We start from the raw sequence: 60,512 nt of genomic DNA on the forward strand, positions 1-60,512 counted from the left end.
AAAATGAGCCCAGCCCGGTTACTAATAGGTCATGTGGCCCGATGGGTCGGTCCTTTATTTCTATATTATAGATTTAAATAATATTTAAAATATTCATCAAATCAATATATATATATATATATATATATATATATATATATATATATATATATATATATATATATATATATATATATATATATATATATCCCACAAATATATCTATATAAAAGGCGAGAGAAACTGAATATTATCTTCAATACTTATCAAACTTTTTTTATCTTATAACTATTTCTTTTATTATATCATCTTGAAACATATCTTCATCCACTTTAACTTTTCTTTTTTACTTGAAATATACTTATGCAATTATATCTTAGCTCAATACTTTTTCTCTAAAATCAACTAAAATTATTTTAAAATTTTATTTTTAAAGGGCCAACCCGAAGCATGATTGGCCGGCTTGGCCCGGCCCATAAAAAATATAGGCCCAATGGACTGGGCCAAAAAGATAGGGTTGTGCTTTTTAAAATTTTTTGCGGTCCAACCCACGATAAAATATAGGAGTTGTGGGCCGAGCCCATTTCGACAACTCTACTTATCTCTAATATTCATATTCCATTTGTATTTTGACCTTTAACTTGAGCAACAAATTATGGATTTATTTGTTCACCATATATCAATACTTCCTTGGATCTTCAACATTATTCCTTATAGGCTTCATGAAGAAGTTCTAGTAAGCATAATGGAAACGAACACCGGTTTGAAATCCCTTGTTATTATCATCAAAATAAAAAGTCCTTTGTAACATTTGCGTTGATCCTCAAGACTAATAAAATTTAATACAATAATTACAATCAAATGCTTTGGAGACTCAACTTTCGCAGAAAATCAAACAAACTACTATACAGATAAACTAAAGAAGCAAAAACATTCACCCCTCTTATTAAATCAGTGTCCAAGAGATACAATAATACACAACTCATTTTCATTTCCTAATAATTTCCATAAAAAAATATGCAAGAGATATTCAACCACCAAATGCAACCTGCTAAAGTAACACTAGAGTGAGAAAATAAATAAGAAATTAACTAAATAATATCATCATGAACTAGTTAAAAAGACTTACCTACCTCATTAGCAGTTCAAAATCACCTCTTAGTTTCACTCATGTTTTTTCCTTCAAAAAACTCGCCTAACATTCGATCTAGATCTTCTGCAGTGTATTTTATGTACTTCTGAGGTGTCTTTCCACTCTCGACTAGAGGCCTGTAATTAATTACACATCATTGTAAAATAATATATCTTATACAGTATTTATATATGGAAATGTCATAGTAACATTTGAAGTGAATTTGATCGAGAACGCACCCAAAACGTTTCACGAATGATCGATACGCAGGTAACAAGACTTCCGCAACTGCAAGCCTGAGAGACTCTCGCAGCTCGCTGTCTGGAACTGTCCATTGTGATTGTTTCTGATGAAGTTCCTCAAACATAATATTGAATGTCTTAAACCTGACAACAGTAACACAATGCATAATAGCGTGTCAAAAGGATGAGTATTTTTCTTAAACCGAAAAGTTCATATGGAAGCAACGGAAAAGGTACCTGTCTTTAACAAGTGCTCTTGAAGCACCGCTACTACCTCCAGTTCCACCATCACCGCCTGCAGTATTACTACCACCACCTGATGAGGCAAGTCCCTGGATAGACATGCATTGGAGAATCTGCCAAACAAAAGAATCAAAATTCAGCAATGGTACGAATACGATCCTCCTATGGCGAATTACAACGGTTATTCTTGTAAAGTCGTTAGAAAAGACCTTTGCCCAAGCATTTCTTTTGTATTGATTTGCATGTTGCTGCACAATCCTCCTATGTCTTTGTACCCAATCATCTCCAAGCAAATCCTTGGCTTCCGACCTGGAAAAGATTTGGAGAGTAATAACTTTGAGCCATACGTGTGTAGAATAAAAAACTATGATTCTAAGAAATCAATAAGCAGTATATGGTGAAGACATACCTTCTAACTGATCTGACAATATAATGAATATTGTTCATGAGAAAAAGATGTGTCAATGCCGGGTCTTTATACTGCTTTGATTTACCATCTAGATTGATTTGCAAAGCTTGCATTATTCGCATTGTTACAGTTGCTAGCTGGGAAGAATCATTTCCACCTTCAAACTCTTGGAAAAGTTGCTTCAACGTGGATCGGTAGCTGCAAAGATTTGAAGAATTCTTATCAGCTCAAATATGTGAAGAACTATAATGAAGATCCCAAAAAAAACTATATAGTAAGTAATGACAAATAGCTTCGTAATAAGTGCACATAGAAAGGAATGCTAGAATTAATTTGATGATATGGCTAAAAACATTGTATTAGATAACAACCACAGAAAAACTTACTCAAACAAAAACTTCACATAGTTAATAACGTAGCTAGTCAAAGGATGAACAGTTCCGTCTGTTACTGCAGTCTTTGTAGCATCTTTTTCAACCGCTTCTTCAAAGTCTCCAAAGGTCTCCTGCGCTGTTTGTGCAAGCCGTTTTGTCAAAGCCGTTGCAGCGTCTCTAATTTCGGAGCAAGCTTTGCCTTTAAATAGAGTATCAATCTGCAAATTGTCACGTAAAAAGGTTGAAAGATAACACCGTTGCAATAAACTCACACGTTATGGATTTTGTGAGACCGGTGAACAAGAGATATTGTAGTAAGATTTATGATTTTAAAACTCAAAAGCCATACCTCTGAATGCAGCTCTTGCATTATTTCATACATGTCCAAAAGTACAAATAATTTTTCTGGGGATCTCTTGCTTTTGGCTATTGCGTCTCCAAAGCTAAGTAGCATAGAGACGCTGTTTGTAGTCACCTCGGCAAAACATTGTTCGGCGAGTGAATCAAAGCCTTCAAATATCTGATCACAAACTTTCCTCTCCCCAGCAAACAACAGTTTCACCTGTTCATATATATTTGCAGATTTTAACATCATTGAAAAAAATTATGATGAAAAAACAAAGTACCAATTTCACAATCTTCTTACAGCTATTCGCATGAAATGAATCCAGTTTCCGATTTTAGCTTCTAAAATCTCCCACTGTAGCTTTTGAACATCATCTTTGTTGAGTTTCTCAACTCCAAGTTTTTGGAGGCTTTCTTCCAATACATTAGAACGGGCTTCCCTACACGATAATAATACTAATTAAATTTATACGGAAGTAAAATTTCTCGTTGTCGAAATGTAACAGTCAACTAAACAAAGAGCATTACCTGTATATTTTGAGTAACTGTGATCGGTGACCGGCTTCAATCATTTGCTGAGCTAAATCATGTAGTAGTGGCAAAATTCTTGGTGGTATAAGGACGGGAGGTGTGTATACAACAGCATCAGCATTATTGTTGTGAGAATCAGCATGGTGATTGGACTTGCCATTATGTTCACCCTCATGACCAGGCGATCCTGACGAAGGTCGCATTGAGTTTGGAAGACAATCAAAGAGGCGCTCGGGTTCCACAGGTTTGCTATCACACAGGACAAGAAAAATTGAGGGTCCGTTTAACTATTGATGCTATACAAGTAAATTAACTTTCATCAAACATACCAAAAGATGAACACCAAAATGCACAACAAACAAACCTGTAAGATGATAATAGCTGATTAAACTCGTCCTGTAGCTTAGAAATAGCTTTTGTTAGCAAACTACTGGCATGGCTGACAACACCATCACTATTCCTAAAACTGTTTTTAGTGCCAAAAAACTGAATGTTGCTTCTCAACTTGGCAATTGCTTCAAGATAGTTTTCTAGGTCTTCGTGTGGCCCTTTGAGTATTTTGTTCTCTGCCTGTTAATAGATCAATGAAAACATCAACAATGACATTGTGTATGTACCGTGGTGCAACGGTGGGGGCATTAAGAGAGAAATAAAAAAGATAACATTTATAGGTATATAAAATCCTACAAAAATAAGACATGTCCTGAAACTGCATCATATGGAACTAAAGTATTTAAGTATGATGTGAATAGAGTCATTTGAAGCGCTTCACAGTTACAAGGTAGGAAAAGAAAACCCACGGTATGTGAAGAAAAAAGGAAGACACAAAAACTAATGTAACTAAAATGAAGGTAATTCTTAGAATTTGGGCGTTAGGCCAAACTCAACCCAAAAACTAGCTCAAGAGGTAAACAATGTCTGAGCCTAATAAGGACTAAATTGGCTATATAACCTGTCGATGTGGGATCTCAACAAACCCCTTTACGCTCCAGACTAGATATCTGAAGCATAAACAAATGCAGGTGGTCCAATAACAGAGATCTTAAAACACCGCCTGCGACCCAAATAACAAAACTATGGTGACTTAGAATTTGGACTTAGGCCTAACTTCTCGATGGATAGAAATGTATCTTGAAATTTATCGAATTAAACTAATACTTTTCTCACTGTTTAACTTTGTATGAGAAGTCTAGTAGTAAACTCCATCCGTCCCAAAATATAAGCAAAAAAACACATTTTTCTTGTCCTAAAATATAAGAAAAAAATCGACTTATATCTTTTTCAAGTCAAAATTAATTTCAAACTGTATTAAATTTACTCTCTCTCTTTTTCTACATTACCAATAACCAATCAAAATTGTTTTTGCATCTTCCTATGAAACTTTTTTCATGAAAAACAAAAAGTCTTGATTCAAATGATTATGTTTTCAATTTCTTAGTAAGTGTGGTTTTTATTTTTTTTCTCTTATATTTTTCAAATAATCATCTAGCCTCTATCAATTAAGTTTGGTCAAGTTTAACCTCGACCAAACCAGTCTCGATCGATCCTATGACCACTTATGATTTTACTTTTGGCAATTAAGCAACTTAAACTTTAAGAAGTGGCAAATAACTCCTGGCAGTTTCAGTTTTGACAACCAACCATATTTGTTACTTATTTGAAACCAGATGGATTAATTACCAATTATTAAAGTCGGAATTTTTAAGTGGTTTAATACTCAATTCATGAGGAATACTAAGAACGTACGGAAAATTTGAGTGGGCTAGTTGTCAAAACCGGAACCACTTGTGTGAGTCAAAGTTAAAAGGGGTATTTGCATTTCTATCATTAAATAATTACAATGGTTGTGATCACCGTCTTAATGACGAAAAATGAAAGCTTGGAGCAGAGAATTACAGAAGGGCATAGGTTAGAATTTAAAGAATTCATTCCCAAATAACATAATCTATAAAGATGACAACTGGTGAATGTTCATTACAAAATATTGACAAATAAAATTTCTGAAGTAGAAATCCAAATCGTGAATGAGATCAAGAAAAGAGATTTAGTTTTCTTCCAGGCAAAACTAAATTACATTTTAATGAAAAAACCAGTCATGTTGTTAAGAGTCCCACATCGGACAGTCTAGTCCTGGGCGTGAGGGGGTGTGTTAAGAGTCCCACATCGGACAATATATGGCCTGAACATGTCCTTATAAGTGGGGGCAATCCTCACCCTACAAGCCGGTTTTGTAGGGTTGAGTTAGGCCCAACCACATTTCTTAACATGGTATCAGAGCCTGGTTTAAGATCCGGTGGGTCACCTTCTATGGTTTCCTCTATCGGGCCACCCACCATTTATTTCCACGCTCCAGTCCTGGGCGTGAGGGGGTGTGTTAAGAGTCCCACATCGGACAATATATGACCTGAACATGTCCTTATAAGTGGGGGCAATCCTCACCCTACAATCCTCACCCTATAAGTGGGGACTCTTAACACATGTTGATCAAACGATGCTAGAGTCAGGCCTTCACATTTGCAAATTCCAATTGGTCAAAAAATACAACAGACAAGCATGATTTTGGTAAAATATAATCTTGGAAAGAAAGCTTAAATGATAGTAAGCAGACTTGCGGGAACAAGAAAATTGCGTCATGCATTAAAAATAGTTATAAATGCTTTTTTCTTCTCCATTTTAAAAATAAACCGCTGTAACTAGAGTATTTGATCTTAGGCTTGAGACCTAATAGTGTGCTCCTCTCAAGGTATCAAGTTCGAATCCATCTGGTTCTAACAATTCTTGTGTTTGGCTAGTCCATACAGAGTTAGCCTATGGCTTTGATTGGGTCCCCGCTATTGAACAGTGGGATCGGTCCTCTGAATTAGTTAGTCCTAGGACCAGATACGGAGTTTCAAAAAAAAATTAGCCATTGACCCCTACTAGGCCCATCAAGGTATCCACAAAGTTAAGGCTGTTTGGGCCTGCTGAAGGACTAATGCCCAGGTTGGCATCGAGAAATCTAGTTTATTCATACAAGATTGAGATGTCTCCCAACTAGATGAGATCATTCAGCAATAGAACTTAGATTTTTTTCCTGAGAAAGAGTCATATTACAAACTCTCTAATACCAAGTTAATAAAAGATAATTGTTTTAACCTGACCTAACATTATTTTTTATAACAGAACCTAAACTAACATTAACAATACCCTTTATCCTTTTGAGATTGACACTGAACAGAGAATTTGACTTTTGTACTTTGAATTTATCAACAACAATTATTAACTTAATGGAAATAAACAAAAAAGCTATTTTGTGAGTAACAGATCAAGGGGGTTTGAACCATGTAGCACATAATCAGCATAGAAAGCAGTAAAACAATGATTACAACAGAACTAACCTGACGATACTGATCAAAGTGGGACAATATAATCTCAGCAGCCTTCAAAGTCTTGTCAATATTCTCATGAGCTTGCCTAATAGAATGTGTCCTAATCTGAACACCCAAATGAAGAAAAAAAAAATATATCAAATTTTATAAACTACATCCATAAATTCACAAAACTCCCTTCAGATCCCTAATTACAAAACCCAAAATTCCATTGCTACTTGACCAAGTCAAAGACAGGTCAATTCAATTCAACAAAAACCCAAATCTCAAAATCCAAACTTGAAACAAACAAAAAAAGGTGAAATCAAAAAGATGGAATTTGTTATTGAGTTGACCTGAGTTGGACGCATGGCAGCTTCAAGGGTGGATAAACGGTGGTCAAAGGAACCGAGAATGGTGACAACGTTGTCTGTAATGGTCTGGCTCTTTTGAAGAGACTCTCTCATGATGGCTGCTTTTTCACTCAGCAAATCAGTTCCAACCATTGCTATTCCCATCTTCTTGTTTGTCTTGTTCGTGTTGTGATTTGTTTCAGACAGAGGAAAATAAGGAAAATGAAGGAAACTACAAGACAAGTTATGTTACTGTTGGTAGAGTTTTCGATTTGGTCGTAGCTGTGTCTGTAATGTTGTGATGTTAGAATGTTGGAAAGTGGGTCCCACACTCGTTTTGGGATTTGGTAGACTCAAACTACCTCCTCTTTCCTTCCTTTGACAGAGTGTCTCTTTTTCTTTTTAATAAAAATTCTTCTTTTCTCTTTGGATAATTAATTACTACTAATCATTTGTAATAGACAAATGGTGAAATGGGTGTATTTTTTTAATTAAATAAAAATATATAATTTTTTGTTTGATGAGTGAAATTATTGTTGAATTACTTCAGTGGCATATTAATATATATGAGAGTATAAATAGAGAATTCACAAACTTTCTAAATAAATAAAAAGATATTGATATTTTTCTTAAATAGTTTAATTGTGGGGATTTTTCTCTTTAATAAAAATTCTTCTTTTCTCTTTGGATAATTAATTACTACTAATCATTTGTAATAGACAAATGGTGAAATGGGTGTATTTTTTTAATTAAATAAAAATATATAATTTTTTGTTTGATGAGTGAAATTATTGTTGAATTACTTCAGTGGCATATTAATATATATGAGAGTATAAATAGAGAATTCACAAACTTTCTAAATAAATAAAAAGATATTGATATTTTTCTTAAATAGTTTAATTGTGGGGATTTTTCTCTTTAATAAAAATTCTTCTTTTCTCTTTGGATAATTAATTACTACTAATCATTTGTAATAGACAAATGGTGAAATGGGTGTATTTTTTTAATTAAATAAAAATATATAATTTTTTGTTTGATGAGTGAAATTATTGTTGAATAACTTCAGTGGCATATTAATATATATGAGAGTATAAATAGAGAATTCACAAACTTTCTAAATAAATAAAAAGATATTGATATTTTTCTTAAATAGTTTAATTGTGGGGATTTTTTAAATAAAAATATGGCTTAATTAGATAATATGTTCCTATGAGTTTATAAGTTTTTTTTTAGTTTCTGTATTTTTTTTGTAAAAAAAATCTTAAATATTAAAATTCATTTGATTTTTGTTTTTGGCGTTAATTTTCCGTTAAAAAAAATGCAATGTGATAAATGTTTCTGATGTGACACTGGTATTTTGGCATGGATGACAAAATTCAAAAAATTAATTTATAAATTTATCTTCTTCTTTTTCATTCCACCTCCAACCTCTATTTTTTTTCTCATCTTCAAACTCCAACCTCCATTTTTCATTCGAACCTCTATTTTTTCCTCATCTTCAATCTTCATTTTTCCTCATCTCCAACCTTCAACCTCCATTTTATTCTCATTTCCAACCTTTATTTATAACCTCTAACCTTTATCTTCAATCTTCATCTTCAACCTCTAACCTTTACCTCCAACCTATATTCCAATCTTCATCTTCAACCTCCAACCTCTATCTCCAAACTACATGTTCAATCTCCAACCTCTGTCTTTAATCTCTATTTGATGATGAATTATTATACTTTTGCTACAAATTTTAACTTTATGATCATGAAAAGAACTAATATATTTGCAATGAACATTACTTTCGTACTTGACATGGTACTTTCATGGAGTACTTTAGCAACAATTGATTAGTTTTCTTTCCAATTTGAATATTATAAGTATTTGGTTTGTGTTAGATATAATTATGCAACTTTGCTATGATGTGCAATATTAAAGACAAAGCACTTCCAATGGAGGTTCGAGATGGATGATGGTGATAAGAAAAAATGAAGGTTGGAGATGAGAATAAAATGGAGGTTGGAGATGAGGAAAAATGAAGGTTGAAGAAGGTGGTTGGAAATGAAAAAAATTGAGGTTGGAGGCTGGAGATGAAGAAAAAATGGAAGTTGGGAGTTGGAGAAGAAGAAAAAATGAAGGTTGAAAATGAAAAATTGGAGGTTGGAGAAGAAAAAAAATGAAGGTTGGAAGTCAAAAAATGGAGGTTGGAGATGAGAAAAAAATAGAGGTTAGAGGTTGAAGATGAGAAAAATATGGAGGTTGGAGATGAGAAAAAATGGAGATTAGATGTTGGAAATAGATTGATGAAAAAGAAGATGAATTTGTAAAATTAATTTTTTGGATTTCGCCATCCCAAGACACATCATTGGACCTAGGGGTGGACAACGGGCGGGTTCGGGCTCAAAATGTCTATCCGATTCAACCCGCGATTTGATTATACTGGCCCATTTCCGCCTGTTTTTCATTTCGGTTTGTACGGGTTATATGATTTTCGGGTTGCGGGTTTTCGGATGGGTATTTGCAGGTTAAATCTGAAGCAAACAACCAAAATTTTGAACGAAATACATAATAAAAAAATTTAGTTTTAGAATATAGAAAATGAAAGACTAGGATAATCAATTTTAGATATGCATGAACAGCTAAAAAATTACTACTGAAAATAATAATATAAAAGATTTAAAATAGAGATCTGGAAAAAAAACGAAGAGGCGAAAAGAGGATGTGGGAAGAAGTCAAGAAATATAGTTATATTCTTGTTAGTGTAATTTTATTTGGTGACGTCTCTAGTATAAGCTTCAACTTCTGTGAAGTATAAAGAAAGAAATCAAAGGGAGTTCATAGAGCATGTTGGCACTGTTGAAAGAGAAAGAGAGAACAAAAGAAATTTGATAAAGAATGAGAAATTGATGTTCATCTGATAGGATTTTAAAATAGAATAGCATTATGAAAAGAATAAAATAATAATAATAAGGTAAAAGTAATGATGGTGGAAGCTATATGATGATATGCATCAATATAATCTAATATAATATTCCATAAATACACTCATTATATGCTAAAAATAGGGCTAGGTGCGCAGTAATATATTGTATAATATTTTTCTGTGCATTAATATAATATACCATAACCATGTAATCATGTGAATCCGAATTTCAAATCCAGTCACCCGTTTAACAAAACCGACCCGCCCATCTAATCAATAATAGCTTCGGTTTGTGCGGATTGAAACGGATAGCGGGTTTCTGTCCACCCCTAATTGGTGCCCCATCACAAATATTTGCCACGTTGCCTTTTTTTAACAGAAAGTTGACGTTCCGGACGAAAACCAAATTGATTTTAATATTTAAGGACTTTTTCACAAACATAAAAGATATATAGACGAAAAACAAAAACTCTCCAACTTACAGTGACAAGTTAACTATTTAAGTCTAAAAATATTGACATTTAATATAGGGTAAATAGTTTTTTCACCCCAGCCATATAGGCAATATTTGAAAAATCCCTCTGTAAAAAAAAATTGCATGGGTTACCCTAACATTTGAAGATTCTCTCATTTTTTTACCTTCATTACATCCGGTCGGTAAAAAAACTGACGTGGCATATTTTTTTTATTTTTTTCTAATGATGTGGATGGTCCATGTGGCTTATTATATTATTTATTTGGTAATTTTAATGTCATGTAGGCATAGCATTTTATATTATATTTTTGATTGATATGTGAAAACATGTTAAATTCTAAAAACATTGTGGAAGGTAGGAGTTAAACCCACTCCCATGTAATAGCACTCATCCACTAGGCTAATAGGATAATTATGTTTCTTTAACAAATTTAAGGATTCTTATTGTATAAATTACTGTAATTTAAATTTATTAAACTTGAATATTTAATAAACTTAATATTTAATTACTGTAATTTAATTTGATTAAACTTTATAATTTAATAAATTTAATATTTAATTACTGTAATTTTATTTTATTATTTAATAAATTTTATTACTGTAGCTTAATATTTATTAAACTAAATATTTAATAAACTTAATATTTAATTACTGTAATTTAATTTAACTAAACTTTATTATTTAATAAACTTTATGACTGTAACTTAATATTTATTAAACAAAATATTTAATAAATTTAATATTTAATTACTGTAATTTAATTTCATTAAAATTAATAAACTTAAAAATTAAAATCAGTGTGAGGGCCTAAAATCCTAAACCCTAATCCATAAACCTTATACCAAGTAAAATCAATCTTTTTCTTTAAAAAATTTTTGAAAAATTATCACAATTCACGACATCTTGTGTTTGAAGTCAGTTGGATAATCAAGAAAAGTTACGACATACCAATAAGCCTAACAACTTTAGGTGGTCTCCTTATCCTATTTACCTTTCCAAATTGAATTTTAACTTTATTTGAAGCATCATTCACCACTGTGTGCGCTCCCTATAAGGTTAGTTGTGGGAAAAGTAATAGGATGAGTATTGCGAAGTTTAAAAGGTATTTATTGTATAAGAATTGATTTGATTTGGGAAGACCTTGTAATTTTATTGATCAGCTAGCTTTTAGTATGTATATATGTTTGATTTGGGTTCTTTTAAACTCCTTTCATGGAACATGTCACAAAATGTTCCCTCTTAATTAGTTTGTTTGTATTTAAGTATATGACTTGTTGGACCTCATTATAAAATATAGGTTTTAAAATGTCAACAAGTTCTTGAGAGATATGATACATGGTCTAATAGTTTAGTAATTAATGATGTATTTATGACCATTATTTCCTTAAGTGGATCAATTAGCACAACTCCAACAGTAAAGGGGAAGACGCGATTTTATGTATTCCACAAACATTTATTTGTAGTATTCCTATTATTTATAGAGGTTTGTCTAATCTTGTTGGCCTAAACTCCTCGTAGATGATGGTGATGGTTGATCCATGTTGTTAAGGAATTTTACATACCACATGGACATAAATCAAGCGCAGTCTTGAGTAATTATTAGAATTTCCAATGGTATTGGTCACATTGTCTCACTATGAATGCCAAATTTGATTTTAAAATGTAAAATTTAGTCTAGGATCCACTAATAGCTTTAAAAAGTGATTTATTGTCTTCAGGTAATTACACTAAGGAAAAAAATGCATTCCTCAACTGTGGGTTTCTTACCTATTAAAAAGTACTAATTATGGTGTATGGGGGCTTTGAGATATTATCCTAAGAAATACATTAAAAATAATGTGAAGAAGATAAAGTGTGAAAAGTAGCTTGATTTATTGATTGAATGTGTCACATAACTTACAAGTTATGGTATTATAGAGGAATATGTCTTAGTGTCCATGTAATTAAGGCCTACATAAATGGTGTCCCATTCAACTATTTATGTGGGAATTGTGTGGTGTTCCCTCTACTTTGAGATATATGGCGCCCCATATTTAACTTTTTTTGTCTTATATTTATCAGCATGTTATGTCGACTATATACCTTGTGCACGACTTTTCTAGGTCATAGTTTCACAATCTTTGTCCCTTTCAGTTAGTGTCACTATTAACATAAAACATGGTTATCAAGCTCAATTTCTTAGCCTACTATGTTTTGAACGAGTATAGAGTTGTGGAGACCACAATAGACCTCAATATACTTGAGCAAAGATTCAGTTGACTTATGTTTAGTTGTGTTTATATTCTTTGACGTATTATTGGCTGAAGAACATTCGTCTAACCCTAACATTATATGTCAGTCGATTTTGGATGTCACCTTAATTATTTTTAGGTGTAAATTTTATTTTCAAGATGAATAAATCCCCATATATTTACAAAACTATAAAGTTTAGTATTTCATCTTATAGAAAATATAGACATTACATATCTAAAAAAACAGTGACACTTTTGAATGCTACAAAATTGTGTACATAATTTTAGTTATAATTGTTGAGTCAACATGTATTTTGAAATGATTGTTTTAAGTATATTCAACACATTTTCAAAATCCCTTTGTAAAAAATAAATTTAAAATTTAATTTCAAAGTCCATATTTTCATTTAATCTTAAACTCTTAGTAAAGTCACATTTTCACATTTCAAATACATTATGATTCTCAACAAAATTTAATCTATAAATAAATATTTTCATTACTTGCGTATCTATTTTCAGTTTCAAAAATTAGAGTTTGAGCTCTAACACATTTAAGGAAGCATTGAGACTTCAAAAACACGTGTTTATGAATAATTTAAGACTCAAGGTCGAGAAGTATATTGAGGTTGAACAAGTTATAGAGTCAAAGGCAAATGAAGACTTTCGGTACACTCGATATAAGGAAGAATGAAATACATGACATACTTGTTAGACTTGTAAAAGGGAGAAGGAAATGTTACAATCTTCTAAACTATGAAGGTACAAGGAGAGGGGTCAGTCAAATTATCAACTGAACCCCAATCTTCTTTGATCTAAAGAGTCGCGATATGACAATCTTTTGTCCTTAGTCGAGGTTGGGTTAATATCCTGACCATTGACGCCATAATTAGCTTCTCGTATCATGATACATTAGTGAATATGTGAAGAGGTTTTAACTAGAACATAAATGAAAATTAATGAAGATTAAATTAATCAACAACTTCTGAGAGTATGTTGCAAGTTGCTTTAGAGAATTCAAATAAGATTGATTCTAGCCTTTGTTTCTAAAAATACTTATTGGATACGACCAATAAAGAAAAAAAATAGAAGTATAGTTGACTCAATTTGATTAGACTATTTTATAACTTCAACATATTTTTTAGGAGGAACAATCTTAAGTTCAAAATGTAAGGAAACCCTATTTTCTTCCAATATATAAATTTGGTATTAAATTTAAGAAGTTAAAAATATGAAAGTGGCAGCCTCTGTTCGTAAAATTTGTGGTAAATGTCGATTGATCTGTAGACGAGATCGACTTATAGTAATTTGTTCCAATCCAAAACATAAACAAAGATAAGGATAATATTAAAAGAAAAAAAGGGCTTTCTATTAATAAGATTTTTTGTTTGAATTTTAATAGAATTCAAATAAAAAAATCTTATTAATATTCCATTTTGTTAAGTACTAAATCATAAAAATCTAAAAATTTAGATTCTATATTCCAATCTAGTCTTTAGTTCTAAGTATTCTAATAACTAGAATTGCTTGATATTTAAAAAATGAATGGTATTCTATATTAATGGAATTATAAAACACAAGAGAATAACTAGTTAGAAAATAATAAAGAATCCTTTTTTTTACATGAAATAGATATATCCATATATTCCGGACTTATATTTTATTTAAATAAATTTAAAAATGGCAAAATCTATATTAAAATTTGGTTCCCGTAAAACTGCACGTATTAGTTTGCGTAATTATCCTCGTAAAATATCAAAGGGGATAATCAATTCTTATTTTTGTTTTCATCTTTTTATTTATTCCCACAAAAACCTTTTTAGGTGAATTAAAAGTTTAAAATGAATCAAAGCAAATTGATCGAACAAATTTAAAAAAATTTATTCTATTTATTTTTTATGGACATGTTAACAAAAAAACAAAAATAAAAGGCTAAAAAATGAATAAAAAAACCAAGCGTGAAAATGCTCGGAAAAATAAAATGAACATACTAAAATAATCAGCGCGAAATATACTTTCGGAAAACACACAGGTTTTGATCAAATTTTGCAGTAAAAATACCCACTTAAAAAGACCTTAACATGTAAAAATGTGACTGCAAAAAGAGTCGAAAAAATAAAACGAGCACGCCAGGTTCACCAACAGATAAACCAATGGAATTTGAAAAAGAAAAATGGTGTGAGTTCCATCGAACGACTCACCATAACACTAAGGAATGTAGTATCCTACAATATTTGATCAATTAACTTATTCAATCAAGTGAGTTGGGGAAGTACATCAAAAAAAAATTGGAGCGAGCACGACAACTACAACATGTCCAAAATTTTACATACCCCACCCTCACGCATGCATATTAGCCTTTTAAAAGGAGAATGGAAAGGCATAATGCAGTATACGAAAAGAGCACAATAGGAATGATAAATTGCATTACTAGTGGTTTTATATGGAGAAGAACTACTAAATTGTCACGAAACAGATACTTGATATTTATCCTAACACGCACGTTCGCCAAAACATAAAACTTTGAAAGAATATCTTCCTGTTATGTTTCCTATTAAGGACTTGGAAGGAGTACAACCGCACAAGGAAAGCCAATGGAATCCACAACCATTTTTTTAAACCTTATTGGTCTACCTGTTGGTGGCCTATTAAGAAGTTGGATATGGTGTAATTTTTCAAGGATATTCTCTGACCATGAGGAAGACCATCTTCCTTCTTAAATCAAATAAGTATCGGTAAATCACGATAACTTGACCAATGTTTTTCCGTTTAAAAAATTCAAGAAGATGAAATTGTCTAACCAAATCACCTGATCATATTAAGGATTCTAATTAGGATCTTCGGGAATGCAAGTTCAAGTTAGAGGGTCTACATAACTCCGTACAACATTATGGGAACAAGATAACATAAAAAGATATACGTAAAATACATGATTATTAACCCTAAAACTGTTTAGGGCCGCACATAATGCACAAAAAAAGGCACAGAGACCCCATACAAGATAAATGTGAAACAACAAGGAAAGAGATAGGTGAACATTGCTTCCTAGACAATTCAAATGAACAAAGTTGTGAAGCCTATTCTTAACATCTGTTTCCATCTAACGGTCGGTCGCATTTCACGCTCACACGTGGATTCAATTGCTAACTATCTCTTCTATTTAAAGAGATGATCACACCATTTCTCAAGTATTAAATCTTTTCCCTATTCAAACTACACTCTTACTCCTTTATTTACATCAGCGTTGAAGTGCTAACTCTGCAAATTTGCACCTCTCTCCACCGGATCGGAGCTTTGAACCACCGCATTGACAAACTAGTTTAACCTCCCTAACCACCATTTAATTCTGAAGAATAACATAAACCTTCCCCTCCCAAGTTAAAATCTACCACCTCCTCTCTTAATCACTATTTCAATATAGCTTTTTTTTCCACTTAAACCAAATCTTCAATTAAAAAATACATACATAGAGGGACATATTACAATTTTTGCAGGGGTAAAAAGCAAAACTCAAAAGTAGATTTTGAAAGACCATATAAGCTTAAGCCCAAACCAAAAAGCTTTGTTTTTCACGTTTGGCCGGACAGTGTCTTCCTTGCTTTACTGTAATAATGGCTTTATGCCGATTCGCTTATTCTCCTGTCAACCATATTCATTTCCCGAAATACCCTCCCAAACACATCAAATTCCCCTCCCTGCCACTTTCTGCACTCTCCTTTTCTGTGACATCAACAATGGAAGCTCCTCCTGAAGGCTACCGCAGAAACGTTGGAATCTGTCTCTTCAATAACAACAAAAAGGTTCAATCTTTCTCTCTCTCTCGCTCTCTAGAAAGCTTAACATGAATAATTTTAACGGTTTCTGCTATGTAGGTTTTCGCGGCTTCAAGGCTGGATATTCCCAATTCATGGCAAATGCCCCAGGTAGAAATAAATGGATAAAGTTAGGATTTTTCTTATTGCAATGTGTTAATTTGGTGAAATGAATGATGAATATAATAAACCTTGTAGGGTGGTATTGATGAAGGTGAGGATCCGAGAAATGCTGCTATTAGGGAATTAAGAGAAGAAACTGGAGTTAGTTCAGCAGAAGTAATTGCAGAGGTACAAATTTTTTATTTTAATTCACTGATACAACATCGACACTTGTGATTACGTGTCGTGTCATGTTTCTGGTGTCATAGGTGGAAAATCCAAATAAGGATTTTTATCTTTGGTGGCTTTTGTTGTAGGCACCTTTTTGGTTTACTTATGACTTCCCACCAAAAGTGAGGGAGAGATTAAATATTCAGTGGGGAACTGATTGGAAGGGGCAGGCACAAAAATGGTAATAATTTGAATATGTTCAACTAAATTATATAATGTGAAAGGGTATTATTGTTATTGGAAAGGCATGAAATAATGGATACCTTACAATATGATATATGCAGGTTTCTTTTTAAGTTCACTGGGCAAGATCAAGAAATCAATCTCTTGGGTGATGGTACTGAGAAACCTGAGTTTGGGGAATGGTCTTGGATATCAGCAGAACAAGTAATTGATCTTGTGAGTATATGTGATAATGGTTCTCATCATGACAGCATTTTTAATACCCGCATGAAACCAATTAAGATTTGGTGTTGCACAGAATGTAAAACACATGACTTGGCTTATCTTCTCTGTGCAGGCAGTGGATTTCAAGAAGCCTGTCTACAGGGAAGTGCTTGCTGCATTTGCTCCACATCTCCAGTAATCTCGTATCTGTTGAAAATGTTATGGCTAAAAAGTGAGAGTTGTCGTGTATAATTATGCGGGTTGCTTTAAAATAATGTACCGCATTCGCAGATAACTACTGATACAAATATTCTCCTTTTCTCCTCTTGGCAACATAGATGAGGGATATTTACTGTATTTATATGGATCTGTCAATTTTTGTTTTAATATGATACATGGTTATTACATATCAGAAAGTGTATGAGAACGATTTTGTCATGACTTAACCTACAGATCCTAAGTCCCCTTGGGGACTCAATATTTTGATCATTTTTACACAGGAGACTTTTTTTGTATACAAATGTCTTCGGAGAAGTTAATTTACGTGGCACTGAAAACTTTGATGTGTTTTCAATTGAAGGAAACAAGATTTCTTGATTGATTTGGTCTGAGTTTTTACCGTTGTTCCATGTACAGTTTATGTTTGTTCAGTCTCTATTTGAAATTTTCCACTATTAAACTAAAGTACTTTTTTCTTTATTGACACTCTTTTCTAGCTAGTTATGTCTTTCTTAAACTCCAAGGTTCCCAAGCAAACGCTTTCTTCAAAACCAGTCTTTGTAAATTCGAACAATACCCGCATTAGGGGTTTATTAAAAAAAATAGTGTAGTCATAAAATAAGAGTATTGGTCAATGCTTCACTATCTTTCCTTTATTTATCAATTGATAATAAACGACAGCTAAACAGAAATTAAATTCTAACACTCTGCACGTGTAAGACATCTGCTAGTAAAGATATAGACAGTTGCCCCAAATCTACATTTCAAGATCCAAGTTGGGACCAAACTTTGTTATTCAATATGCACAACAGTTCTCTCCAGAGTGATGGAAAGACAGCATCTACGACCAGAGTGATGACAGTTTAAATAACAAGATTTAAATACGGATATAACTCACATTGGAGCCAATCCGGATAAAAAGAGCGATTTTAGAAAAGATGTGTTATCAAAGTTCAACCATTCAAATCCTTTTTTTTGTGTGCTGATTTTTAGATGATTTTTAAATGTCACATCAACTTGATACCTTTCATGTGCATAGCATTCATGTATTATCATTCATCAATAAGCGCCTGTGAAGTTTCTTTGCACATACCAAGTATTTTTTTATCAATCTTGAAGGACAATATGCTTGCTATAGAAACAAAATATCAGACAGAACCCTCAAACTAACCCTTAAAGTAACATCCTCTTTAGTTTCTAACATTCGAGACCTGAAAACTTGATTGTAGTTAGTAGGAAACGGATTGCATGCGGTCAAAATTTCATGCAACTGTAGTCTTGACTGGTTGAAGATCAAATGGTCATGATTTTAAGTCACTGTAAATCAGATGTTTGCAGTGACTAGAACATTGTATGGCTACAGTCAAACCGGATCCCTACTTTGTATGAGCATGCATGAATCGGCAAACCAGTCCAATGCTTGCTAACTATGAAATCATACTTCGATGATCTATATATGAATATTACATTTATAAGCTATTAACAATGGCTCCACCACAATCTTGGAAGCTCAAACAAGCACAAGAACCTCAGGGCTGCAATCTTTTACTGAGTAATGGATCAGAAAACATGATTAAAAAACACATCTTAATGTCCTCTATCAGAACATTACCATATTCAACTATGGAAGGATCAAAGAATTATGCTTTTATTTCAAGTTGATCAAAGTAGTAAACAAAAATGATGTCATTCATCTGATAAAGATCCTTTTAAATAGCCACATACTGTTCCAAAATGACTGATACATTCCATGAGAAACAATTTTATGTTTATCCAAGATCGCATGTGCCTTTTCAATAAAAATTCACATAAATACAAAGAATTAATTATTGAATAAAACACTTTCCAGTGATAAAATTGTTGTAGCTCAATGAATTCGTGAGAAGTCTACGGTATCGGTAAGTTCCACTTACAAGCTCAATCTTCTTATGAGTGAATCATTAAACAGGTCTGGAATTGGAGCAAAATAGCAGTGAACAAAACGGAACCAGAAGCTCATTAGCTCTTACCTCCCTAATATGTTTTGTAAGTGGTCTGCAACAATTTCTGCCACAATCTCAGGCGAGAACTGTCTTATCATGTCCTCCCTTGCCTTTCTACCTATGGCTTTAGCCTCATCCGGGTTATCCACCACCTGCCTCATAAGAAACCGGAGTTTATGTTCAGAAGGTTCAGCCCAAAGATGTCCCTTGAATGGACCTTCCATTACTTCACTCATTCTATCTACTGGCAGTGGATAGCTATTATCCTCTGTCAAAAATTCAGTCGGTCCCGACCAATTCGTAGCAATCACCGGCAACGACATTGACATGGCTTCCACCAGAGGTCTTCCCCATCCTTCCCCTCTTGAAGGAAGCACGAAAGCATCCGCTGCCTTGTAAACCCTTGGCAAGTCACTTTGTGCAATGTGTGTATCAATAACATAGACCGAAGCCCAACCACTATCTGGTTCTTCAAAATCAGAACTTTCAACAAAATCCAATATTTTGTTCCCAAAATCACTGTCGGTATGATAAGGATTCGTTAACAAGTATAAAGCAACGCTATCATCTCCCGAAAACTCCTGCAAATATGAATTCAACAACACATCCCACCCTTTCCTATACTCCCACTTAAAGATACTCAGAAACACAAAACCCTCACTCCCTCCAGAACCTAAAACCCGTTCCACCGTAGAACCAAGATCCAACGGCTCGTACTTAACCGGATCAAAGAACTTCACATCAATAGGTTGAACAATCTTCACCACCTTGGAAGGAACAACCCCACTTTCAACAAATGTAGACTTATGAAACTCTGTAGGAACCCAAACATAATCCATTTTATTAATACGCTCGACATGTTCATCATTCACTCTATCAGTCTCAAACATAGTCCTCCCAATCACAGACTTAAAATCACGGTAAACCGACGGCGGACACGGCAATGTTTGAAACAAAGGTGGATACCAAGCACCAGGCTCACTATGACAAATCACAATAGTCTCATTCATATTACACTTTGTTTGGTACAACTCAATAGCCAAACTCTTCATATCCTGTGGCAAACCCTCCCAAAATTCCATAGATTCAAGATCACCATGGTGCTGAATTGCTAACCTAAAAGAACGCATTTTTATGTGAGTATGAAGAGATAAAATGTAAGACCAACTTTCTGAGCTATACCCACCAGGTGAAAGAAAAGGGGCCATCCATAGGACACAATGGGAGGGTGTAGAAAGTGGTTTTGGGGGTGAAAATAGGGTTTGTGATTTGAGGGAGTATTTGAAGTAATGAAGTTTAAAGTAATTTGATTTTGTGAAAGCTAATGCGATTGCTGTGAGTAGAATCAATAAGGGGAGGGTTTGGAATGTGAATTTTTTGAATTTTGATAGTAAGGGTTGGGGGGTTGGATTGGGGGGAACATGGTGGTGGTTTGATTCGGCGGGATTCATGATATGAGTGTAGGGATCAAACTATAGGCAGAAAATTGGAGAAATGGAATGATACCATGTTTAGAGAGAGAAGAGTGAGAAACCTGGTGGAATGGAAGAAAGTGTTGCACTTTTCGACTCTCTCTGTTGCTGTTGTTGTGATTCATAGGATCGATCTACACTGAATTTGTTTGGTTCATTTTTCTAACATATCTAGAGAAATTTGAAAAGGGGGGATTTAGGGGAATCGTTTAGCAATTTAGGTTTCAATTTTAATTAGGGCGTGTTTGGATTGAGAGTGAACAGAATTGATTTTAACATAATTAAATTTGGTAGAATTGATTTTAACAGAATTGAGTTTAGTAAAATTCATTTATGTTTGGATATATTCATGTAAAAGTGAGTTGAACAATAAATTCGAGTGTAAAAATCACCCAGAATCAATTCTCTGATTCTGGAGGTAAAAACTACAAATTCTAGCTTCCGGTAGAATCAATTCTAGAGACAGAATTAATTCTACAATTGATAAAATAAACACCTCAAAATCACCCAGAATCAATTCTACACCTCTAGAATTAATTCTGGGTCTTCCAAAAGTCAATCCAAACGTGCTATTAATTAAAGAGTCTTGCTAACCTGTCAGGGCAGTGGTTAAACATTCTAAAAAAGAAAATATTTTATAGAAAATTTAATATTTCAATTTTCGAGACATTAAATACGCAGATTATTGAGATAAATTTACTATTTTGGAATGCTTAACATTGCTCTGAGGGCACTAGTTAGCATTTCTCTTAATTAAATTACCAAATTGAGTTAGACTTACATTTATCTTGATTTGTTTGAGGAAAATTTTACCCTATGTTGCTATATTTATCCTTTTACTCCCAACAAATTCTGCGTTTAGACGAAAAATGTTCCTATATAAATATTTACACCTTAAAAAATTATCATTTTTCCTTGTTTCGTTTAAAAGATCAAGAGAGCAAAAACCCGAGAGCACAACATAAACTTTTCTTAAACACCACTCAGTACAAAAACTCGAGAACTTGAGTAGAAGATATTTGGTTCAGCTTGTGACACGGCGAATAACTTACGAGTGTTCTGGTTTTCACGAGAAAAATGTACCACACCAGATAACTTAGGTAAGAGTTCTCTAATTCCCTTAAATGCTAACCGGATAACTTTGGGCCACGTTCTCCAGTTCTTGATTTGTTCATTCGGATAACTTGTGAAGAAGTTATCAAATTCTTGTATTTTTAAACGTTTTTATTTATTTTTAGTGGTTCGCAGAAGATAAGGCCTGAACGACGACAGTATGCGACGAAGAGGTGAAGGATGACAACATCGACAGGCGGCAGATGATGGAGAGGGACATCAGAGGGTTGCACCTGAGGCTGGTCTGTAGTCCACTTCTGAGGGCGATGAAATGGGGTTATAGGCAAGGAGTAAAAATGTTGATGGAATTAGGCATGTGTTAGATGCATTGACACATGTTGATGTCATTTGACAGTCTTTTAAGGATCATATACATCACTATTCATTTGATGATATATGTTTGTACAAGGGTGGTTTGAAATGGTACGAGACAATTGTGCTATATTTACCTGATAGATGTGTGCGTTAATTTGGATATAGATAGTACATACCTCATCCACCTCCTGATGCTGACACACTTGATGTGGATGTTTAGTGGATTGGATATCATGCGAGTGTGATGGATGTGGTTCGTTCGAGAGTTTTTGCTACCACCCCATATGATGTGGACGATGGTTACTTGGATTGGTACTGTAGGGTATCACATCCTCGTTTGGTAGCACCACCTCGGGATCAGGTGAGATAAGTCTCGATCCCTATCTATGAAGAAGGACCTTCATATCAAAGGTTATCATTTATTTCACATGAGCTTCATTGTTATTTACAGCGTCACAAGGCAAATGAGAAGGACGATAAGTCTGCTGAGATATTTCGGTCATTACGTGTAGCTCAGAGTGGACCTGTACCTAGGGGCAGACCAGTAACTTATGATGAGCGTGACACGTGACCTTCTTTACTTATTTATTATTTTGAGACTTGTGTATTATTTTGAGACTTATGTATTTTAAGAGTTATGCAATAGAATCCAAAATATGACATGAAGTCAAATGGCAATATAATCCAAAATTGTAATACCCTACCAATATGTGTCTAGAATCATATTAGCAGAATACTAATTGTAGCAACCTGCCCTAAAAATTAAGATTTAGAGTCGCCACCTATTCTGAAGGGCGAATAGGAAACCCTACGTAGATACGAGATTCGGGGTAAGTTATTATAATCAGGTTGAGGGAAGGTGTTAGGCACCCTCAACCCTTTCCTATTGGCTTTGAATCTAAAGTAAAGGTTTATGGCTAAAATATTTAGGTTTTATAGCTAAGGAAGTGAATAGGGGGAAAATTGAGATTTTAAGGATGGGGACTCGCCTTGTTGCCAAGTGCCTACGTATCTCCTTATGGAGAATCAGAGTCAACGTAGTTCGGGCACAGGGTTGTACGCCGTAGAATTTGAATTGATATGGTTTGGAGGCTTTTTGAATGGCCTATCGTAGTTTTAGAAGTTGTGATTTGAAAATCGCAATTGGAGGATGAAAATCCGTAGTATTGTGGTTTAGTGTTTTTTTAGAGGTTTTGGGCGTACAACCCTGATTTGATATGGCACTGTTAGATGCGGTGATCAATAGATTTGATCAGTATAGCTAACAGATTAATGGGCATTGCTGGTTACTCAGATCGATAGGTTGATCGTCGCGGGCAGCAAATTAAGTGTGTTTTAAGTTTACGTATTTTTTTATCCCTCGTCTAATGCGACTAATAGATTTAGTCGGGTCGAGGAGAGAATTAATTGATGGTTGATGTTTTGCCAAATGGCAATGGGATTGGATAAACCCTAAGGCATGTAACCTTTCTAGGGTTTTTCTAAGATTTTTTAATAATTAAAAAAAATTAAATCGATATAATCGAAATAATCGGGAAAATATTCTAAGCCTAATCCTGATTTTATTCTAATCCTAATTAAATAAACTATTTCTAAATAAATTAAATAATAGTAATTAATATCTTAATCTAAACAATTGTAGAATAAAGTAAAAAAATAAAAAGAAAAAACCTGGTTTTTATTGTGTGTGGGCGAGCTTTGAATACCCATGGTGTACCTTCCTCTTCACAAGCATTGGATCGGATTGCTTGCAAGATCCTGTGGCTGCTAGTTGAGGGCGTACGGCAAATTTGAGTGAGCTGCGCGCACTGGATCTGAGAAGTTGCTAGTGTTAAAAATTAAATGTCTTTCCTGGGGATTGAACCCAGGTTTCGTCCTTCGTACCATAAGACGCTTGCCAACCCAGCCAGTTTCGATTGCTGATATTATTTCGGCGCAAATCCTATATCACTAATCGAACAACGTAATAATAAAAAAATAAAAAAAAGGATAGCGCCCTTTGTCCTTCTTCTTCGTGGATTCATTTTTCAGAATTACAGAACCTTATAGCCACGCTTTTCAACCGTTGCCGGAGCCTCTATTTTTCGGATCCTGTGAATTAACAACAATAAATACAAAACAAAAGCACAAATCACATAATCATCATCTCCTAAGCATGATAGTGCCTCTAATTTGTGTTGATTTCGCCTCAAACCGAAACCCCTAAATTAGAGTTCAAGAACCCTAACAATGGCACTGATCCAACCCTGCACTTATTGTACAATTAAATTGCTCAGAAATTATCACCACATCATTGTAAACATGAATATACAATTAAAATCAATTTATAATGCATGAAAGGATGTAATCAAAACTGAAAAATAAACAAGAAAACTGTAGCCTCTTGGACGAGATTCTGGGCGTTGTTGGAGACTGGTGACGGTTCAGAAAGACTCAGAGGAGGTCGAAGAACTCGTCTATATCCTTGGGATCACTCGAATTTGCCCGAAACTTTCTCTGCTCTGCCTCTCTTATTCACGATTTTTTTCTCAGCGACATTGTGAAGCTTTGGCCGAATTCTTCTGGCTGCCAACCCCCTTGCCTCTGAATCAATTTCGATACTTATAGATATTGCATTAGGTTAACAAATTTGAATAAAAATCTTGCTTTGAATGCCAAATATTTTGATTGGAAATCATCATCCAAAACTTCCTTTTTTTTCTTCAATCTCATCTTGGTCGGTTCATGTATTTCCAAAGTTGGCTTTTTTCCTTGTTCTTCTAGAGTAAAGATACTGATATGTTTTTTTTTATTTGTTTTTACTTCTAAATAAAAATTAAAAACTAAGACCCTAAAACTAGATATAATTACTAAACACTTTTTTTTTTATAATAATAATAGAATAATATAATAACAATAAGGTAAATCTATTCTAAGTAAAAGTAGAAATAATAACTATAAAAATAAGAAATAAAAAAATTATCAAACTAATAATTACTAAATTTTAAAAAAATTTAAAACAAACAGTTATATAAATGAATTTGGATTAGTAAAGATAAACTTATTTTAAACTAAACAAATATTTTAAACGAGCTATTTTAAAAGGCTAATGTTAATAAAAAGTTAAATGTTAGGATGGGCAAATTTTGGGGTATGACAGCTGCCCCTGTTCAATCTTCTTAAACCTGAAGAGTCAGATAGGCACGTCTGCCTATCGTGATCTAAAGGTAGAAGATGATTGAACACTGAAATGCCTGAAATTTGCCTTCGTTGGGGAGAAATTCCATGGGAGATGGGCTTACAGATGCCACCCGAGGTAAATACCCCTCTCTTTCGAATGCAAAGCAGATGCTTTCGAAAGGATTCACTGAATTTTGATTGTAGCACGGCCTAAAAAGGCAACCTGAATTTTATGTAATGGTATGATGCATGCAATGCATGATGCAGTGAGCTTCTCAAAATAAATGAGAGCCATGTATGTATATGCACTTTGTATGAATGAGGTATGTTAGTTGAATGATGCATGATTGTTAGAAGTATGTTAGTAATTCTGAAAAGAAAGATAAAACCTTTGCGTGTTATTGATGATGTTTTGGAAGATATCACTGCCGAGGGACTAACGCGATAAATCCAGGTGAGGAATCGTTTGAAAAATCTTGTATGCCTGGAAAAGCTCCTAGAAAGGATGGAATACGTCTTGAAGAAGACTTCCTGGAAAGGTTCCTGAAAAGGAATAGCGAGGACCTTCTGTTGGTTGTGTGATTGGCTTGCTATGGTCAGCAAGCTTCCGCAGTTTGTGAACCCCCACTTACTATAGTTCTAGTAAGTTTCTGTAGTTTGTGAACCCCCACTTACTATAGTTCTAGTAAGTTTCCGTAGTTTGTGAACCCCCACTTACTGTAGTTCTAGTAAGTTTCCGTAGTTTGTGGACCCCAATAGGATTGCTTGCTATAGTTCTAGCAAGTTCACCTGCACCAACAGGGTTATCTGCGAATGTTATCGCAGAATTTACCTGTACCACCAATAGGGTTATTCGCGAGTGTTATCGCGAAGTTTACCTATGTCACCAGGGTTATCTGCGAGTGCTATCGCAGAATTTACCTGTACCACCAATAGGGTTATTCGCGAGTGTTATCGCGAAATTTACCTATGTCACCAGGGTTATCTGCGAGTGTTATCGCAAAATTTACCTGTACCACCAATAGGGTTATCCGCGAGTGTTATCGCGAAATTTACCTATGTTATCAGGGTTATCTGCGAGTGTTATCGCAGAATTTACCTGTACCACCAATAGGGTTATTCGCGAGTGTTATCGCGAAATTTACCTATACCATTTTAGGCTAATTTGCTATGCTCATAGCAACTTCGCCTGCACCAAAGGAATTACTTGCCATGGTTCTGACAAGTGTACCTGCATAAGAGTGATCGCCTGCCATAGTTCTAGCGAACTTATCTGCATGAAAAAGATTCACCTGTTTTGGAGACTTACGACTATAGGGTCGGAGAAAATACACCTTTCATAACTCGAGGGTTGGATACTAGGCTTTTGTAGTGTGATTTGGATTTTGATGTAATAGTCAGACGGGAACTGACTACCAGACGGGAACTGGATTTTAATGATTTTCCAGGACGAGAATTGGACTTTGAACTGGTTTGGATTGCCAATAAAAATTGGGCTTTTGTGATATGTACATGCTAATGCTAATGCGTATGCATGTATGCTAATGCTGATGCTGATGCGATCCCATGGTTTTATCTCCTCAAAACCCATCGAACTTGTTTATTCCATGCTTGCACTTATACCCTGACTATGCTTATGTTGGCTTTGCAATGTTTATGTATGCTTATGCTTATGCGTATGTTTGGTTGACGTAATGAGTGGAACGAAGTAATGTCTTCTGTAAGATTACCTGAAAAGGTCTTTTTGGAATGGAATGTTTGTTTGTCTTAAAGAAGACTATCTGAAATGATTTATCGAAATGGTAGCAATTTGTCTTAGAGAAGACCACCTGTAAAGGCTCTTAGAGTAGATAGAAATTTTTCTTAAAGAAGATCACCTGAAAAGGTTGAAAGATGCCTAAAAGAAGACTACCTGAAGAGGTTCCTGAGAGGGATGACGAATTGTTTTTTTGAAAGAGATTACCTGAAAAGGTACTTAGGACAAGAATGTCTCGAAGAAGACTACCTGAAAAGGTGCTTAGAAGAAGAATGTCTTGAAGAAAACTACCTCAAAAGGTACTTAGCAAAAGAATGTCTTGAAGAAGACTACCTGAAAAGGTGCTTAGAAGAAGAATGTCTTGAAGAAGACTACCTCAAAAGGTACTTAGCAAAAGAATGTCTTGAAGAAGACTACCTCAAAAGGTTTTTGGAAACGACGATGATTGTCTTAGAGAAGACTACCTAGAAAGGTTTTTTTAGAAAAGAATGTCTTGAAGAAGACTACCTGAAAAGGTACTTTAGAGAAAGGAATGTCTTGAAGAAGACTACCTAAAGAGGTTCTTGGAAATGGTGATAATTCATCTTGAATAAGACCGTTTGAGGAGGCTCCTAGAAAGGACCGTGAGATTTGTCTTAAAGAAGACCACATAAACAGTTACGGTGTAATGTATCAACCAATGTATGTAATGCATGATTTGTATGTATTTGTATGATGCTCCAATGATAGGTCGTTGATAACCAAAGCGTATATATCTCGCCGAGGTTGGATGGTTGTTGGATGCTAGCGCGATTCCCCAATACCTGCTTTTAGACTTTGAAGATTGTAGTTCGGAGAAAGATTTGATCAAAGTCGTAAAGTGCGAGAACGCCCTTTCTTTTTGTTGTGCGTCTTGCCCCAGTTTGATTTTTTTTTTAGGAATACTCCACGCCTTTAAATTTTGGAGGTTCTCCACACTTTTATCCTTTGAATTGTTTGCCTTATGGATTTGATATCCAATGCCCCAGTGTTCAGTGGAGAAAGATGCTTATGAAGGAAGTGCCCCAGGGAATAGCCTTGTCATATGCTTCGACGTTTAGATTGAAGGATGTGCCCCTGATCTCCAGGTTATGGAAGGTTATCCATAGTGTTCTATCCTTTGAATTTGAATTCATCCCATGTCTGACATGCCCCTGTTTGCTATTGCTTCGAGACGTGCACCCAAGTCGATTGAACCTTAGAAAGAATGCCCCACAGTAAATAGGATGTTTGATCGCATGCCCCTGTGATCTTTGAAATTTTTGCCCCTGTTTAGGAGAACCCTCTAGATGTGGTTCCCCCGACTCCAGGGTCTTTATTAGAAATGATCACCTTTGATTACCCCATTTCGAGATCTCCTCGATGCTAAGTGTATGTTCGTAGATGGCGTTGTACCCTTTTGAGAAGTAGCCAATGGAATGCGTATTCAAGTTTTGAAATCGAAGTCCGTTATGAATTAGGACTGGATGGTTATAAGTGAATGCTTGAAGAAACGTAGTGATTAGAAGTAGTTTTAACAAACTTTTAGGAGTCAGTATAACAAATCCTGCTTAATATGCTTTCATGGTTAACCTTGCCTCAATTAGGACTTTTGAATGTTGTAACTTGGCCTGGTTCATGGTTTTAAGAAACAATGGATATAAGGCTCAAAATTTATTTATCCCACCCCTTTCTCCTTGATGTTCTCCAGATCCTAAAAATTTGCCTAATCCAATGGATGTGCTTTGTTTGCCAGAGAATCGTTTCAATTTTGATGTTGAGCAGAAGCCTTTAGTAAAGACCCAAGCTTTGATGAGAAATGTTGTAAAGATCCAAGAGTTTATGAGAAGCTTCGATGATGTGGCAGTCACAAGATTATCTTTTGTATATCGCTTTTGTATCCCTTATTTTTGCATGAACCAATTCTTTCGAATTTGATCCATCGGGATGCCCTTATTTTTGCCTAAGTCATTTTTTCTTTCTTTTATGAAGTTTTCCGTTTTGACTTAGCGGGCGTTTTTCTTTTGAAAGCTCCTTTTGAAATGTGATCCTTGGATATTGACTGTTGTGACTGTTATGTTGACTTTGATTTGTAAGCTTCGATTTTGAAACTTCCTCGATCTTGAGTGATGCAATGAGGAAGAAGATTGTTGTGAATGTTATCTCCATTGCTCCCTCATTCTTGGATGAATGCGAGGAAGAAAATGTGCTTGGACCTTTGCTTCGACCTTTGCTTGACCTTTTGCTTGAATTCTTGCTTGAATTGACTGATTCTCTTGACAACCCAAAATACACCATTGGATTAACCGATATCTACCCTGCCCCTGGTTGAAATCAAGGTTTTTTTGAAAAAGTAGAAACAAACTCCAACTCCTGGCTCGAGGGGGTAACGAGGGATTAACATCCTTATATCTCCACTGTTTGGGAATTTGAAAAAATGCCTGTACATCCTCGGCTCGGTCTTACCTTGAAAGCATACGTTTAGCGAGACTTAGTTATTTGCATTCGTCATTCTCCCTTAAGTTTGTTAATAATCCTAACCGTGAAATTGATAATGGCACAGAAGTGCGTGAGTGGAAACTCATAGTAGTGAGTGAATGAATTGACTCCAAAACCTGCGTGGTCATCCCATTAGAATTTGCTAATCCGAAGGTACAACTTTTATCCCGAGTGACACTTAGCGATCGTAAGGGTTGAACTTTTGACATGATAAACACCTATTAGTCCTAGGGACAATCTCCTTTGTAAATCCATTGATCTTGTTTTACTCCTTAGCTCTTTAGACTTGTAGAAGTAAGGGCAACCTCGAATTTTCCTTGGGCGCGTCAAACCTGTCGGAAATAATTGTAAGCGGTGGGTTTTCGTCGTATCAGAACTTCATGAGTTTCCTTTTGACTGAACCTCTTTTGCCTTTTTTTCTAAGGATAGCACCACACCATTTGCAGCCTTCAAAGTTTGTAGATTGATAGAAAAACCTATGGCCTTTTTTCCCCTTGGTATGGAGTTAGCATATGTCGTATTCCCTCCATCGTAGTCACGCATTTTTGTTCAGGGTATGGCCCCAGTCGGATTAATCCTTGCCCCCGGGTTATCATAGAGCGTCCTTGTAAGTTTGCTATGTTCGTAGATGAACCCCCTTATGACTAGATACCCCTTGAGTGTATCTATGAGGGAACTTCGTTGTTGAACTAATCCTTGCTCGATAATAACCTTTGTTGCATTCATAATCCTGTTACGACAAGGCGTGGGCATGTGGCTGGCATGGTGAAAGGCGTCTTTTTTCTTTAGCAAGACTAAGATCTTTTATTCTCCTTGCTCCGTAGTATACGATCCTTTTGATTTTTTTTGAAGTTTCGGGAAACCGGCTAGCATGGTAAGTGTGGATGCGGGCGAAGATGCAAATGTAAATGCATGAATGCATGAAAATGCAAATGTACGCGTACGCGAGAGACTCCTTATATTGTAACTCCGTGTATGCAATGCAGACGTGTAACATATGATCCTAGGAATAGCCTTAGAGGCGACATTAGACCCTCTTGGAATCTTTGCAGGATAAATGTTATGACATGCTAAAGGAAATCCCTTGGATTCGAGAGTATGCAGAAGATAGCGGCTAGTGACCGTTCAAGATAGTCACTAAATCTCATGGCCATCGAGAGGCCACTCAACGTGTACCAATGAATTTGTCCCTCGTGGGAAGGTTCTCTATGCGGAACACAACTTATCTAAGGGCGATATGGACGAAGAGAAATCCCTACAGGCTAGGGATGGGATGTGTAAATGGAAATCCAAACCCTACAAGTTAGAGGGTGTACGGAAACAAACATGGAGTGACTGTTCAGGACAGTCACTAGATCTCATAGCCATCGAGAGGCCAATCGAACGCATGCTAATGAAGCTGTCCTTCAGGGAAGGATGCGTCGTTATGAAATACGTGGATGTAACAGAAAATCCCTATAGGCTAGGGAGTACGTAGGAGTAAGCACGGGGTGACCATTCGAGACAGTCACTAAGTCGCATGGCCATCGAGAGGCCAACTGACGCATGCTAACAAAGATGTCCTTTGTACGAAGGATGCGATTTTAGAAACATAATCCCTACAGGCTAGGGAACGCGTATATGTAAGCACATGGTGACTGTTCAAAGTAGTCACTGGATCGCATGGCCATCGAGAGGCCAATCGACGTGCGTAAACGAAGATGTCCTTCGTGGGAAGGACACGCAGTTATAAAATACAAAGATATAAAAGGAAACTCCCCACAGATTAGGGAGTGTGTAGATACAAGCGTAGAGTGACCGTTCATGACAATCACTAGGTCTCATGGCCATCGTGAGGCCAATCAATCGTGCATCAATGTAGATGCCCTTCGTGGGAAGGACATGGTCTTGGAAATAGAGTCCCTGCAGGTCAGGGAACGCGTAGGGATACCTGCAAAAATTAAAATGCAAGGCATTCGCAGTATATAAATTGCACATATATAATAAGCATGCAAGCACATAAGCCCTAGGTTCATAGGTTCGACGTATCGGCTTAGGGTGCCTACCCTTCCCATTGGTATGTTCTAGAAGGTCTCATGGGGTCGTTCGTAGCCGCCGAGACTTTTTGTCTCTTTGGATTTTGGAACAACTCATTGATCCATGGGGTTCGAGTTTTAGGGGTAGGTTCCCAGAGAGATCAGCCAAATACCAAGTCCAGCCCTCAACAAGGTCGAGCCTCGTATCAGACCTTTCCGGATATTCAACCCACTCTGAGTGGAATTATAATAAGACTCGTAGGCGATGTAATTCCCCTCTGGTCATTATTATAATTCCCACGCTTAGGTTTAACAACAATTTATATATCCCCAAAATTTACAGTAAAACAAGTAATCATTTAAATAAACATTTATTTAAACTACTATAAATATTTACTGTAAATAAAAACCGTAAATAAATAAATTAAATTTAAATATTTATAAGAACCTGATCCCCAAATCCTGCCATTTGTAGCTCCAAAATTGCAGTACAGCAACAAATATTAAAGTAAACGAATATTCATTTAAATTATTGTAATTACTGTAAATGGAAGTTTTAAATAAATAAATAAATATTTAAATAAAATGAAAAACCCTAAATCCTAGTCCAAAACCCTAATTTTGGCAAATTTGCCAAACCCTAAAAAGGTTTGCCAAAAACCTAAAAGTTTGCCAAAAACCTAAACCCTGCCAAAACCTAGGAGCATAATAATTTACAGTTTTGTTATCACTAATCCCCAGCAGAGTCGCCAGCTGTAGCAACCTGCCCTAAAAATTAAGATTTAGAGTCGCCACCTATTCTGAAGGGCGAATAGGAAACCCTACGTAGATACGAGATTCGGGGTAAGTTATTATAATCAGGTTGAGGGAAGGTGTTAGGCACCCTCAACCCTTTCCTATTGGCTTTGAATCTAAAGTAAAGGTTTATGGCTAAAATATTTAGGTTTTATAGCTAAGGAAGTGAATAGGGGGAAAATTGAGATTTTAAGGATGGGGACTCGCCTTGTTGCCAAGTGCCTACGTATCTCCTTATGGAGAATCAGAGTCAACGTAGTTCGGGCACAGGGTTGTACGCCGTAGAATTTGAATTGATATGGTTTGGAGGCTTTTTGAATGGCCTATCGTAGTTTTAGAAGTTGTGATTTGAAAATCGCAATTGGAGGATGAAAATCCGTAGTATTGTGGTTTAGTGTTTTTTTAGAGGTTTTGGGCGTACAACCCTGATTTGATATGGCACTGTTAGATGCGGTGATCAATAGATTTGATCAGTATAGCTAACAGATTAATGGGCATTGCTGGTTACTCAGATCGATAGGTTGATCGTCGCGGGCAGCAAATTAAGTGTGTTTTAAGTTTACGTATTTTTTTTATCCCTCGTCTAATGCGACTAATAGATTTAGTCGGGTCGAGGAGAGAATTAATTGATGGTTGATGTTTTGCCAAATGGCAATGGGATTGGATAAACCCTAAGGCATGTAACCTTTCTAGGGTTTTTCTAAGATTTTTTAATAATTAAAAAAAATTAAATCGATATAATCGAAATAATCGGGAAAATATTCTAAGCCTAATCCTGATTTTATTCTAATCCTAATTAAATAAACTATTTCTAAATAAATTAAATAATAGTAATTAATATCTTAATCTAAACAATTGTAGAATAAAGTAAAAAAATAAAAAGAAAAAACCTGGTTTTTATTGTGTGTGGGCGAGCTTTGAATACCCATGGTGTACCTTCCTCTTCACAAGCATTGGATCGGATTGCTTGCAAGATCCTGTGGCTGCTAGTTGAGGGCGTACGGCAAATTTGAGTGAGCTGCGCGCACTGGATCTGAGAAGTTGCTAGTGTTAAAAATTAAATGTCTTTCCTGGGGATTGAACCCAGGTTTCGTCCTTCGTACCATAAGACGCTTGCCAACCCAACCAGTTTCGATTGCTGATATTATTTCGGCGCAAATCCTATATCACTAATCGAACAACGTAATAATAAAAAAATAAAAAAAAGGATAGCGCCCTTTGTCCTTCTTCTTCGTGGATTCATTTTTCAGAATTACAGAACCTTATAGCCACGCTTTTCAACCGTTGCCGGAGCCTCTATTTTTCGGATCCTGTGAATTAACAACAATAAATACAAAACAAAAGCACAAATCACATAATCATCATCTCCTAAGCATGATAGTGCCTCTAATTTGTGTTGATTTCGCCTCAAACCGAAACCCCTAAATTAGAGTTCAAGAACCCTAACAATGGCACTGATCCAACCCTGCACTTATTGTACAATTAAATTGCTCAGAAATTATCACCACATCATTGTAAACATGAATATACAATTAAAATCAATTTATAATGCATGAAAGGATGTAATCAAAACTGAAAAATAAACAAGAAAACTGTAGCCTCTTGGACGAGATTCTGGGCGTTGTTGGAGACTGGTGACGGTTCAGAAAGACTCAGAGGAGGTCGAAGAACTCGTCTATATCCTTGGGATCACTCGAATTTGCCCGAAACTTTCTCTGCTCTGCCTCTCTTATTCACGATTTTTTTCTCAGCGACATTGTGAAGCTTTGGCCGAATTCTTCTGGCTGCCAACCCCCTTGCCTCTGAATCAATTTCGATACTTATAGATATTGCATTAGGTTAACAAATTTGAATAAAAATCTTGCTTTGAATGCCAAATATTTTGATTGGAAATCATCATCCAAAACTTCCTTTTTTTTCTTCAATCTCATCTTGGTCGGTTCATGTATTTCCAAAGTTGGCTTTTTTCCTTGTTCTTCTAGAGTAAAGATACTGATATGTTTTTTTTTATTTGTTTTTACTTCTAAATAAAAATTAAAAACTAAGACCCTAAAACTAGATATAATTACTAAACACTTTTTTTTTTATAATAATAATAGAATAATATAATAACAATAAGGTAAATCTATTCTAAGTAAAAGTAGAAATAATAACTATAAAAATAAGAAATAAAAAAATTATCAAACTAATAATTACTAAATTTTAAAAAAATTTAAAACAAACAGTTATATAAATGAATTTGGATTAGTAAAGATAAACTTATTTTAAACTAAACAAATATTTTAAACGAGCTATTTTAAAAGGCTAATGTTAATAAAAAGTTAAATGTTAGGATGGGCAAATTTTGGGGTATGACACTAATAACTGGTACTGAGTACATACAAAAGTCAGGAATAATAAAATAAGATGTATACATTTCATAATCATCTCGAAGATGGATACAATTGATATGTCTACACAATGATAATAATACACAGCGGAAGAAAAGATCAGGCACAGTCCTCACGGCATCCGGTCAAAAGCTCTTGATCCAAGCATCTAGCAAAACTCGATCTTGCACGGTACCTGAAAAAAATAAGATGAAAGGGGTGAGATTACTAAATCTCAGTGAGTTCCCCTATCTTATGGGTTCTCTCGGCTCTACAGGGTACATACATCAACTACAGATCCATGTCAGATCCTAAGGTTTCCTCACTACCCAGTACAGGAAAGCATGTCAACTCGTAGCACCACGATTGAATGTCCACTGACCATCCGATTAGATATTCTGAGAACATATCACATGTTCGGATATTAGGTACATGTTTCCTCCAGAATAGGTCTTCCGGGTTTACCTGCCAACCTTCTGTCGAGAGCTACCCTTAAGGTCTGGTCTTCCGGGTTTACCTGCCTATCTGCCTTCGAAACAAGACCCCAAAACATACCTTTTCAATCTATATGGTAAGTAACTCATATGACTATAGAGAACCATGGAATCGACATTGAATCGCATCGTACGATTCAACTCCTCCAATATCCCAGGGCCCGAATCTCACATAGAAATTCACCCTCAAGGAGATGACAAAAGGAGAAGGTGTGGCCCACATCTCTGGGAGTTCATCCCCGAAGAATAGCTCCTGAACTACGGAGCACGGCCCATTCCTGAGATCACACACTCGAGGAATGCCTGCAATATATGTGGCACAGGGGCATCCTTGGAAATACTTCACAAGAAATAGCCAACATATATGTAACATGCCTACTCGCAGTTACTATCCTTATGTCTGTTCTCTAAACCCTCGTCTCATACTTACTGCACCATTAGATTGAAGGATTTCAAAAGTAGTTGCTTGATAGGAAAAAGGAATATCAGGTTAACATCCATTCATATATCTTGGTTTAGGTATCCTAAGGTTCACCTTACCATCTCCATATTTTGTTAACCGACATACACAAGTCACACCATGTAGTAAGACCACCTAGCCTTTGGGTTCACATGGTTAGTTTCACAAGATATAAGACCTCAAAATTTTAGTGAACATGGCTAGCTTTGATTTCCATCACTTCTCATTGCACGATGCCTACAACCTAGTTGAAGGAATACTTGTGCAACAAGGCCCTTAGAATGATTAACGAATCAATTATTCGAGCATTACCTTTTAGTAACCAAGGTACAAGAATATTCACATGGATTTGATTAATATTAAAGAGTGTAGATGTTGTTGATTGGCTGTAATTTTTGGTAAAACTAATTGTGGTTCTATCTTGTCAAACCTGGTGTCATGACATGCATTCTACTGTTGTGAAGTTTTTCCTTATGCAGGCCTTTACCTGATGTCAAGGCCGATGTCATGACATTCGCAGCTGTTACGTTCTTTTCTATTTCTATTTATGGTTATGTGATCTGATAAGATCCTATGCGCTTTATTTGGTAATGATGGATTCTGATCTGATTCAAGGACGTCTTTGATGGTTATTATTTTTAGTTCCTTGATTTATGGAGATTAGTTTTATTAGGGTTAAAACTATTTGTGGATCCAAGGCCCAGCTGCTGTATTTTATGAAGGCTATATATTCTACGTAAGAGCTGCTGATGACGTTAGGGTTTTTGGTTGAGAAGCTTTAAGAGTTCGTTGTTTAAGTTTTCGTTCTAGCTTTCTTGTAAGCCAAACAATCATCATGATGATTGTCTTGGTCTAGGTGTTTTGATTTGAGTTGTAAGAAGTACTCAAAGCTTTTAAGCAAGAGTACTATTGTACTTGATCAAAGCTTTTAAGCAAGATCAAGTTGTGTCTTAGAAGTGTGTCTTCTTTTGTTATTCGTTGACTGTTTTTCATCACTGCTGTGATTGAGGGGGGTGAGTAGGATCTCTGATCTAAGTTGTTTAGATTGAAGTTGCATTGGGTAGATATTAAGTGAAAGGAGTAATCTTGATCTGTATTACCTTTAAATTGATATTACTTATAGTGGACTTCCTCCCTGGCTTGGTAGCCCCCAGATGTAGGTGTGATTGCACCGAACTGGGTTAACAACTTTCTTGTGTTGTTATTCTGTTTACTTCTTGTTCATTTGTTTAAAAGCATTCAAATAGTAATGTCGTAACATCCTATTCGACATCGCGTGTCTGAGTCCAGAATTTCAATTGGCATCAGAGCAGGCACCCTGCCTGTTTTTACTGGGTGAGATATAGGGACAATATTTTCTGGTACTATGGACAAAGAAGGTGGTGGATTTGTGATTAGACCACCCATTCTGGATGGTTCCAATTATGATTATTGGAAACCTCGCATGGTGGCTTTTCTGAAATCCGTGGATAGTAAAGCATGGAGAGCTGTGAACAAAGGATGGGAACATCCTGTCATTACTGATAAAGATGGCAAGAAAACTCTTAAACCAGAGGAAGAATGGGACAAAGATGAAGAGGCATTGGCGCTTGGCAACTCTAAAGCCTTAAATGCTTTATTCAATGGAATTGACAGGAATATATTCAGACTGGTACACCAGTGTGAACTAGCCAAAGATGTCTGGGATACCCTCAAGACTACTCATGAGGGCACCTCCAAAGTGAAGATGTCAAGACTTCAACTGCTAACTACGAAGTTTGAAAATCTGAGGATGAGAGATGATGAAAGTATTAAGGATTTTCATATGAATATACTTGATATTGCTAATACCTCAGGAGCTTTGGGAGAGAAAATGTCTGATGAAAAGCTGGTGAGAAAAATCCTTAGGTCCCTACCTAAGAGATTTGATATGAAAGTTACAGCTATAGAAGAGGCACAGGACATCAGCAAAATGAAGGTAGAAGAGTTAATTGGATCTCTTCAAACCTTTGAGATGGGGATCAGTGAAAATTATGAAAAGAAGAACAAAAGCATAGCTTTTGTGTCCAACTCTCAAGAAGAAGCAGAGGAAAGTAGAGAAGAGAATCTATCTGAATCTATAGCTATGCTTGGTAAACAATTCAACAAAATTATGAGAAGAATGGATCAGAAGCCAAGACCTAATGCCAAGAACATCTCATCTGACATCAGTAGATCCTATGACTCTGGCAGAAGAGCAAAACCAGAAGAAAAGTACAATCACAGCAAAGGGATTCAATGTCATGGATGTGAAGGGTATGGACATATTAGAGCTGAATGTCCCACTTATCTCAAGAAACAAAAGAAAGGATTGTCAGTCTCCTGGTCTGATGAAGATTCTGAAAGTGATTTTGAAGAAGAATCAGCCAAACATGTCACAGCCCTTACTGGGGTTTGCAATTCTGATGAAGATTCTAGTGAAGATGAGCTAACCTTTGAAGAACTGGCAACCTCCTACAGAAAGCTGTGTATCAGAAGTGCTGAAGTTTGTCAACAAGGTGAAAAGCAGAAGAAATACATAGTTCAGTTGGAGGCTGATAACAAAGGGCTTAGTAAAACTATATCTGAACTAAACAGTGAAATTATCATGTTACAATCCAAACTTGATCAGATGTCAAAATCTATAAAAATGTTGAACAGTGGCTCAGATATGTTGGAGGAGATCTTGCAGATTGGAAAAAGTTCAGGAGATATGTCTGGCATAGGATTTGTTGGTGCAAAGAAACATTCACAAGACAGTAGCAGAACCAAACCTGAAGCTGAGATGTTGAAGCCTATGTCAAAACATGTGACTCAACATCACGAGAAAAGTGAAATGAAGAGAAAGTTTCAAAGATGGAGATGTCATTACTGTGGAAGATTTGGGCACATTAAGCCTTTTTGCTTCAGATTATATGGATACCCAGATCAAGCTCCTTACTACAAACCTAAGCAGATCATGCCCATCCAGAAGCAACAATGGAAACCTAAAAATATGGCTTTAATAGCCCATACATCTCTTAGAGTTTCAGCCAAAGAAGATTGGTATTTTGACAGTGGATGTTCCAGACACATGACTGGAATCAAGAATCTGCTTGTTGATATCAAGAATCATTCTACTAGCTATGTAACCTTTGGTGATGGAGCTAAAGGAGAAATCAAAGGAGTTGGAAAACTAGACTGTTCAGGAGTACCAAATTTAGAAGGTGTTCTGTTGGTCAAAGGACTGACTGCTAACCTCATAAGCATCAGTCAACTCTGTGACCAAGGATACCAAGTCAACTTCACTAAAGCTGAGTGTGTGGTTACTAATGAAGAAAAGGAAGTAGTAATGAGGGGAGTCAGATCCAAAGATAATTGCTACTTGTGGGTGTCTCATGAATCTAGCTACTCAACTGTATGTTCTAAAGAAGAAGAAGCAAAGCTGTGGCACCAAAAACTTGGTCACCTTCATCTAAGAGGTATGAAAAAGATTATTTCTCTGGAAGCTGTGAGAGGAATTCCTAAGCTACAAATTGATGAAGGAAGAATATGTGGTGAATGTCAGGTAGGAAAACAAACCAGGATGTCACATCCAAAGGTTACACATCTGACCACTTCCAGAGTTCTTGAACTGCTCCATATGGACTTAATGGGACCAATGCAAATAGAAAGTCTTGGAGGAAAGAAATATGCTTATGTGGTTGTGGATGACTACTCCAGATACACTTGGGTAAACTTCATCAGAGAAAAGTCAGATGTGTTTGATGTTTTCAAGGACCTATGTCAAAGAGTTCAAAGAGAAAAGGAAAATGGTGTTGTGAGAATTAGAAGTGATCATGGAAAGGAATTTGAGAATCAAAAGTTTGCTGATTTCTGCTCCTCTGAAGGAATACATCATGAATTCTCATCCCCTATTACTCCACAGCAAAATGGGGTTGTTGAAAGAAAAAATAGAACTATTCAAGAATCAGCCAGAGCCATGATCCATGCTAAGAATCTTCCTATCTACTTCTGGGCTGAAGCCATGAATACTGCTTGTTATGTCCATAATAGAGTTACCTTAAGAAAAGGAACCTCTACCACCCTATATGAGATCTGGAAGGGAAAAAAACCCACTGTCAAATACTTCCATGTGTTTGGTAGTAAGTGTTACATTCTTGCTGATAGAGATCACAGAAGGAAGATGGATCCCAAGAGTGATGAAGGAATCTTTCTGGGCTACTCTACAAACAGTAGAGCCTATAGAGTGTTCAACTCAAGAACCAGAATAATAATGGAGTCCATAAATGTTGTGGTTGATGATGTTCACACTCAAGCAGATGTCACAGAAGATGTCGGAACATTCTGGGATATTACAGCTGAAGGATCTACAAGAGAAGATGATTGCAATCCTACCATTACAGAATCTGAGACTGAACCTCCTAACAAGAGTCCATCTATAAGAGTTCAAAAAAATCATCCTAGTGAACTTATTATAGGAGATCCCAACAGTGGAATTACTACAAGGTCAAGGGAAGTAGTTTCAAACTCTTGTTTTGTGTCAAAAATTGAACCTAAAAATGTCAAGGAAGCATTAACAGATGAGTTCTGGATTAATGCCATGCAGGAAGAACTAGGCCAGTTTGAAAGGAATGAAGTATGGGAGCTGGTACCAAGACCTAAAGGTACTAATGTCATTGGAACAAAATGGGTTTACAAGAACAAGTCAGATGAACTGGGAACTGTTGTCAGAAACAAAGCAAGGCTAGTTGCTCAAGGATACACTCAAGTTGAAGGGATTGACTTTGATGAAACCTTTGCTCCAGTTGCTAGACTTGAGTCAATTAGATTACTACTAGGAGTTGCTTGTATTCTAAAATTCAAACTATACCAGATGGATGTGAAGAGTGCTTTCTTGAATGGATACTTGAGTGAGGAAGTTTATGTGGAGCAACCTAAAGGTTTTGCTGATCCAAATCATCCTGACTATGTGTACAAACTAAGAAAAGCTCTTTATGGCCTAAAACAAGCCCCTAGAGCTTGGTATGAGAGACTAACTGAATTTCTTACTGGTAATGGGTACAGAAAAGGAGGAATAGATAAAACACTTTTTGTTAAAGATGAAGGAGGAAAGATCCTGATTGCTCAAATCTATGTGGATGATATTGTGTTTGGTGGGATGTCAGACAAGATGACCAGACATTTTGTTGATCAGATGCAATCAGAATTTGAAATGAGCCTTGTTGGAGAATTAACTTATTTTCTTGGGCTACAAGTTAAACAGATGGAAGACTCAATCTTTCTCTCTCAGAGTAAGTATGCTAAAAACATTGTCAAAAAGTTTGGAATGGAAAATGCTACTCACAAAAGAACACCAGCTCCTACTCACTTAAAGTTGTCAAAAGATGAAAAGGGAACCAGTGTAGATCAAAGTTTATATAGAAGCATGATAGGAAGCCTGCTGTATCTCACAGCCAGTAGACCTGATATTGCTTTTGCTGTTGGGGTGTGTGCTAGGTATCAAGCAGATCCAAAGATCAGTCATATCAATCAAGTCAAGAGGATCCTGAAATATGTTAATGGAACTTGTGAGTATGGGATGCTCTACTCTCATGGGTGTGAACCTATTCTCACTGGATATTGTGATGCAGATTGGGCTGGAAGTGTTGATGACAGAAAGAGTACTTCAGGAGGATGTTTCTTCTTGGGGAATAATCTCATTTCATGGTTCAGCAAGAAACAAAATTGTGTGTCTTTGTCCACTGCAGAGGCAGAATACATTGCAGCTGGAAGTAGTTGCTCTCAACTTGTTTGGATGAAACAAATGTTAACAGAATACAATGTCACACAAGATGTCATGACATTATATTGTGATAACTTAAGTGCCATTAACATTTCAAAGAATCCCATTCAGCACAGCAGGACCAAGCATATTGATATTAGACACCATTACATTAGAGATCTTGTTGAGGATAAAATAATTGCCTTGGAACATGTTGCTACAAATCTTCAACTGGCTGACATTTTCACAAAAGCCTTGGATGCAAATCAATTTGAAAATCTTAGAAGTAAACTAGGCATTTGTCTTTGTGAAGGATTATAGCAATTAATTGGGTGTGGGGCCTGCATTATTTCTCTCTCCAAATATTTGATATCATTACACATTAAAGTGTGTTTTCCCCCCTTTTTACAATCTGCCCAAACGGTTTCCATTCCCTCAAAACCTATCCTCCACACTCACGCTATCTCTCTGTGTTTCTGCATTCACAAACCTTTACCCAACTTTCCATTTTCTCTCACCATGTCTCAGAGTTCTCCCTCAAAGAAATCTTCTCCTTCCTCTGAAACCGCATCAGGTTCTAGGGCACCCAATGTTGTGAGTGATCAAGATGTTGTGTTGGATGTTGTGCCATTGAACTTTGTTCCTGCTACCGATCCTGTTCGTAGTTTACCAAGAAAGATGCATGCAAGAAAATCAACTAGTGGATCTGTTCCTGAAACCTTTTCTGTTCAAGGTAGAGAGGGTTCTGCTTATGTTCACAATGCGATTGCAGGTATTGTCACAAGAATCTTGAATGAAGGGCACAAGGTTGATGGAATATCTGTTCCTCTAGCCCAGATGTCTGCCTCTGAGAACAGCAAAGATGATCAAGATGGTCAAGATGATGCTAGCAAAGATCAGGGTGATGTTGAGACTTCTGTTGATAACAATGATGAGAAGACCCCAGGTGCCAAAGATGTTGAGACATCTGAAGCTATCAATGTTGAAACATCTGGTACTAAAGATGCTGAGATTCTTGAACCTGAGAAAGCTGAAGAGGTTCCTGTTGCTCCTTCTAAAGAAACCCCTAATGAAGGTCCTACTGTGCATGATGTGGTGAATCTGGATGATCTGGATGATTCTATTGACATTGCTGATGATGAGCTCATCTCTAGCATCTCTCATAGAGTCAAGACTCGTAAGGGCAAACAGGATTGTGATCAAGATTTCTCCAAACCTCAGGTGACTCCTAAAAAGAAGGTCACTATAAAGAAGGTCAAGAAGGTCCTTGCTGAACCTTCAACCACTGGGAGCAAGGTTGTTGTGAAGAAGAGGAAGGAAAGAAGTGTTTCTGTCCCTGAAGACGATGTCTTAAGTGATGTCCCTGACATCCCATCAAAGAAGAAGATTGCTGTCACAAAATCCTCCACAAAGGTTCGTGATGTTCCTTTGGACAACATTTACTTGCACTATGCTTCAAATGCTATCCAGTGGAAGTTTGTCTATCAAAGAAGGCTGGCTCTAGAAAGAGAATTAGCTAATGATGCTCTGGAATGTCAAGAAGTCATGAAGCTCATCAAGTCTGCAGGTTTGATTAAAACTGTTACTCATTTTTCAAAGTGTTATGAAATGCTTGTGAAGGAATTTATTGTGAATTTGTCTCAAGATTGTGGTGATGGAACAACTGATGATTTTCATAAGGTGTATGTTAGAAGAAAGTGTATAGATTTTTCCCCTACTGTTATCATCCTATATCTAGGTAGAGATGCTGAGGCTCAACCTGAGCTTGAAGTGACTGATAATGAGGTATGCAAGGTAATCACTGGTGGTAAGGTTAAGAAGTGGCCCATAAAGAGCAAACTGTCTGCTAGTTCTCTTAATGTTAGGTATGCATTGCTGCACAAAATTGGTGCTGCTAACTGGGTGCCTACCAACCACACTTCTACCATTGCTGTTGGCCTAGGAAGATTCATATATGCTGTGGGAACCAAGACAAAATTTGACTATGGGACTTACATATTTGATCAAACTATGAGGCATGTTGGTACCTCTGCTACCAAGCTTCCCATTGCCTTCCCATCTCTGATATGTGGGATAATCCTCAAGCAACACCCTGAAATTCTGAAAAGTAAAGATTCTGTATGTAAGAGGGAGAGTGCTTTGTCTTTTCACTACAAGCTGCTGCAGAGGTCTGATGACATGACATCCGCTGGGACATCACAACCCAGCAAGTCTGTGAACAAAGCTCTTCTTATTGCTGAGCTGAAAAAGACTTGTCAAGAGTTGGACAACAGGAAGCTGAAACTTGAAAAGCTCATCCAGAGTCTTGAGCAGTCCACAGATGATGACCTTGCTGGTGAAAAGGATGGTGACAATATGGATGAAGACAAAGGTGCTGAGGAAGAGGCTGAGGAAGAGGCTGAGGATGCTGAGGCTGAGGGTGCTGAAAGTGGGAGTAGTGATGCTGCTGAAGAGACTAGTAGCTCAAGTGATGACAATCCTGGTGGCTCTAGTGATGAAGACAGTGATGGGTCTGATGATTAGCTCTGATTCTGATTGTGTTTTGGCTCCTTTTGTGGCTAAAAAGGGGGAGTAATAGTGGTGGTTGTTTTGTTGTTTTGGTGGTTGTTTTTGTTGTTTTCTTTACTTTGGGTGTTACCTGGTTCTCCCTGACAATGACAAGTGGTTTCTGTAACAGTTGATTAAGTAGATGTTTTCTGGTTTTCTGGTGATTAATCAAGATGCTGTTGTTGCTTACAGAATTTATTTTTCTGTTACAGAATTTATTTTTCTGTTGTTGGCTGCTGTGTATGCTCTGATATCTGTTTGGTTACATCTTTTAGTGTTTTAGCCAAAAATTTGCCAAAGGGGGAGTTTGTAGATGTTGTTGATTGGCTGTAATTTTTGGTAAAACTAATTGTGGTTCTATCTTGTCAAACCTGGTGTCATGACATGCATTCTACTGTTGTGAAGTTTTTCCTTATGCAGGCCTTTACCTGATGTCAAGGCCGATGTCATGACATTCGCAGCTGTTACGTTCTTTTCTATTTCTATTTATGGTTATGTGATCTGATAAGATCCTATGCGCTTTATTTGGTAATGATGGATTCTGATCTGATTCAAGGACGTCTTTGATGGTTATTATTTTTAGTTCCTTGATTTATGGAGATTAGTTTTATTAGGGTTAAAACTATTTGTGGATCCAAGGCCCAGCTGCTGTATTTTATGAAGGCTATATATTCTACGTAAGAGCTGCTGATGACGTTAGGGTTTTTGGTTGAGAAGCTTTAAGAGTTCGTTGTTTAAGTTTTCGTTCTAGCTTTCTTGTAAGCCAAACAATCATCATGATGATTGTCTTGGTCTAGGTGTTTTGATTTGAGTTGTAAGAAGTACTCAAAGCTTTTAAGCAAGAGTACTATTGTACTTGATCAAAGCTTTTAAGCAAGATCAAGTTGTGTCTTAGAAGTGTGTCTTCTTTTGTTATTCGTTGACTGTTTTTCATCACTGCTGTGATTGAGGGGGAGTGAGTAGGATCTCTGATCTAAGTTGTTTAGATTGAAGTTGCATTGGGTAGATATTAAGTGAAAGGAGTAATCTTGATCTGTATTACCTTTAAATTGATATTACTTATAGTGGACTTCCTCCCTGGCTTGGTAGCCCCCAGATGTAGGTGTGATTGCACCGAACTGGGTTAACAACTTTCTTGTGTTGTTATTCTGTTTACTTCTTGTTCATTTGTTTAAAAGCATTCAAATAGTAATGTCGTAACATCCTATTCGACATCGCGTGTCTGAGTCCAGAATTTCAAAGAGTATGATAATTTTGTGTAAGCTTAATCATCTTGTAGCCCTTTCCATTAGCTTTCCGATGCTTCCGACGGCGCCCAATTCTGAGTTACGAAACTCCAGTTATGGTCAAAACAGTAAAGGGATGATTTTCTGTCAGGTGCAATCGATTTGCACTGGTGTGCAATCGATTGCTCACTGAACCAGAAGCGCAGAAAGCTAATTTTTCACAGTGCAATCGATTGCTTACTGAACCAGAAGCAAAAATCACGTTTTTCTTGCATAAAACCAGTTCCAAAAGTGTTCTAACTCATCCATAGGTTCCCCAACAATCCAAATTCGAACTCCATCCTATTTCAACATTCCATAGCATATAATTGCATCAAAAGAACACATATTTCATCAATCAAACAACATGCATAGTATTTATCATAATCTAAACCCTTAATCATGCTAGGTTCCCAAAATTCCACCCAAGTTCCTAACTAATGGAACTCACCTTGAGTTGAGATGAAGATTCTGATTTGGTTGATTGAGGGATGGAGATGATGGTAATCTCCATGCTTGATCATGATTCTTCTTTCGAAATTGCCAAATATGAGTACATGCATGATGATGAAGCTTGATCTCCTAATTCTTCCTTCTCCTCTTCCAATTCACACGCTCTTTCTCTCTACCTCCTAAAGTCCTCTTCAAAATCTGAATTTTGTGAAGTAGAGTAGAAGACTTCCACTTAAGTAAATGTCACATGGAATGTCCATTCTACCCTCCAACCATGCAATATTTACTAGTTTGCCATTTAGTTAGATTCTAATCAATTCCTTTTGATTCCAACTAATCCATTAATTCTTCTTTAGCAACTTCTAGTATATAAAATTATGCTAAGACAAATAGGGATGTTACAAAAATATAGCATGAAGTCAAATGTCAATATAATCCCAAATATAATGACCACATTACAATTATAATCTAACATATTGCAGCACTACAAGTGTAAGGTATTGTCAATGTTGTAACCTTCTGGAAAATCCTATCAACCAAGAAGTCGCATCTCTTGTGCGGAATTTCTTCCAATCCAATGTGATTGCCGACAACATAAATCTTTCTTTCATGTTTTCTTGTTTAGAAAATAAATATCAAAAGAAAAATAAGTAAGACATGAATGAAAAATAAGTAATTAACTTAACATATTTGAATATTTAACTACTTGAACCCAATGATTTATGTTTACAAATCCAATGCAGTAAATGGACACATTAGGTAAATGTAAATTCGTCATAGGAAATAAAGTCAAACTAGGATAACCTAAAGAGACAAGAATGACATTGTGCCGATTAGCTATTACATAACCCATATCTCGTAACGTCATTCATTTCTCTAGTGGCTAAGGACCTAAAGATGGTATCATCAAGGATTCTCTCACTTTTGAAAAGAGATCTCCAAATAAATGCTCATAAAGACTGCTTCTAGGACCTCTAATTTCATTATCCAAGTCACGACGAACAATTAACCATCCATTCTCGCCATATCCATGCAACTATACAATGACTCTAAACCCACAATTTCCATCATCCTTGACATCAACAATGTCATCAATAAATGGTCTGGTATGATCTGGAAATTGTACCATGAACTTATTAGATGATTTCTTCTTTGAGGTTGGGGTTAACTGTGAACATGCACTCTTTAAAGATTTTTGAGAACTCGAGTTTGCTTGATCAACATAATGATATGAAGGGTCACGATAAACATCATATCCCACGAGTTTCTTATCTTTAGTCTCCACCCCTCCTTTGGTTTTTATTTTTCCAAACATCCTTATTGTAGTGGGATAAGCAATTTCACACACCCTACTTTTTAGTGCTCTTTTTCCTGTAACATCTAGTGATCTGAACCTTTTCCAAATTGCATCAATTGCATTGGTCATGTCCACCTCAGATCCATCATTTGCATCTACCTCTTGTTTGCCTTCCATACTTAGCTTTCTCCAATGGATATGAATAGTCTCAATTGGTATCAGATCACCACTTAATGTGTATCTCCCTAACTTACAAGCACAAGGTAACATATATACTTTTCTATGAATACACCCGCATATTTGAGTGTTTGACCCACAATGTCAACCTGTTAGAACAAGATTTGTTCTGATCAATATTCTTAGTTTTGATGATAACAATGTATATGAATTTTGCTTGAGATAATGTTGTACTCTAATTCTATGGAATTTCCATTTCAGGAAATATATATAGAGTATGCACATAATCAGCGCAAGAAGCACTGACTCAGAAGGTTCAAGTATGCAACATCAGAACATGCTCTCGCAAGACATCAGAAGATGGTCAAGCAGAATCAGAACATGGTCTATTGAAGCATCAGAAGAACTTGAGATCAGAAGCAGAAGCACTGAAGTTCTCATGGTATCACGCTAGAAGCTCTTCAAGGTCAGAAGACAAGAAGATGCTCTGCACTAAGCTGTTTGACTCTGATATATTCAAACGTTGTATCAACAAAGATTAGATCAGAAGCAAGTACAAGATGGCAGGCTACGCTGACTGACAAAAGGAAAGTTAGAAGCTATTAAAGGCAACGTCAGTTAAAGCAGGAAAAACAAGGCTCGAGGTAGTTGACAAAAGAGTGAAACATTAAATGCAATGCTGTGTGGATCACGCAACGCATTAAATGCTCCCAACGACCATCTTCTCAAACACCTATAAATAGAAGTTCTGATGAGAAGCTGAATACAACACTTTGCGCAAACTTACAGAAACACTGTCAAATTCAAAAGCTCTCAAACTTCATCTTCAACCTCACTTCATTACTGTTGTAATATCTTAGTGAGATTAAGCTTAAACTTTAAGAGAAATATCACAGTTGTGATTATAGCTTTTAAGAAGCATTGTAATACTCTTGTAAGAATTTGTTTACATTCATTTGTAAGAACTAGAGGAGATCAAGTTGTGATCGGATTCTCTAAAAAGTCTTAGAGGGTATCTAAGCATTGTGTTCCTAGAGTGATCAGGTTGTGATCAGAATACTTTAGAAGACTTAGAGGTTATCTAAGTGGAAAACCATTGTAATCTTGTGTGATTAGTGGATTAAATCCTCAGGTGAGGTAAATCACTCCAAGGGGGTGGACTGGAGTAGTTTAGTTAACAACGAGACAGGATAAAAATCATTGTGCAAATTGTTTTTATCTTAAGAGTTTTAAAGCTACACTTATTCAACCCCCCCCCCTTTCTAAGTATTTTTCTATCCTTCACAACCCTCAACAACTCTTCAGCAATGCGACTCAAAGCAACTATTGATATCGATCCATGCAAATTCCCATAAAATGGAATAGTGTGTGCATGCTCAACTTCATAAAACTCTTATGAAATGAAGCTCTAATGTTGCCCAATTGTATCTTGAGATTGTCATTCCTAGCCTTCCAACGTTTTCACATATCACCTAAGCTGTTCTCCGACATCTGCTTTAGTTTCCAGTGCGTAGACTCAACCCTTAAAAAAAACAAGTACATGTAATATTAAGATATACAAACTATGGCTAAAATTGAACATACCTATTAGTCGTGGTGTTGCCCAAATGCAACACTTGATTGATCCATACTTCGACAAATTTGTGCCTATGCGGAGTCAACCACATGTCTTTCACATAATCAAAAATCTATTCTAGAACAACAACTTTTCTTATTATAGATTGACACTCTTTAAATTGTTGCTTTTTTGAAAGTTTGTGAGCTGCTACATTAAAAAATTCCACATTTAAAAATCGAGGTTAAAGATAGTTTATAAATAATATTCACACTACTTTAAATTGTTGCTTTTGTTATTGTTGTTTTTGTGATAGTTAATACGCCTTAAGGTCAAATGTTAGTTTTGTGAAATTATGTGAGTTAATACGTGTTAACGTGGTGTCGTTAGTTGTCTGATCTTATGCATTAAAATAACAAAAATGATAGGTTTACACAATAAATGACACTTACACCGTATTTCTATACGGTTTTGTTTTTTAAAATGTTAAATAATTATTTTTACTTTTTATGACACACATTAAGTCATGCACATGTTATATACTATACGGTGTAGGTGTAATTTATTTGATTTTTAGTGTACAAATAGCAAACCTCTTAAAATAAACCTTAATTCTTTTATATTTTTAAAACCTCTTACTCTTCCTCCTCCACCTCAATCACACTTTCCTTGTCTTTCACACTAATTTTATTTATGAAATAAAAATATATAACTTTGAAGTTTAAATAACTAAACAATTTGAACACAATATTTATTGGGTTTAATCTAGTCTTATACACATATAGAATAACACAAGAGTAAAGAAAATATATAATACAAAAACTTTGTACACTCAAGAAAACTATATATTTTGTTCACATCAAAACTATATTTTGTGCTTGCATCATCTACAAATTCTTGATAACATCTCTCATTGTAGGTCTCTTCCGTGGATCACTCTCTGTACATCTCAAAGCCACCATAAGCACTTTGGTTACTTCCTTCATCACTTTATTAGAATTTGAAATTTCATTGGCAAGTTCTAAATCAACAATCTCATCAACAACTCCTGCTTCTTCCCACAAAGATCTCACCCATGTAACTATATCCATTCCTTCCATAAATGATGGGTCTATCGCCTTTTTTCTTGATATCAACTCAAGCAAAACCACACCATAACTGTATACATCAGATTCCTTACCCTTTGCTCTTGTATAAGCATTCTCTGCACATACCAATATTTAACCAAGTTAGTCCACATAATAACTATATATAAACATAACAAAAATGCAAATAAAAAGGTTCAGTTATCTTATTGATACTGCTGTAGAAGAGTTATTACCTGGTGCAATATAACCAAGTGTACCAGAAACATTTATTGACTGTGCCGAGGTAGAACTAGAAGATCGGTGCAAAATCTTAGCAAGACCGAAATCAGTAACATGAGGCTCCATTTCAGAATCTAAAAGTATATTGCATGTTTTGATGTCTCTATGAACTATGACAGGATCACAGTCAAAATGAAGATAAACCAAACTCTGAGCAATTCCAACAGCTATCTTATTCCTTACGTTCCAGTTTAAGGACTGCGGTGGATTATTCTCGTGCAAAGCCTCATAAAGACTTCCATTTGGCATGTATTTGTATGAGATTAGACCATAATTTTCTCTCAACCAAACATGTTCAAGTCTCACCAAATTTCTATGCCTAATCTTTGAAAGTGCTTCAACTTCTCTTGACATGCTTATGTGTTTTCGTTCATCCTCCCCGAAGACAAGCTTCTTCACTGCCAAAATTTTGTCTGGACTAATTACAGCTTTGTAAACAACTCCTGCAGCTCCTCTGCCTATAATATACTCGTCACTTAGATTCTGTGTAGCTTCCATCACTTTCTTGAGAAGGTTTGAAGAATCATTTTGCTCGGTGATGACGGCTTCCTGCTTAGACCTTCTGACTAGAAATATATAAGTTAGTCCTAACAAGAGCACGGCAAGTATCGAGGATCCAAGTGCTATCATCACAATTGCAATGTTACTCAGCTTTTTTGATTTTGTGTCATCGTGATTACATAGGCTTAAATTGCTGCTTCTTGCGAAATTCAAACCATTGGACAACGAAAGGCTAACACACAGGCCATGATTTCCCAAAAATGATTGAGAAGAATTCGTTAAGTTCATCAGTTGTTGTGATAGAGGACCTTCAAAAGAATTGTATGAAATGTTCAATTCGGTTAATGAACTGAGCTCGTCGAGAACTTGTATGCTTCCTGTCAAATTGTTCCAAGATAGATCCAGTTTTAGCAGACTATTCAGGTTTCCGATCTCCGGAGGAAGCTTGCCTACTAGTCCATTAGCACTTAGGTTCAAATCATACCGCAAATTCTGCATTTTTCCAATTGATATAGGAATATTTCCACCAAAATTATTTCCACCGAGTTTTAAATCGTTGAGATTTTCAAATTCTGACAAGAAAGCTGGAATTCCCCCACTAAAACGATTCTCTCTGAGAATTAAAGTGGCTAATGTTGTCCAGCTCTGGAAACTCGACGGAAACGAACCATTAAGGAAATTGAATCCCACATCGAAACTACTCATTTTGGTACACTTTGACAGTTGAGGTGGCAAAGGACCTTCTAAGCTATTGTAAGAAAGATGCAAACTCTGGAGATTCACAAGGTTTCCAAGCTCTAAAGGTACAGAACCCGTTAAGCTGTTCATGGACAAATTTAAAAGTGAAAGATTTGTGCAGTTACTCAAACTTGATGGAATTGTTCCATTGATATTGTTGTTGCTGATATCCATGTAACCGATACTTGAATTCGTTGCGAAATCAGGAAGAGGGCCCGTAAAATAATTATCTCCGAGTCTCAACCTTATGAGACTTGTACACCTTCCTACATCAGAAGGTATCCTTCCAATAAATCGATTGCCAGCCATATTAAGCCTTGCTAATTTCTTCCCAAAACAAAGATTTGGAGGAAGTGTACCATTGAACATGTTAAACACAACATCCAACAGCACCAAACTGCTATTAATTCCTAAAGTTTGAGGTATAACTCCAGAGAATCGGTTGTTAAACAATGAGACGTTCTTGAGATTTTTGAGCTCAGTCATCTCTAAAGGTAGTTCCCCGGAGAGACTATTATTATACAAAAGAACATGAACAAGGCTTTGAATCTTCCATATGCTAACTGGAATTTCCCCTACCAGACGGTTTTCATACAATCGAAGATCGCGTAACTTACTCAATTTTCCCAATTCACTAGGAATTTCTCCATCAAGTCTATTGGTATACAAATGTAACATTTCCAATGACTTGCAATTACCGATCTGTGGAGGTATATTCCCCGACAAAAGATTCGCTGGAATTATTAGCTTAGAAAGGTTATGAAGCAGACCGAAGCTTGATGGTATGTTACCATCTAACTGATTCATTGCAGCATAGAACTCTACCAGACCACTGCAATTCCCTAAACTTGATGGAATACCACCACTAAAATTATTGTATGAAAGACTCAAAATTTCTAACTTTTTGCAATTTCTCAACCCTAATTGAATGGTACCTTCAAGATTATTAAAATTGACGCTTAAATAAAAAAGTTCTTTTAGATTGTTTAGACTCTCAGGAATAACTCCCTCCAATTGATTCGAATCCAAAACTATGAAACTCAATTGACTACAATTTCCCATGGATTCCGGAATTTCCCCGGACAACTGATTACTCTCGAAATCGAACGAGTTAAGGTTATTAAGGTTTCCAATATTAGCAGGAATTGAACCTCTTAAACTGTTATTATTGAGATACAATTCTTGCAATTGAATAATACTAAACAAGGATTGAGGAATTTCACCACTGAAATTGTTTACAGAAATATCCATGTACTCAAGCATACTACAATTGCTCAACTCTGGTGGAATTTCTCCAGAGAGATCATTGATTGACAAATCTAGGGTTTCAAGATGAACTAAATTTCCAATTTCAGGCCCTAATTGACCAAAAAGTGAATAATCACTTAGGTTTAGAGATGTTACATTTAGGGCATGATTACATTGAACTCCATTCCATGAACATGGAGTGGAATGAGAGGAATTCCATGTGGAGTTTATGCTAGCAGGCACAACAGTAAAGTGGTTCAAGAGTGATAATAGAGATAAACCCTCAAAATTCAATGCAGAAGTAACATATAAGAATGTAGAAAAGCAAAGAAGCAACAACAAAAGACACTCCATTGAAAAAACAGCAAGGAACAAACACAAGCTACTACAAGACAGACAAGAAAAAAACTATGAATGCTAAGATGACAAAGTTGTAAGAGAAAAAAAAGCACTTATCTTAGAATCTGCTATGGAGAGTGTGAATGAAGTAAGAGAAAAATAGATAGAAGATTAAAATAATGAAACATTGCTGTTGGTGATTATATATAGTGGCATGCATGGTGTGGAACCATGCAGTTGTGAGCAATGACCAGATTGAAAAGTTGGTTGTTGAAATATGTTTGATGGTTTCAAAATTCAAAGTGAAGAATAGTTTAATGTGTAGTTGAGTGTCCACTTGGTATTAACCTCAATCTTATAAAAAAAGTTAACCTACTTTATGTAACTTGCCCCACCAATCTTAGCAAATAATGATTAAATAAGATTTAAGGCAGCCATCTTGTTTTCAAGTAGAATTTTAATATTGTGTTCAGGGACTATTTTTAAATTTTTTTTTTTATATATAAGAGAGATATTGAAAAGAGCATTAATATAAAAGAAAGGATGAGAAAATATATAAGGGAGCGTTAGCTCGAACCCTACATGAAGAATAAAAAAAATAGGATTATCACTTTAATCCTCAAAGTGATATCTAAATTACTTCTACAACTAATTTCAAACTAATCCTACGATAAAGATATAACAAGAGATATTACATTATTAATGACCAAATGATTATATTTGAATAAATTTGCAAACTCTAAGCCACCGCGAACCACAATAATCTCTGGTATCTCTTCTTGACCCCACCTAGAATAAGAGAGTTAAAGAAACCAAAACTATCAACATTTGAAGCAAACAGAGGCCAGCCGTTGAAGCCCAATCAATTAAACACAACGATCCAGATTTGAGACGAGACTCTACACAGAGTAAAAAGTTGAGCAACTGATTCTTCTTCTTCAAAACAAAGAGGGCACACTATAGTATAAAGGCCATTAAGTACACCTTTTTTACATAATTCGATTCTAGTTAGAAGATGATCAAAGAGCAGCCTCTAAGCAAAGAAACGAATGTTAGAGAGAACTGCAGACTTCCAAATCTTCGAAAAAACGTCAGGAGGAATAGAGTGTTGATCGGACCTGTAGAAAATATAGAAATGAGCCTAAAGTAAGCTGCCTTGACCGAGAAACCATCAGGATTTTGCCACCATGTAAAGTTGTCCAGGGCCCCATGAGCAGGCTGCAAATCAGCTAAGATAATGAGCAAAGCATAGTGCTTAGAAGCAGCTTCTACTAACAACAACTCAGAACTAATATTCAAATTCCAACACCAAATGCCATCAATACAACAACCCAATGATGCAATTCTGGAAGTTCTATTGATAACAGACTCGAATAACACAATAAACGTGAGTTGCAATGATTGTGAACCGATCCAATTATATGACCAAAAGTTAATTAGCAGTCCATCACCTAACTTACACGAGATACTGTTGCGGAACCAGTTATAGTCATCCTGCTATTGTCTTGTTGGGACAAAAGGATTTTCAAAAAAGATGAGGGAAGAAGAAGAGAGAAAATAGAGAAAACTGTATTTGAATTTTTTTACTGTTAAGTGTGTAGTTGTATAACTATTACAATAGCATGCCTATTTATAGGCAATCAAGGCTCAGACCCAAACTTACAGCCCAAGACTAATTACTACCCAAACCCAAAACATACAAGTCATATTTTGGCTTTATCATAACATCTAAATATTGTACTCGACTCTGTCGAATACAACTAACTCATACTACTTCGATTAGCTACTTCGACACAGTCGAATGCTAGTTTTGTTTATAAAACATCAAATTACAACTTCTAACACACCACCTAATTCATGTTTTTGAGAATTCTCATCCCAATGTTTTTCTTTAACTCGTCGAACTTGACTTTCTTTAGGGGTTTGGTGAGTATATCAGCTAGCTACAACTCTGACTTGTAATGCTCAAGTTCAAGCATTCCTTTATTCACTTGATCCCTAAACAAATGATACATCATCTCTATTTGTTTACTTCGACCATGACACATAGGATGATTGACTAGGTCGATAGCTCACTAGTTATCTACAAATAGCTTCATTTTCTTAGGTTCCAAGGTTTTGAGCTCTTTGAGCAACATCTCTATCCATGATGCTTGACATGCTGCATACGATGCATCCACGTACTCGGCTTCACATGACGATAAAGGCACAATTCTTTACTTCCTTGAGCTACAAGAGATTCGAGCGCCTTTGATCATGAATATGTAGCCTGTAGTACTCTTTTTCTCATCGTGATCTCCACTGAAATCTGAATCAGTGTAACCATATACTTATGCCTTTGTGCTTATCTTCTTTTGTCTTTACATCATCACACCATGATCAATCGTGCCTTTTACATATCTGAGTACCCTCTTCACTCCAATGAGATGATGCTCTTGGGGTTTCTTCATGAATTTGCTCAACAGTCCAACACTTTGACGTATATCTGGTATGGTATTGCAAAGATACCTCAAGGATCCAGTGATTCGATTGTTTTGAGTTATTTTTTCATGGTTTCACACCAATTCAAATCATTTGTGGCTTGATCCAAATTAATTGGTTCTGCTCCAACCATCATCATCACTTCTTCTATTATTTCACCATCTGCATCGACTGCTTGATTTGAAACCTCTCGTATCCAAGTAACCTTATTGACTCAGTTCCCGTTCTAATCGATCTCCTGACATTATGCTCAGGTGGTTCTTTATTTCGATTGGTTGTGACTTCAGTTTGTTGGTCTTCTTCTTCAAATACAGTTGTGACTGTATCTGACTCCTGTTGAACTGACTCATGACTCCAACCCCACCCTTTGCTTTCGTCAACTAGAACATCTCTACGGATCACTAATTTATCATCATTTGATGAATACAACCCATATGCACTAGTAGAATGATAACCTATTAGCACCATGGTCTGACTTCGATATAGCACAAGAAATATAAAGGGAATGTGAGATATAGCACAAGAAAGAAAATCTGAAGCGCAAATTAAACAACATTACAATGAATGGAAAAAATTTATACAAATTTTAACATTATATCTTTGTATTATATGAGAAAGAACAATCAACTTCAAAATGCATATATTATCCTTAATCATATTACTACTTCATTCTTTTTGGATATAGATCCTCTCATGATTTCTTTTAGATATGGATTCTCCCCGTCTTCCTCTTTCATGTTTTTTGGTCTTGCTCTAATCTTAATTTTCTATATGTTAATTAACGTTTATATATATTAGATTGAAATAAATGGTTGTAATTAAGTTCCACCGTTCAATCACTATAGAGAATCCATATCACTCTCTCTTAATTAATGAATAGAGTTACTCTATTTTTTTAATATGATTTTGGTGGCACTATAGTTTGATGTGATAAACCATGAAATTAGGGGTGAAAATAGGCTAGACTAAATTAAATTTTAGAATGTCTGAGTTTGGTCTATGATAAACTTAAAAGGTCTAAGTCTGGTCTATGGTCTATCACAGATTCAGTTTTTTGGTATGGCTTAGCCTTTTTAAAAGTCTGGATAGTCTAAAAGTTTATTTAAAAGTCTCTATCTCATTAAAGTTTTAATTCATCTATATTACTTAAAAAGCCTTATAAACCGGCTTATATATGCATATATAAGCCAACCTATTCAGCATTTGTTCTAATATATATGCATACATAGACTAGCCTATTTAGCTCTTTTCCTTATATATATATATATATATATATATATATATATATATATATATATATATATATATATATATATATATATATATATATATATATATGGGAATTCTGATTATAAATATTGGATTTGAATTAATGGCTCAGATTTACCTTATATTTTAAATATATATTATATAAATATCTTGTTCACTTGAAATTAAGGTATAAAAGTAAGTTAGCATATATTTTTTTTTAATATAATTATAAAAATAATATTAAAGGTATTATACTGTTCAAATATCAACAAAACATTAAAATTAAAAATTTATATATTAAGAAAGATTTAAAATCCGCATAATAATCATACAAAATTACACTTTAAAAATGTGTCAATAATTCTTTGTTTGTCAATTTGCCTATGAAACTATGACGTGTCCTCTCAGCTATGTTTGAATTGATGGAATATGACGGAACGGAACATACTAAAATTGAATAATATTATGTTCCATTATTTGGATTGCTAAAAAGATGATGGAATTGAACCAAACATGATGAAATGCATTTCATCCTATTCCATTCAATTCCCTATTTTTTGTTCATCTAATTTGGGGTGTATGCAGGGTCGGCCCAACCCATTTAAAGGCCTAAAGCAAATTTTGAAGTGAGGTCTTAAAAATATATTTTAAAATATTAATTTTGTGGTTGCTAAGAGTTGAACTCAAGACTAAAAGAAAAAAAAAACATATATTTTACCAACTTAACTACAGTAATATATGTATCTCAAGTATCATTATATATTTTTATAACTGAATGAAAAAGTTTGAGGCATTTTTTAAGCTCAAATTTTTTAGGCCTAAAGCCCTAACTTGAGTAGTTTGGCCCTTGGACCGGTCCTGGGTGTATGGGATGGAATGAGACATTTTAAATAAAATATTTAAACAAAAAAGTGAAATTTATATTCTATTCCGCTCCGTTATGTGCTATTCCTCTCCACTCGATTGTGTTCCATCAATCCAAACATAGCCTAGAATTTAAAAGCTGTAGAAGAGACATACAAACTTATATAAAATTGATTTTTTATTTTCATTTATATAAATAAATGGAAAAGAAAAACCTACATTTTACTCCCTAAAAAATCTAAAATTGTACTAACCTAATAAATAAACATGTTTAGTGGGTTCCTCTATGATGCATTGATGCATACTAAACCAAAACAAACAAAAAAACCTCGATATATACTATAGACATATACCAGAATTAGGTATGTATTCGGTATTAATACTTTCTTGTAAACCACTAAACCATTTTTTGACTTCATAATAAACTACTTTTTGGTCAAATTTAATGTCAAGATGGGGACCTAAAAGATATACATAGTTGTATTCACACTTCAATTGTCAAATGTGGCTTCTACTTTTTTAGGTTGTTTGAATGTGAAATAGGAATATTCTATCTCTTTTTTAATGTAAAAAGTCTTCCATGTATATCCAAGTCAAATAGCAGCAACTCCTTACGTTTTTCCTTAAACAAAGCCAAATTGAGCATTACCTATGTTTATCTAATTGAAGAAATTTGTGGTTGATGATTGTGTGGTGTCACTGGTGTGGGTATTAAACAAACTAATAACAATATTCAAAGACTGCTAAAATCTATTCAATGACATCCTCAAATCCACCACTTTTTCATATAACCGCACTTTTACACATCTATAACTATATATAAAGGGAATAGGGGATTTTGGACTGGCCCTTTTTTCTTCCAAAATTAACCTTTAAATAACTTCTCAATACTTTTCTACCAAAATTTCTCCATAAATAACTTTACAATTTTCAAATAAAGAAATTGAAATAATTATAACTTCTCTAACATAACTTCTCACAATTTGTACAACTGTTTTTCTTTCCTCATTTATAGAAGTGCTTCACAGATATCCACAAACAATTCCTCTTCCCCTCTTAATTTATTCTAATTTTCAAACGATGGATAATTAAACATACAAACTTTCTCTTCTCTCTTTGAACCAACACTTTCAAGTGATAAAAGAAATAATGCATTCATTTTGTTGGAAAGTTAGCACCAGAAGATTGGCTTATATATAGTTTGTGAAATAGCTCTTCAAATTATGCTTGAATGTCGTGAGGTTTGTATAATACATATATTTGATCTCTTTCTTCTTTAAAAAACGACAATGTATATGACATATATTTGAGTTGATTTGTTGTCATTAATTAAAATACAAATTGTGATTGAGTTGTGACTCTTTTTATATCCATTTGTGTGAGTTAATTTCATCTCTTCTTTTTTTCAATCAAATTACTTTTTAAAAAAAGACGTGTTAAAAAAATACGTTGAATGACAAATTCTTTTGGTGATTTTACTGTCCTTATCTTTGTTTCTATTATATTATTCTCTTTTTAGTGTTTTAGTTTTCCAATTTTATCCTTTGCATTGTGTAATTATTCCAAAAAAGTCCAACATAAATGCAATACCACGTCAAATTATTATTTACAGAGGAAGTATGAGTATGTGACATAAGATAGAGGGAAAAATGAGATAGAGGAGAAAAATGTATACAGAAATTAAAAACTAAGGATAAAATTGAAGGTAATTGTTTATTTGTCTAATCACTCCTTCCATTTGCTCTTTAGCCGAGATCCTTTGACAAAGTCAAAAACATAATACACAAAAGATACACAAAAGTGGAATACTTTTTCACTTTTTTTCCTATTCATAAGTCGTTACTATGAGTTTGGATATAAGTTATTAAATAAAAGAAAAAAGTACTCGGATTTCCATCGATTTTCAATTTATTTAGTTTGATTTTGTTCTTAATATTTTAATTTGCTATTTCATGAATTATGTATTTTATTTATTTATCATTTTTTCTTTTAATCTAAGATTTTCGTAAGTATGAGAAAAGATTAAGAAATAAAAATGAATAGCATATAAGTGGAATCATGGTTTTAGATTGTAGCAGCAATATTGTTTATGCAGTAGTCTCCACAATTATTTTGAAGAACAATTGTGATAAATCACGTGAGAGAGAGAGAGAGAGTGAGAGAGAGAGTAGAAGTTAATATATGTTGAAAGTGAACGTTAACATCTTAGTGATCAATTTTAATAACATGTTCAAATAATATTTTTTTAAAAGAGACATGTGTGAAAAACATAATAAAATATATACATGCATTTGTGAAATAAAAAAAGCCTACATAGGAACACGTGAGTTAAGTGAGTTTAGACGACTATATTTTAGTTTAAACATATTTGATAATTAAAAGTAATTAAAAGTAAATGCATATAATTAACTTCTCTTTAATACCTATTTATTTGGTTCATTTTCAGGTGATGTTATTATACAATTCATCTATTTTATTTTTAATTTCTATCATAAAATTTATTTAATAAATATTTTAAATTAAGATCAAAATAAAATAATAAAATATATTTGTATTTTGACGTTGTGCACATTAAAAAAAGCGGACAAACGGACACGGGAGTGCCCGTTTGAACGCTAGTACGAATAATGATGATATACTGATTTTTTTCGTTGACTTTAGCATCGTAGACGTTATGAGTATTTTTTTAATAACTTCTGAAATTATATTGACAAGATAATTAGCAGAGTTTAGTGAAAAACAAAGAGAGTTAAAAGATTTAGGCTCTGTTTGGTAAAACTAGCTGGTAGCTGATAGCTGGTAGCTTATAGCTGATAGCTGGTAGCTGATAGCTGGTAGCTTATAGCTGATAGCTGGTAGCTGATAGCTGGTAGCTTATAGCTGATAGCTGGTAGCTTATAGCTGATAAGCTAATATGAGTGTTTGGTAAATTAGGTGTTTCAT

The 60,512-nt window shown here is 35.3% G+C and overlaps 5 protein-coding genes across 9 annotated transcripts; 2 read left to right on the top strand and 3 right to left on the bottom strand.

Moving 5' to 3' along the window:
- Positions 1 to 739: 739 nt before the first annotated feature.
- LOC131643839 (exocyst complex component EXO70A1-like) lies at positions 740 to 7,302 on the bottom strand. Of its 5 annotated transcripts, XM_058914172.1 has the most exons (13): positions 6,959 to 7,299; positions 6,633 to 6,728; positions 3,620 to 3,825; positions 3,253 to 3,504; positions 3,026 to 3,164; positions 2,729 to 2,941; positions 2,392 to 2,597; positions 2,006 to 2,203; positions 1,806 to 1,905; positions 1,591 to 1,709; positions 1,351 to 1,497; positions 1,113 to 1,248; positions 740 to 1,027 (listed from the first exon to the last, which is right to left on the bottom strand). In XM_058914172.1, the coding sequence occupies exons 1-12, from the start codon at positions 7,118 to 7,120 to the stop codon at positions 1,131 to 1,133; spliced, it is 1,956 nt and encodes a 651-aa protein (XP_058770155.1). In that variant the 5' UTR covers positions 7,121 to 7,299; the 3' UTR covers positions 740 to 1,027; positions 1,113 to 1,130. The 5 variants fall into 5 exon arrangements, with proteins under 5 accessions (XP_058770155.1, XP_058770151.1, XP_058770154.1 ...); XM_058914168.1 differs by having other exon boundaries at positions 1,591 to 1,905; positions 6,959 to 7,302; XM_058914171.1 differs by having other exon boundaries at positions 740 to 1,030; positions 1,591 to 1,905; positions 6,959 to 7,302.
- An 8,821-nt stretch (positions 7,303 to 16,123) lies between these two features.
- Positions 16,124 to 17,596, top strand: LOC131643841 (nudix hydrolase 26, chloroplastic-like). Its single transcript, XM_058914174.1, has 6 exons — positions 16,124 to 16,369; positions 16,442 to 16,492; positions 16,580 to 16,672; positions 16,801 to 16,895; positions 16,999 to 17,113; positions 17,235 to 17,596. The coding sequence occupies exons 1-6, from the start codon at positions 16,181 to 16,183 to the stop codon at positions 17,298 to 17,300; spliced, it is 609 nt and encodes a 202-aa protein (XP_058770157.1). The 5' UTR covers positions 16,124 to 16,180; the 3' UTR covers positions 17,301 to 17,596.
- Positions 17,597 to 17,694: 98 nt separating this feature from the next.
- On the bottom strand, positions 17,695 to 21,026 carry LOC131643840 (uncharacterized). Its single transcript, XM_058914173.1, has one exon. It carries the CDS (start codon positions 20,751 to 20,753, stop codon positions 19,326 to 19,328), a length of 1,428 nt encoding a protein of 475 aa, XP_058770156.1. The 5' UTR covers positions 20,754 to 21,026; the 3' UTR covers positions 17,695 to 19,325.
- Positions 21,027 to 42,005: 20,979 nt separating this feature from the next.
- Positions 42,006 to 44,009, top strand: LOC131651431 (uncharacterized). Its single transcript, XM_058921099.1, has 2 exons — positions 42,006 to 42,845; positions 43,107 to 44,009. The coding sequence occupies exons 1-2, from the start codon at positions 42,006 to 42,008 to the stop codon at positions 44,007 to 44,009; spliced, it is 1,743 nt and encodes a 580-aa protein (XP_058777082.1).
- Positions 44,010 to 49,460: 5,451 nt separating this feature from the next.
- Positions 49,461 to 53,280, bottom strand: LOC131643842 (receptor-like protein kinase). Its single transcript, XM_058914175.1, has 2 exons — positions 50,102 to 53,280; positions 49,461 to 49,984 (listed from the first exon to the last, which is right to left on the bottom strand). The coding sequence occupies exons 1-2, from the start codon at positions 52,986 to 52,988 to the stop codon at positions 49,668 to 49,670; spliced, it is 3,204 nt and encodes a 1,067-aa protein (XP_058770158.1). The 5' UTR covers positions 52,989 to 53,280; the 3' UTR covers positions 49,461 to 49,667.
- Positions 53,281 to 60,512: the final 7,232 nt, after the last annotated feature.

This window comes from Vicia villosa, linkage group LG1, assembly GCF_029867415.1.
Source record: "Vicia villosa cultivar HV-30 ecotype Madison, WI linkage group LG1, Vvil1.0, whole genome shotgun sequence".
Taxonomy (NCBI): domain Eukaryota; kingdom Viridiplantae; phylum Streptophyta; class Magnoliopsida; order Fabales; family Fabaceae; genus Vicia; species Vicia villosa.

What these genes read in the sequence shown, in the direction of transcription:
- LOC131643839 (XM_058914168.1), bottom strand. Translation starts at nt 7,120, where the DNA reads ATGGGAATAGCAATGGTTGGAACTGATTTGCTGAGTGAAAAAGCAGCC. An exon ending in CAGTTACTCAAAATATACAG is followed by an intron (nt 3,165 to 3,252) that starts GTAATGCTCTTT and finishes ATTATCGTGTAG; the next exon opens with GGAAGCCCGTTCTAATGTAT. An exon ending in AGAGCACTTGTTAAAGACAG is followed by an intron (nt 1,498 to 1,590) that starts GTACCTTTTCCG and finishes TACTGTTGTCAG; the next exon opens with GTTTAAGACATTCAATATTA.
- LOC131643841 (XM_058914174.1), top strand. Translation starts at nt 16,181, where the DNA reads ATGGCTTTATGCCGATTCGCTTATTCTCCTGTCAACCATATTCATTTC. An exon ending in TCTTCAATAACAACAAAAAG is followed by an intron (nt 16,370 to 16,441) that starts GTTCAATCTTTC and finishes TCTGCTATGTAG; the next exon opens with GTTTTCGCGGCTTCAAGGCT. An exon ending in AAGGGGCAGGCACAAAAATG is followed by an intron (nt 16,896 to 16,998) that starts GTAATAATTTGA and finishes TGATATATGCAG; the next exon opens with GTTTCTTTTTAAGTTCACTG.
- LOC131643840 (XM_058914173.1), bottom strand. Translation starts at nt 20,753, where the DNA reads ATGAATCCCGCCGAATCAAACCACCACCATGTTCCCCCCAATCCAACC.
- LOC131651431 (XM_058921099.1), top strand. Translation starts at nt 42,006, where the DNA reads ATGTCTCAGAGTTCTCCCTCAAAGAAATCTTCTCCTTCCTCTGAAACC. An exon ending in AAGACGATGTCTTAAGTGAT is followed by an intron (nt 42,846 to 43,106) that starts GTCCCTGACATC and finishes ATGCTTGTGAAG; the next exon opens with GAATTTATTGTGAATTTGTC.
- LOC131643842 (XM_058914175.1), bottom strand. Translation starts at nt 52,988, where the DNA reads ATGGAGTGTCTTTTGTTGTTGCTTCTTTGCTTTTCTACATTCTTATAT. An exon ending in ACTTGGTTATATTGCACCAG is followed by an intron (nt 49,985 to 50,101) that starts GTAATAACTCTT and finishes TGGTATGTGCAG; the next exon opens with AGAATGCTTATACAAGAGCA.